At 44.0% G+C, this 69,043-nt stretch overlaps 1 protein-coding gene across 1 annotated transcript; it reads right to left on the bottom strand.

Annotated features, from left to right (window-relative positions):
* Window positions 1-8,451: 8,451 nt before the first annotated feature.
* Window positions 8,452-32,545, bottom strand: Mmd (monocyte to macrophage differentiation associated). The gene is made up of 7 exons (XM_057774277.1): window positions 32,242-32,545; window positions 25,498-25,579; window positions 23,363-23,523; window positions 19,582-19,656; window positions 18,028-18,129; window positions 16,662-16,731; window positions 8,452-10,398 (listed from the first exon to the last, which is right to left on the bottom strand). Exons 1-7 carry the CDS (start codon window positions 32,265-32,267, stop codon window positions 10,198-10,200), a joined length of 717 nt encoding a protein of 238 aa, XP_057630260.1. The 5' UTR covers window positions 32,268-32,545; the 3' UTR covers window positions 8,452-10,197.
* Window positions 32,546-69,043: the final 36,498 nt, after the last annotated feature.

The raw sequence follows: 69,043 nt of genomic DNA, 5'->3' as shown, positions 1-69,043 counted from the left end.
TCAGCTTTAGCTGCAAAAACTTGCAGCTCTCTTAAGAGGTCCTGCCACAAAGCACTTAAACGGTGTTGATGAAAAGCTGAATGCATGCTTTTTGGTTTTCAGCCGTAGCTGCGCTGATTTAAAATGCCGGCTTTCTGGGCCGTCTGGCCAGGGAAAACTCTGACTTTTTCAAGCAGGCAGTCCTGACTATGGAACTTTTGAGTGTTGCTTAATACTGTTGCAGCTTGCTTGCTGGCAAGGACCTTGAAACATTGTAGAATTGTGGCGGTGAACAGGGCTCTGGTGGGTACTTCAGCCACACAGCTGGAATGGCAGAAAGCTAAGGAATGGGCTGGATCCAGCTGCCAAAGCCACGATTTTAGTCCTACCGATATTGCTTGGTAAATTATAGACTCATTTGGTCACAAAAGAGACATATACAGTAAAAGAAAAATTCAAAGTTGAAGAAAATATCTAAATGGCTTACGGTGTGTTAAAAATATATGCAGGCTAAAAGTTAAAGTTCTTAAAAGTAAAAAAAAAAATAAGGAAGAAAGAGAGTAGTTGGGTGTGGTAGCACACACCTTTAATCCCAACACTTGGGAGGCAGAGGGAGATTGACCTCTGTGATTTCAAGGTGTGGTAGCACACGCCTTTAATCCCAGTGCCTAAAAGGCAGAGACAAACAGATCTCTGTGACTTCAAGGTGTAGTAGCATACACCTTTAATCCCAATGCCTGGGAGGCAGAGACAGACGGATCTCTGAGAGTTCAAGGACAGCCTGGTCTACAGAGTTATTCCAGGACAACGATATACAGAGAATATAAAATAAAAGTAAAAATAAACAAAATAGAGGTTAAAATAAAGCACACAAAGATGGAAAATACACAGAGAATCTTGATACTGTATGCTATTATGCTCTGTTTGAATTGTTTGAATGCTGAGGAAAGAGCAACAGATGCTAAAAGATATTTGTTTATAAATGCTGCTGAACTAATCCAACATAGATATTTTGAAAATACCTTGACTTTAGAATTTGGATCTAAGGATATGATACATTGGAAAAGAGATCTTCTTTTGTTTTCACAGACAATGACACCCTGTGGATTACTTTTATCACAATATGGTATGATAGACCACGCCCTCCTGAAAGGTTGCTGTGAACACCCTCAAAAAATTGCTTCGCTCAGCTGCCAACTGAGATGAAACTAGCAGACAGGTTATCCCATAAAAGACCTAAATAACAGCGCCCCCATTCAGCAGGAAGCAGTTTGGAGAGAAATAACTGCACCCATATTCCCATATATTGTTTATAAATGTTCTTTTACATTTAAAGAGGGATATGATATAGGTATGAATAATTTGCATTGATATGGATTTTGCTTTAGCGATTTAAATTTAAGGTCAATTTTGTTATATGTATATGTATTTCTGATATTGATTAAGGTATTGTGATTGTGTAGCTCATGTAAAAGTATTATGTATATAAGTTGTTAATGAATAGTTATCTATAATAATCAAGTTTGTAATCATGTTAGATTTTCTAGATATACATAAATATATTTTAGATAGACATTCTTCATATCTTTCAAAGACTACGGAATATGCTATTTAATGTTTTAATAACTAGGATTTTTCATGACAATGAGACACGTCTGCTCTTGGCAGCACCAATCTACTTCAAGAAGAAGATGGGCATTGAAGAGGCACCTTATGGAATTTGATAGCCATTTGGGCAAGAAACTGCTCTTGCCTAGACTGTTGCATAAACTGGACACAAAGAACCCACAGAGAGAGGACTGCTGAACTTGCCTAAAGGTGAGATGATCTTTCGGGGTTCCTGATTCATGAAAGAGTCTGTGAGACATTCTGCAGAACACAGCAGATAGTGACTGAACTGCCTTTGAAATTTCCTGCTTCATGAAAATGTCTCTGGATACTTTGGGCCTGAAGGCCGAAGATGGATGCCCCAGTGGTACAAAAGAACTTTGGGTGACTGTCCAGGCAGCGAAATGTCTCTGTCATTTCTAGAGTTTGAAAGTTGCTTATTTTTTGTTTGCTTGGGTAATATTGTATCCTTCTCGAGTCTTTGATGAAGTTGAAGAATAATAGATAGTTATAGTTGTTTTCCTTTGTTATGATAAAAGATAAAATAGATATAAATATTGTAACTGTAATTCTTACTTGATAACTGTTTTGTTATATGTAATTTTGCTATGTTAAAGTGAATGCCTTTCCTTTTTGTTTAAACAGAAAAAGGGGAAATGATGGAGGAAAGTCATTGGCTAATAAAGAAACTGCCTTGGTCCATTTGATTGACCAGCCTTTAGGTGGGTGGAGTAAACAGAACAGAATGGTGGGAGGAAGAGGAAGTGAGCTCAGATGCAGGGCAGCTCCTCTCAGGGCAGATGCGATGAAGCTCCGACCCAGGATGGACGTAGGCTAGAATCTTCCCGGTAAGCGCACCTTGGGGTGCTACACACCTTAATAGAAATGGGCCAGGCAGTGTTTAAAAGAATACAGTTTGTGTGTTGTTATTTCGGGGCATAAGCTAGCCAGGCGACCAGGAGCTGGGGCGGCAGGAACACAGCGCGCAGCTCCTTCTACACAGGTTCCCTTAAAGTGTGTGCTGTTTGGACAATTTGTACTCAGTCTACCAGCTAAGCAAGTGTGTGGCGCGAAGAAAGGTCCCTACACTGAAAATCTAGGTAAACCAGCATTTGTTTCCCTTTGCCTGCACATATTGCTGTGTTTAATGGCCTCTCATATGGTGCCAATAAACTGACAAAAGCTCATGAAGACCCCAATACAGAGGGAGGCAAGGAAGGATGTAGCCTGCATCACGCTAGAGCTTGGCTTTTACTATTATTCCAGCATCCCAATGTCTTGACCAGTCTTTGGCACATAGTTGAAGCCCAATAAACATTTGTTGAATGAAAGTGAGATACTTCCCTGGGAAAGAAACAAGATAAAGGCATTGGAGCAGATAGTTGGAAGGCACTCCTGGGGGGTGGGGGATGTGGGGAGAGAGAAACCACTAGTCTGTGATTTCCCCAAGAGACAGGATTAAGTAACAACAGATTTTACTGAAGGCCTGATAAGTTACTAAGCATACAATATCACCTGGGCATAAAATAACTTGTCCAGCTGTCTCCATAAACACACAGCCTCTGCCTCAAAAAAAAAAAAAGTTAAATATTTAAAGAATTGATTTTTTAAAACACACACATACACACACACCATTTAGAAAGTATGGGCCAATAAAAAAATAGGTTGCTTGTTTGTGCACACGCATGTATGAGGGTGCCCATGGAGCCCAGAAGAGGTCAGATCCACTGGAGGTGGAGTGAAAGGCAGTTGTGAAGCATCAGACATGGATGCTGGGAACTGAACTCGGGTCCTTTCCAAGAGCAGCAAATGCTCTTAACTGATGAGCCATCTCTCCAGTCCCCGCTGTTATTTTTAAAAGTTAAGAAATGCATAAACATTTTAAAGAGCTCCTTAAGGCTGCTTCTGCATGAAGAATCTCCACAGGTGGGCTCTAGCCCTCATTTCAAAAGCTTGGCCATATGGTAAAGAAGCACTTGAATATTTTATCTAGTGCCAACAATATCCCAGGATGCAATGCATTTTCCCCCTCTTAATCGAACTGACGGAAGCAGATCAACCCCTTTAGCAGATAGGAACTGAGGTTCAGTGTAAGTTGCCTAAGCTAATCCTGCCAATATGTTCCAGGCGCTCTGATTCTATGCTGACCAGATTACGTCACTCACTGAAGGGATCAAGAAAACACTAATGCAATTTTAAGAAAACCAAATATGTGTGGTGGAAATAGGGCCTGGTCTTTCATTGGCCGACATCAACCGGGTATATTAAGAATGGCCCGGCACAATGGTTTCTCCCCTGAGATGGAGTCTCCCAAACTCCCTCAGCCTACTCAGCCTACTTTGACTTAAAGCCTATGGCTGCAGTGAGCCTCAGAGTGGTCATAAGCTACGCAGAATGACGTGTGTGTGTGTGGGGGGGGGGGGTTGGAGCAAGCAGGCCCCAATGGAAATAACTGCACTCACCACTCAAAGCAGCTGCAGTGCACAGCGGCCCCAGCTCTTGGGAAGTACCACTGACGCTGCAGGGATGTAGGTGGGAACGGCACAGAATGTAAGAGCACATTGGTGCTGCCTGTTTAAAACAGCAAGAGCAGCAGAAAGACTTGAGAGCAGTAAACCTAGCCTGGTTAAACTAAAAAGACTGCCTAGGTCCTCTGGGGAAACTTTAGTTTGCTTCCTCAAGAGGGAGAAGTTGCTCTGAGGTCAGGGTCATTTCCTATTCAACTCTAACTGGGCATAAGGCAGGAGCCATAACCTGAAGACACCAAACACACACACACACACACACACACACACACACACACACACACACACACACACACGAGATATAAAGAGCAAACTATCTCTAGAAAAATCTTTCTCTGGATAAGCCTATCAGTGAAACTTTGACCTAGATGTTGAACTGACAAAAATGAAAAATAGACTCTAGGCTTCCTGGCTCCCAGGCCATCACCACTAACCCTGGGAAAAACTCGTGTTCTGTGGTTACTTCCTCCTGTGTAAAATGGGAACAGGAAAAAAAAGTCCAACAATAATTTTTTAATTGGTGGAATGAGATAACTCAGGTTTTCCCTCTAAGAATCATGCAGAGGCTGGAGAGATGGTCTAGTTGATAAGAGCATGGCTGCTCTTTCAGAGGACCCAGGTTCAATCCCCAGCACCCACATAGTGGCTCAATGCTCAAACTCCTGTTCCAGGAATCCAACACTCTATGGCATCCCCTGGGCACTGTGTGCATGTCGTACACAGACATACATGCAGACTATACACTCATGTGCATAAAAATAAAATCAAATAAACACAGTGGCTTATTGCCTTTATATCATAAATCATAAAGACAAACTTTAGTTTCCTTGTAGCACTGTTTGTAATAATAAAATATTGAAAAAGAGCCCTAAAAAATCCAAAAACTAGCTGCATGGTTAAACAGAATTTTTACTTCTAGGAAACGGTAGAGCCACAGAGAATTCTGGCTATGTTGTTTAGCATGCATGAGATCTCACCTCCAGTGCCCAGTACTGCGTCAAAGAGAATATTTTGCCTATTAAAATGATGTATTAGAACATATGCCATACACACTTGGAAAACATTTATGTTTGTGTGTGTGTGTGTGCGTGTGTATGCGTGTGTGTTGCACATCTGCCACAGCACACACATGGAGGTCAGAGGAAATCTTTTGGGGGTTAGTTCTCTACTTCCATCGCGTAGGTCTCCGGAATGGAGCTGAGGTTGGCAGTCAATGCCCTGACCTGCTGAGCTAGACAGCTAGTCCTATCTCACCAGCCGAGAGCTAGATGATAGTTTTCAATGCATGTGCTAAGTGTAGAAAATGGAGTACCAATATAAACATTCTTAAAAATTTTGTTTTTATTTAAATTTTTCATTTTGTGTATGTATTTATATGTCTGTTCGCATGCACATGAATGCAGGTGCCTGCAGAGGCCGAAGGCCTTGGGTTCCACATGGGCTGGAGTTACAGGTCTCTGCAAGAACCATTTATCCTCTTAAACACCGAATCCTCTCTCCAGCCCCCACCATTTTTTAGGTATGGGATAGATAGCTGCATAAAACCAAAACCAAGTCCTATAACCATGAAAGAGAAGACTGGCGAGAAGCATATGGAGGTGTATTCCAAGGAGTCAACTCAGAGATTTCATTTTTTTCTATCTTTATTTTTCCAGGAATTGTACACGTGCATGAGCCTGAGATAAAATACATGGCATGATATCAATAAGTGCTTTAAAGTTATTACTCTTTAGCATAATCTGTGTTAAGGCCCCAGGGCTGCAGAACCAAGAGCTGATTCTGTTCATTTTATTATTAAGTCAGAAAAGGAGGAAGGGCCATAGGGAAATGAGGTAGGTAAGGATTATTCTCGAAGCTTGGAAACTCTTGATGGATTTTATGAAGCTTCAATGAGCAAGTGTAACTTCTCTTTAGAGTAGTGTCTAACATCTACAGCCCAGCTTCTCAACTTCCTTGTGGCTTATACAAGCTTTCTGAAGCTGAAAGCTGATTTCCAACTAGTCCAGAAAAGCCAAGTTCTGAGATCCAAAACAGTAAAGCCCCTGTCTCCCCCAACCACTCTTCCTTCTCTTTCATTCTACACAATTCCTCACCTGGAACCCAGTGCTGTACTACCTTGAAAACAAAGGTAGGTAGGACTCATTTCTCTTTTGAAAGACTTCCTTCTCAGGATGAGAGACCAGGAGATAGAGAGCACCATCAATACATGATAGGCTGTGAAAGAAATGTCAAAGCTGCTGTGTTAAACGGGAGGACTTCTAACCATGCCAGGCACCTGCGTCCATGGCAAGGTAAAGCTTAACATGCTTTGGGGTTGGGAACGAGCATGTTGCTGGGGAAGAAGGGTTCGGGTAAGCGCAACTCGTGCCTAAGCTGTAGCGGACACAGAAGCAGCAAGAGGACACGGGCATTGGATGGGAGGCTGTGAAAATCACCACGGGGTGAGTGTCATGGGCTTCATTAGGAGAGGCAAAATCATTACAAGGGAGTCTGCATGAGAAGAGTCCAGGCAGAAGCACTGGCCAGGAATCTACGGATGTTGCAAAGCGGAGTCCACAATCATAGGTCTGATTTCAGATGATGCTGGCAGCAGTGTGGAGGCTGCTTGTTCAGAGAAGGTTCTGCAGGGACAGAAACTAACGAGAGGGCGGTTGCAGTAGTCTGAGGACTAACTAGGATTTTCTAGATCCTTGCTGGGGGTAGGGGTGGGGCAGTGGGGCAAGGAAGTCTATCACGGAGGGTAAGGAAGGTACAGACTGCAGCTGTGAAGACTGGCTGTGGAGAACAGTGGGAGGAGAAATCAAGGATGGGTGGACTGGTGGTGAATGAGAGAGATCTAGTCTTTAAGGACTGCTTTAGACAGGAGACATAAGGGGGCAGCACAGGTGGGCAGGCACTCTAGAAATGGGTGCTAGCACCCTGGGGCTAGTGGACAGAATTCCTGGAAATGGCTTCAAAGTGCCACTGAAGGGTCTTCTGGTACTTACCGAGACTCTCAACTGTATGGAAACCATTTTCTTTCCCATGTCCATGCTCGGTGAATGTCCAGTTCAAGTTGTTTGATTTTTGCGGACTCTAGCAAGGCAGTGGTACCTGGCAAAAGCAAGGCTTTGGAGCTGGGCTGACCCAGGGCCTTTCCTCAATTGAGGATGGAGCAGTCAGAAGCAAGTCACCTCCCTCTTATTGCCTGAAGTACAGAGAGGGGCTGGGGGTAGCTCCACGATAAAACACTTACCCGGCGTGTAGGTATTAAGTTTTATCCCCAGCACCAGAAACAAAAGTCAAGAAATGACACCTAACACTTGAGCTGTGGTTAGGGTTATAGTGTTGTCTAATTTAGCCATTGGTCACACAGAAGTTTTTAATCTGAATCACACAATGCATTACATAAGCTAAACAAAAGTTGCCCTGGGTAAAGACGTATCTACAAACGTCTAACTTTCAGGCCTCGGGATGGAAGAGCATGACACAGGAGATAACTATCATACACTGAAGAAGGAACAGTGACAGGGCACTAAAGCAAAGGAGCGGCTCTCCTAGAAACCTGGAGAGGAGTTTCACTTAGGACTGACAATGAGGAGAGGGAGAGACAGAGAGCAAGCACTCTGCCACAAGACGGTTGATTGGAGAAGGCTGGAAGGGTCTCTTCAGAGAGCTGTCTTGAGAACACCTCGTTGAACAAATCCCCAGTGAAGTCTCTAGACCCAACTCCCGACAGAGGAGAAATTGAACTTTTTACAACCTATTAGGGGAGGCTTCACATCAAGTGATTGAGTTCAATAGCGTACGTGACAAAGAGCCTGGAAGAGCCAGATGCTGGTTAGGAGCATAAATTAGAGGCAACAATTAGACCTCAGCACAGGCAGTTTCTAACTGTCTGAGAGAGCTGCAGGGAGGTGTGGAGTGATCTCGTCAAGCTGTGTGGCTTGGCTTTTTTAAAAGTAACCGCTGTCATTTTGTTCACACACACACACACACACACACACACACACACACACACACAAAATCCTATTATATATATATGCTACGATCTCTCACCATGTAGCTGGGACTTGGCCTAAAGCCCTCTCAGCTCCGTTTCCTAAATGCTGAGATTTCATGTGAACATCAGCACACCCAGCAAGCAGGCAAACTGGTAACGTGTTGATGGGCGTTTGAGTTAGCTCTGGCAAGTCAGTATTCAGCAGGCAGATCAAGAAGCTAAAAAGGAAAGGGGCCGTTTTGTTTTCCTCTCCGTTCTGCACTCTGGAAGACGACTACACAAATTACAAATGTGTGATACGCTCGAACTCTCAAATACCCAGCCTGACTTTCAGCCATATGCTCCAGACAACGGAAGTCAACCCAAGTAACAATTTTATTCTAATCTACAGCACAAGTTTTTACATACGTTTTAGTGGTTTTGACAGTGTTGCTTATGAGTAGACCTTAAATGAATCCACAGAGGTTAATATATTTAAAATAAAATATTATACACAGTAAAACAACAGGCAGCTCGCTGTTCAGAATCATGTAGAGAGAGCGACCCGGCTGGTGTGATGCTTGGGTGCCCTTTGCCTTCTGAAGAAATCACCAGCAAGTATCCATTCTTCTGTCACGCCTTGACAACTTCCCAAAATCAGAGCCTGAACATACACACAAAATCAACTTTCTTTTAAAATTACAGTGGTACAGAATTTCAACTAATAAAGCAGATTATTTACCTGACAGCTCCCTCCCTTGAGCAAGCCTGTTTCTAAGCAAACAGGTTATATTCACATCTGATCTAAAGGCAAGGCGACTTCATTTCTCTTAAACCCCAAGAAAGATGAACAACACAGCAACTAATACATCAATCTTAATATAAGACATCGAGAGAAAACTAGAAATAATATATAAATACCACTCCACTGAGTCAGCATAAAACCATGGACCACTGATATATGAGTTTCTATGTGTCAATCCAAGTTTTATAAATGGTATGAAAAGAAACAGTATATTGAGAAATGCAGAGGAAAAGGCAGAAATGTGAATTTATGTGTCTAGTCTCACAATTTAAAATGAATATCAAACTGATACAAGAAAGTTCAGTGACCTAACCACGATGACTGAACCGTTGGCACCAAAGTGACATTACAACAATTCACCATAATTCAGAATGCTCATGGGAAGTGTCTGGCCGACGGGCAACCCAACAATACTATCATAATACGCACAGGATCCTCCTCCGCCGTGGAAAGAGACCCTGGAGAAAACATGGCAAAGGCATGGACCGAAGCGACGTCCTCTGAACAAGGTGATGATATCCAAATCCTTCCTCCTCCCTGGTGGACCACACCAGGTCAGGTTTATGAGCCCCACAGCAGCACTGAATTCGGGGTCAGAGATTGGCAGAAAGGTCTGGAAAACTGCAGTTTTGTGGGTTTGTTTTTTAATTGGCAAATTCTCCACACTTAATAAAACCATCAGAAGAGGTACATTTGTTTGTGGAATGTTGGCCGCTTGCTGCAGAAGGGACATGAAGGAGGAACCGTGTGGGTGCACGGCAATGAAACAGCTTTTTAAAAAATTTACAAAACAACTACAGCCTCTTTTTTTTTTTTTTTAAAAAAAAAAAAAAACAACCATGTTATGTCAAGATGAAACATGGTAGAAAGTATGCGACGTTTCCATGATTCTTTAACAGTGACCGGGAAAAGTGGTAGAAACGACTCTTTGTTTTTTCTTAAAAAGGAAGTCGCGTGACTGCACTGACTTTGACAACCTGGCCTAGGAATTTAGAAAAACTCATCTAGGAAAATCTGTAAAACGAAAATACAAAATTCTGGTTTGTAAACATCGGTTGGCCAAGTCTACCCAGAGTCCTTCATGATAGTGGAATGGAATGAAGAATTAACGCACTCCCTCATTTGCTGGCTGTGAAGAGGAAAACTCCAGGGCACAGCTTTTACACTTTCACAGTAATTAGAGTCAAAAAAAAAAAATTAAACCAAGTCAGTGCAAGTTGCTTCTTCTTCTTCTTCTTCCCTGTGCAACATTCAGCTCTCACCCCGACCCAAGTGCCTCAACTGAGATAATACTGATCGGACGACCTAGCACAGACTGGTCATAAATGTCGAATAAACTCCGCGGGACTCCGGTAAAGGTACTTCCAAATGGCATAGTAGTGCACGGCAGCTGCTGTGGCCACAAACAGGTGCCAGATGGCATGGGCAAATGGAATGATGCCATCGCTCTTGAAGAACACAACTCCCAAGCAGTAAATCAAACCCCCGCAGGCGAGCTCTTGAAGACCGTCTGTGTTAGTCTGTCAACAGAGGCAAAGGGAAAGGGAGGATGTTACTTGGATGCGACAAGGTCAGAGTCACCTTCTTTCCCCACAAAGGATCCTGGTTTTGTACGTAGTAAGTGTGGTGTGAGCACTACCCTGATGTGGAAACATAAAGCAAACCCAACATGCCTCATCCCGCTTGACCTGGAATATCCTTTGGATCCGCAGGCATGATCTGACCACTGAACACATTCTAGGCTCCGCAGGACAAAGTGGGGATTCTCTCATTTAACTGTGTATCTAAGCAGACTGTAATCACAGCTGGCCATAAAAGTGCCTCCAAAGGCCTGAGTAATCTTTAATTCCCATATTGCCCTTTGAAAGCTTCCTGCCACATGCGGCAGGCCCAAGAAACCAGTTTATAACTCGTATCTCTGCCAGGCTTATCACAGGCCTTTGACCTCTCTAGCACTTTTTTAGATTTTTGCAGCATGTATGAATTTAGGGCACTTGAACTGCCGACAAGGGACATGCCACACAGCCCGAGGAATCTCATAATTTGCCCTGTGCTGCCAGGTGGTAAAGTCCTGTGTATTTGAAGCAAGGATTTCTAAGGTTGTCTGGAGAGAATCAAAGGTCCATCCTCAAGAAAAAACTGTGACCTGACTTTGAATGAATGCAGTAATGAAGGAGACAGTGCCGCAGACGGCCCTGCAGGGGGAGCGGAAAGCCAGGCCAGAGGGTGGTGAGGCTTTGGAAGAGAATGTGGATGCCCTAGGAAAGTGAGTCCATAAGTCCCAGTGGCCACGTCAGACAAAAGCAAGGGGCAAATTCCAGCTCAGCCACCATAGGCCTAGGCAGAAGCAACGACCTCAGCCGAGAGGAAGCTAAGTGCCAGGTGGGAGGACATCAGGCCAGATGAGATGATCAGCCCTATTTCAACATTCATATGAACCTCTCTGGGTTTTGTCGGATTAAAAGATTAGGGAGGACTCAAAATAACCGGTAACAGATTTTCTTTATTCAGAAGAGACTTCAACCAGACTTTAAAAACAATAACAACAACAACAACAACAACAACAACAAAAAAGCAAACAAAAAGCCAAAAAACGCCAAGCCAATTTATCACAGGCATCTACTATATCACATAGGTTATAGAGCTATCAACAGCCATCATATGACATCCTTGTGCATGCATTAGGAGCACTGTTCGAGAAGGATAATGGCTGCCACAGATTCTTAGGGGAGCAAGAACCCCAAGTGGAAGGGCACTCGAGTACTACCTCCTTATCTGGAGGGAAGGAGACTCAGAGAGTAGTAGCCCGACAAGGTCACGTGGCTGGCAAGCTCCACTCTCTTCTCAAAGATACCAGGTGTGGCTTTGGCTTGGTTTTGGCATACTCCAATGCTCTTTGTCCAAATAAGCAAGAGACAAAATGAAGTACACCAGTAAGTTTTTAAACACATTCTATTAAGAGACAGTTCCCTGACACTCCACTGCTCTTTCCAAATAAGCAAGAGACCAAACCAAGTATACCAGTAAGTTTTAAAAAACATTCTTTTAAGAGACAGTTCCCCGAAAGACTCTTATCTCATCAGACATTGAAAGACCAGAACAGACTCAATTCCAGAGGAAGTCAAGTGTTGTCTTTTTGACTCAAGATACTGTGGGTACCACCCGGTAGGCACACTGTGAAGCACCCAAGTGTACTTATTCACACTCATCTTCATGACCCTAAACTGGGCACTATTAACTGCCAACGGCATTTACTGACAAGAAGCGGAGAGCTTCAGTACTTTGTTCAAAGCCATGGAGTTTCCTGGTGTCGGAATTGGGCTGTCAATGGACAAAAGTGGCCTGCCTTCTGTACTTTCATTTGGGACTGGGGAGATGGGTGTTTTCAAAACTGGTTTGTGTGACTAATTTTATGGAGTGTATACGGATCAGACCGAGCAGGTAGAATGGAGTGAGTTTGATTACACTGATTACATCTATACAACACTAGCATCACTGTAACTTCTTTGGTGCCCCCTTGCCAACCAATCGTGGACCCCTCCAGCCGCAAAGGCAAGCACGGTTATTAATGTTACCACACACATATAAAGCCCACCTGCTCTAGAGCTTCACATATGGCTTATTTTCTGGCCATCGCAGGAGCACACTTGTCAATTTTTTTGCTTAGTAGTTCCTTCATTGAACATAACTTACTAATTCTTGCCATTTCGGGAACTGTTACGAATAAGACTAATCTTAACTCCATGAGTCTTTTTGGAGATGTGTGTTTCTATTTCTGTTAAGTAAACCACTGAATCACAGGCTAAGTGCATGCTTAATTTGATTAGAAACTAAAAATTTAGGAAACGAAACTGTTGGAGGTGGGTCCTATCATTTAATACAATATGTAGAGGTAGGGCACGGCATTTCACATCCTGGCTACTAATATTTTTAATCCTAACTGTTCTTTGGAGTATAATGTGGTAGTCACAGGGGTTTTAATTTCCATTTTCTTGACCACTAATTATATGCATGCCTTTTCAAAGGGTTATAGGTTCTTTTATATATATTTTTCTTTCTGTTAAAATCTTTTACCCATCTTTAAATGACTTTGGGATTAACTTGGAGGTTCAGAGACTGAGCATATATTTAACAGATGGCCGCTTTCAGGATACATGTCCTTTATTACAGACACAGCAAGCACTTCCTGCCAAACTGTGACTGCCTGTCCATTTTCTTTACTTTCCTTAGAGAAGCAAAGACTTTAATTTTGAAAAACTCCCCAACATGCTTTTCTTCTGTCATGGTCTTTATTTCTGTAGCTCACAAAATCTGTGCCTATCCTAAAACTGATGACAAGATGTTCCAGGTCCCTGAACTTTAGACTTGGCTGCTTTATAGCTAAGCAAATTAAATTTGTGCATGACATGAAATTGACACTCAAAATGTTCTAAGCCTTTTCCTAAAAACATTTCCCTTCTTCAGTGCTACACAGATTATTAGAAATGGGTTAAGCAAGTTATGAGAGTTAGCCAATAAGGGCTGAAGCTAATGGGCCAGGCAGTGTTTAAATAAATACAATTTGCGTGTTGCTATTTCGGGTGTAAAGCTAGCAGTGCGGGAGCCAGGCAGGACGAAAAGCAGGCCTGCCCCCAGCTCCTTCTACAGCTTGAGGCCCCATATTACAGGGAAATACACTCGGTGTCTACTGAATTGGATGCTAACATTACTGACGAAGTACCTGTACAACCATTAGGCTGGTAACTGACAAACATCTAGGTACCTTGGCCTGGTCAAGATGACTCACACCATTAGCCTGCACACTCACAGAGACATCTGAAGCACCACAGTCCTTCCCAACACCGCTTGGGTCGCAGCCCACAAGTTGTCAGGTTGCATTTTGATTCATTGTCTAGTCAAAGACCCAGGAGTTTATATAGGAGTGTGCTGTTTCATCTTTAAACATTTGGATGTTCTCTATCTCTTCTTTTTGTGGGGCAGTTTCAATTCTTTAGCATCCAAGATTATTTCATAGCCTAGTATGCTGTCTATTTGGATCAGAAGAATTTGTATACTGACCTATTAGAATGCGGGGTCTTGTTGGAGGAAGCAGGTTGCTGGGGGGATGCCTCTGAAGTGGTTAGCCTGCCCTGGCTCCTGCTAAGCCAGTTTTCTGTCTGCTGTGAGGTGAGCCGTCCTGCTTCTCCACACTGTGCCTTGCGATACACAGCCCACAAGCAAGAGCCAAGGGAGGGTAGATGAAAGCCTCTGAAATTAAGAGGCAGAAGAAATCCTCCCTCCGTTTTTTTGTGGCTTTTTGTTTTGTTTTGATTTGTTTTTATTTTTGAGCTTTCTGTCACAATGATAAAAAGCAACTAAGACATGGGGGCAGAGGAACTCCGGCCCTGAGGTGACTCTGGTCACCTGAAAGCGGAAGATGTTTGAGGTCCAGTGTGGTTGCACCACCTGGGATGGTAGGAACTCCACTGTTCCCGAACGGGAGCTTCAGGGGTCACCATTTTGTTTACTGCCTTCAAGTGGTTACTCTCAGTGAGGGCTTACAGAATTTTGCCCTGCACAGATCCAGCTTGATGCTTGGCCCAACATATTCTTCTGTAGATTTCTGAAGGTTTCTCTCGACAGCAATCTCTTCCCTAGGTCCCTCCCCATGAACAGTCTCCCAGAGGGCTTGTGGGCAGACTGCTGCTCTCTGTGCTCTCCTTTAGTTGTTATGTGGAGTCTACAGGAAGACACTGTGGGAGGTGGCAGAACACAGAGCTCACAGTTTTTGGCTTCTCTTACCGCAAGCATCACAGTCCCGCACTATCTGTGCTAGATGCGGAAAACGCAGATGCTTTAATTCATTATCTAGCTCTCTGTCTCTCTGTGGCCAAGGAATTAAATCTGAGATCCACAGTGCAGAGCGCTCACTCTTACATAACCCTTTTGATCCGGACTCTGCTTAGATCCCCCAGACAATTATTAGTTCTCCAAAGACAGTGCCACTCACCCTGAAGCCTGCTGTATGCTCTAACAGCAACACCTGCTATATTCTGACCACTTCCGGGTTCCTACCTGTCTTTCGAATCAACTTATTTTAGTACTTCGATCTCATGTTCCCATAGCAACCCGAGTTGTCCTCCTTCATCCCCCCCCCATCAAGGACATTATAAAATTTTATTAGACTCCTACTGAACAGAAACTGTATCTGCGTGTTGGACCCTAAATTCTGTAACAGCAAGTGTGTGAATTACCCTGCTTCATTTTCATAAACATTAGTCACGGGCTATTATACCACCTGTGAAAAGGCTGATTAAAGATTTGGGCTAGTAAAAATACCGGACAAACCTGCTTTTATGACAGCCGGAGGGAATTGACTTGAAATTCTGTTCTAATAATTAGTAACCAATCCACATAGACTTTGCTTATATGGCTTTGGATGTCCTGAATTGCCCTCTAACGATAAAACAGCCATGACCCATTTTCTCATTTCGGTCACGTACTTCCCTTTTCTGTGCATTGTCTGGTGCTTTTACCAAATGAACTATATATACCTATGTATACACACACAACACACATATACATCGATCTATATGTATTTATATATGTATATATGATGGGGCCAGGTACATCATCAAGCTCACATCGCAAGGCTATATAATTTTTGACATTTTTCACAGGCATCTTTCTGGAAAATTCAGAACCAGGTTTCAGCTCTGAGAGGCATTTTTTCTGAGGAGGGAGGGCACTAGGTGGTGGAATTATGTTCTCACACTGTAAGGAAAAACTCAGTAATGAAATATCAAGCACAATTCTGACTCAGGGCAACGGAGGAAAAAGAAAAGAGTTCAAACTGAGCAAGCTGGACTTCTTTAATTAACACGGTGGCTAGTGCCCTGTGTTGAACACAAGGCACCGGAGAACATAAGCAGCGAGCCAGTAGCGCTAGATCAGACTGCAGTGTATATTTCAGAGTCCACGTGCGAGATGTGCATAGACTTGTAAACAGTAATTCAACTCGAAAGAGAATTTAAGATACGCTATATGCAAGAATCCACTAAAGATAACAAAACACTTTAAGTTCTCAAATGTTATCTTCAAGCAAAGTTAAAAGGAAAATAACAAACAAACAAGAAAAGACTACTTACCTTTTTCAGAAAGAGATAATATTATTTAAAAGCAAGTGCAGAAAAAAAAAAAAGAATGAAAGGAACTGAAAGCTATCCAATAGGATGCAGAAGCAAATTGTGTGTGCTTATTTTTAAATCTTTCTTTTCTTTCTTTCTTTCTTTTTTTTTGGAGAGAAGAACTTTCTGATCTCAAGCTCGTCATTTTTCTTTCTCGGCTGGGTAGGGACCACAGTTGTGGGCCACCATAATCCTAATTCTTCAGATTTTTATGAGTCAATAATTCAGGTTTAATCTCCAATAGCCTCTTCCAGAGGTCCAGGCTCAAACAGCTACATTATTTAACCAGAAACAGCCACTTCTTTATTGTCAAATGGTTTGACTATCCCTGGAAGAAAGGTGATGACCTAGTGTGTGTGTGGGGCGGGGGGGACTAGATCCATCATCCAAAACAAACAAATACAGAACAAACCTAACATACACAGCTTTGCCAGCCAACCCTTGTGTGGAACCCAGTGCAAGTCAGTGGCACACTGTACCATCTATGTGGGTTTCTCTCTCAATCTATAGTTAACGGATACATCATAGTTCCAAAAGGCAAAACTGCCTACCTATCATTACATCAGAGTATCAGGAATTTAGAAGGAAGGAACTAAAATTATAAAGCTGTGTCTCACCATTGATGTCACCACCAAGGCTGGAGAAAATCCCATTGTGAGATAGAAGAAAAGCTCAACCACTTTATACCTGCAGGAACACAGGAGGAGTTAGACACACATCCCAGGAATGCTTAGATCATGCACATGCCAGCTTCTCCTTTCTTCATTTTGAAAGAGAAAGAGAAGCTTTAAAACCACTCAAAGGAAATTCAGTTCCCAGTAGGAGACCGCCGAGCCTCTCCCTAACATACCAAACTGGGTAATGACGAGGTAACATTTCTTCTAGGATGAAAAGGGCAGAAACTGACACAGGCTGCTTAGAACAGGTTTGCCATTAAAGCTAGCTGTAATCTAGTCCAGTACGCTACTTTTCCCTTTCCCAGCATGGGCTGGTCCACCACCCGTTCCATCCAGAGTTAAAAAGGACCTTAAAATGGTGAGAACTGGTAGGAACAGCCTTCTTCAGGGGTGGAGTTGCAACCAGAGGAAAGGATGTGTTTCCTGCTTCTCTTCATTTCGTACATGCATTTCCAGTCTCATTCCACTGGGATGCAGGACATCTGAGAACTCTAATCCCAGTGGAGGACAAATGGGTTCCAGAGCTTGTTTTGCCAGAAAGGTCTGCCTTTACCTGCTATGCTGTTTAGAGGGTATCACCTGGGAGGGTGAACCCAAGAACCAAATGTTCCCTTGGAGTGATACACATTACACAATACATTTAGCATTCGTTACATTCAAAGGGCACTTGGAGTCAGGTGTCTGCGATAAGCTCAGCATCGACATGTCTATTTGGTATTCTCTTTGTTTGGATACGGTTCAGGTGGCTATTTCTGTAAACTACATGGGTGTAGCTTCTGACAGTCCCAAGAGACACAATCTCACGGCAAATGGTCAATTTCCATAGGCCTCTGTTTATGTCGCTCACACTTCTGACTACAGCTATGCGTGCGTGTGTGGTATGGGGGAGATGTGTCCAGTGTCAGCGTCTTTTCTCAAACATTCTCCAGATTTCTATCTAGGGAAGTTTTGTGCTGTGACACTTACAATCGGTTATCCTTGGTCTCCATGGAAACTGGAGCGTCATTCTCCATGTGAGATGTCTATGAAACAAACAGGGCTAGCTTGCCTCTGGATGAGAAATGAGGTCCCAGTGGCTCTTTCAACCTCATCGTGACACACACACGCCATTTACGCCTTCCCGCCCCTACCTGCCCAGCAACAGCGAATACCAAATGGAGGTAAAGATTTACTAAAAGCAATATATTTTCTCTTTATGTATTTCTACTATTGTGAGGTACAAGCACGAAGGAAACCGCACTGTAACACAGGAATAATTTAGGCAGTTAATCGTTAAACGATCAAATGGAAGTGACTTTTCTCTTACTTTTCATGGTAGAGAAATACATAAATGGTTCCTCCAGCTGCCATGAGCCAGATAAACCAACGCATATGAGATGCCAGGGGTCCAAGTTCACGGAGGTTTAACCTACAAATGTAAACGACAACAAAGGGGTAAATGACAGGAATTCCGAGCCTAGGCTCTCCTAGTCACAGCAAACTGAAAACAAGGGCAACAGGCCCCCAGCACAGCAGGGAGGCGTTGGGAAAGGTTGGTGAAATTAATCATCCAAAGGTAAGATCGCTGGTCAAATTTCAGTATTAGGAATTAGACATGATTTTAAAATAGTACCAGCTAAAAACAGACACGCCAGCATGCCGTTGAGTCCGACTCTCCCCAGCAGGGCCCACTGAAGGAAAGGCTGCTGGCTGTTTTATTTCTGACCAAGCATCTGGAATGCTTACAAAGCTCACTGAGAACCCAGAATACAATCCTGAACCAGGATCACATGTCCACAGTAGACACCTAATACATGTCTCTTTTAGCAATCTTTCTGCCAAGACAGAATATGAGAACTCCTCTAGCCTGTGCTATGGGCGTCTCTTATCACAGTTCAACATACCACAGCCTCATGTGCCCTGGCATATGAAGAATAAATATAAAAAAAGTTCAGTTTGGCTCTAACTATAAAATTAAGATTCCCAAATGGAAAATTAACCACGGACATATCTAAAACTGCACGGGAACAAATTTCCTACTCTACGTGTGATTGCTCAGTTCACATTTAACTTTTTTTTATAGATTTACTTTAAATTGCTTCACAAAAGCTTTTAAGCATGCCTGCTCTTACATGAATCAGACCTATAATTTAGTGAGAGGTACTGGGGAGGCCTTATGCTTTTTTCATTCTATCAGATAATTACATTTCTTTTGAGTGACTGCACCTGCATGAGCCGGATTCTAGAAGCCTGCTGTTCCTATTGACGACAGCAATGGATGGCTCAACAGGACCTTGCTGAGTGTTTAAAACTGGGCTAGATCTTAATAAAGGAAAACTAAATTTTCTTTAATTTCCGCTTTTAAAGCAACAAGAGGCTGCATTTGATCTGGATCTGAAGGGCAGGAAGATCAAGGGAACGGCACAGGAGACTAGATAGTTTAAGGAGTTAACTAGTTTGGTTAGTTACTAAGCCAAGAGTAATAAGTGGGCAGAAACAAACAGTATACATTACAAAAGGAAGCTTGCTCTTCCTCGTACGTATTTACAGCATTTCCATTTGCCAAATTTCCTCTTCAAATATTCTGAAAAGCAGTAGAGATAGATGGGAAGAAGATGGAGGGGAAAAGGGAGCCTGCTAGCTACACCCAAGTCTACAGCACCTCCTTCAAAATGATTCCATGCCAGACAGCCCTTCCAAGCACTGAGTACTGTAACCAAGGAAATCAAATTGGAGGGGGCGGGGGTGCAAGTGTGTATGCAGTGTGGGAGGGGCGGAGTGCATGCAGGAGGGCTGCGGGGTGGGATGGGGAGAAAGAGGAAAGGAGTGAGGGCTTCTAATCATCAAGAGGCTTCTCCAGAGCCCGCGGAGTCTGTCTCACCATGGAGTGTAGGAAGCAGCAATGAAGAAATAGATGACCATCCGATCACACATGTGGAAACAGTGCTCCACTGTCCTGTTGGGGGGAAGTCAACAAAGCAGGCAAATTTGTCAAGATGCTCAGACAGGAAGTATGGGCTATCACTCTACAAGGTCAAAAGCCCCACGCTTGTTTCATTTTCTGACATTCATAGCTTGCCCTTCAAAGCCATGGCTCTTCTTTTTAATGACAGGAAGTCACAGTAAAAGCTTTATATTTTTAGGCTGTACCCGTAACAGGCATGAGATGGTGGAGCCCCACGATAGTTAGGTGACGTGAGTCTTTTCTGATGTTTTCCTTTTCTTTTGGAAGACGAAATTCTGTGAGGGTAGAATTTCTGCCAGAGCCACTGCCTGGTTCCTATCACAGAGCAGGGCTCAGTCCTAGCGCCCAGCTAATGTGCCCTGAGCTGCGGTCAAATCCGTTCTCTGACCTTAGTTTTTGACAATTCCATAGACACACACAACACATTCGGTCCTACTCTTTCCTCCACTATCTCTTACTGTCCCCAGCTCCCCTCCCTTCCTTCTGCTAGGTTCCCCCTCCCATTTTCAAGTCTTTTGTTTTGCTGAGTTCAGATTCTTGTTTTTTCACACATCTCTAATTTTAAACATGTCAGGGTAGACAGTACATGGTATTAAGGGAAAATAAGTAATTTAGGGCCAGCGATAACAAACATAAATATGGCATTTTTGCTGTGAAAGGGTAGCCATTGCAACTTCTAAATTGGTCCAGAAGATCCAACTCACTGACGTTGGCTCACAAAATGTCAAAAAGACCCAGTATTTTGTTGAGGTCATTTAAAATTATAAATGCAGGGTCTGGAGAGATGGTTTAGCAGTTAAGAGGGTGATCTGCTCTTCCGAAGGACCTGCATTTGACAGCACCCACGTTAGGCAACTCACCCCCACCTATAACTCTAGCTTTAGGGAATCTAATGTCCTCTTCTGGCCTCCATCAGCACGCATGGCAACATTCACACATGGTCACATACATACATATAAATAATCTTTCAAAATATGCGTAAATGAATAAATGAAAATATAAATACAGAGGATGGTCTTTATTGTTTCATTTTCAGACAAGGTCTCACGTAGCCCAGGTTGGTCAGGAACTTGTTATGTAGCTGAGGCTGGGCTTGAACTCCTAAACCTCTTGCCTACACCTCTCACAGTTCTGGGATTGCAGACACGTGCTATAATGTCCAGCCCCACAACATTATTTTGAGTCTATTTTGGGTTTCTAGGATGTAAACGCTACCATTTTGTGGGGCCTCAGTACACAGCGCAGCCTCACTATATACACTGCTGGGCAAAGGGGATTGACAAGGAGGTGTAAGCGAATAAATAAAAGCCAGCTCTGTGAAGATGCATGCAGCAGGAGCTGCAATCACTCCCTGATAATTCAGAGGCAGGTCTAATGAAGCAAACGTCCAAACCTCACCACCTCTACAAACCTAGGAATAAAGGCAGTCATAAACTCATGAATGCAAGAGTCTACTTTGAAAGAGCTGGGAAAACAGGAGAGGGGAAGACAGGGAAGAATTTACTTTCTCGTTTTGAATTCCTGAGATGATTTTGACGCCGAGCAAGGCTTGAGGACTTTCTAATTCTGCTTTCTAGACATTGCTAGGACAGACGGTCAAACCTAGGACTTTCCTCCTGCTCTGCCAGCAGCTAGGCCTTGTGACACAGGCCTGTGATCCCAGCTACTGGAAGGTTGAAGTGGGATAATATTAAGGTCAAGGTCTACCTGGATACACAGTGAGTTCAAGAAAATCCTGAGCATCCCAGTGCGGCTTTTCTCAAAGCAAAAAGCAAGAAGAGGGTTGGGGATGTGGCTCAGTGGCAAAATACTTGCTCAGCATACATGAAATCCTGGAGTCAGTACCCAGTACTACAAAACCAAAAAGCTCCACCGGCCACCATTCTGACTCACACCATGTCACAAGAAGGGGACCGATCTGAGCAGAGAGAACACAAAATGTGGTAAATGTAGGCTATGTTCTCAGTGTTGTACCCAGCACAAACTCAGAAGCTGGGACTGTCCTTCACTCTCCTAATTCGACTTTGTTGGGCATTTTGCAGTGACTGAATGCTAAGGAAAAAAAAAACATCTAATGTGGTTTGTGATTCTAGCAATGCCTTTCAAGGTTCAAGGGAATCTTGTTTCTATTCTACCTTCTCCCCTAGCCTCTGCCAGGGAGGCCCCGAATACGAAGTAGGCATCTACAACTCTTTATTGATTCAGAAATCTAGACATCAGAGCCAAGTGAGCTGAGGCAACCGCAGCGTCAGGCGTGCCAAAAAGATAATGAAGTGCTCGGCTCCCAGACAGGCCTCTGGGCCCTGTGACTCTGTGTCCCGGGAAGCCAGCACAGGTACTGTTGGTGACTCTCCTGTGAGTATGGCCCAGAGTGCCCTTGGGATTTAATGCTGTGGTTTTATCGTAATCCTAGGAATGGAACTGCCACTTTACAGGAAAGGGTAGCAGAGAGCAGGCTACTTCGTGCAGAACTGTAAAGGCCACGGTGAGAAAAGACAGTGCAGGCTGAGAGCCTGCCTCCCCGAGCCTGTCTCCCCGAGCCTGCTTCCCAAGCCTGCCTCCTACTAGCAATGGTTCTTTCTTGCTGCTGTTCTTGTTTGCTTTTTATTGTCGAGACAGAGCCTCACTCTGTAGCTCACTAGTTACACCGGGGACCCACTGTAATCCTAGGTAGCCTAGAATGCATGGCATCCCTCAGTCTCAGTCTCTGAAGCACTGGAATTGTAAACATGAGGGCCATCACGCCAGGGGATACTGTTCTCCTTTTTCTTTTTCTGGACACTATGAAACCAAAGGTCTTTTCTTACATTTCTGGTTCAAAGCACAGTGTCACTTCTACGGCTCAAACTGGCCCCAAGCTTGTGATCTTCCCACTTCTTCCTTCATGGCTAGGACCACAGGCATGTGCCACCACGCTCAGCTCAAGTGTCAGGCTCCTGAATCACCTGCTCCACGTGTTCCACTCTTCTGAAAATGGTTTCTCTCTTTGGGGTCTGACCGAGTCAAGTACTGAAGGTTGTATCTGGTAAGCAGCCATTTTCACATAAATAATGCTCTGTCCTTCGTTCTAATACACACAGATCTAAGCACTTTAGCAGTCTTGTAGGCCAAGGACTGTGGTACTATTTGGAAAGTAACCCACGGTTTATCTTCACTGTGAGGGATTTCCTAGTCATCCCGTCCTTTCTCTATTTGTCGAATTATTTTCCCAGGTATCACCTCATTCCCTGTATTGCATCATGACAGCCTTATGAGGCAGCACAATAAGCTTCAGTTTCGTAAGGAAGAAACTGGGGCTCTTTCCGTGAGGTGGAATTACTTACTCAAGGTTAAACACAGGAGGACTGGAGTGCAAAGTTCAACGTCCTTCCTTGCGGACCACAGCTATGGCTCTTAAGACTCTCCCAGCATTTCTAGTGTGTGTGAGAGAGAACTGGAAATAAGCTCTCGGGATTTTAGCTGCAGGCCCTCGAAAGCCTGCTAGGGTGCCGCTTCCTTAGATGCAAACAAGGCAGTCGGGTCTTCAAAACTCTGCCCAACCCAAAGAGAATGTCTTGAACTAAGGGACCTCTCGAAGCCTGTAGGAGAGGAAAAAGCCCACTCTTCACCCTCCTGACTAAAGTGTAGCGGCCTGGGAACTGAGAACACGCTGAGCCAACTGCGTCCATATGCGCAGGACGTGCCCCGCCCCGGGTACCTTAAGTGGCTCTTTTTCCACGACACTATGTGAAACACCGTGGAAACGATGAAGAGGGCACAGAGGCCCATCCCGTAAATCCATGCCGTTATCTTTTCCCAGCAGTCATCAGACAGCCGGTGGAGGAGGGCGCTGCCCACAATGGCGGGAACGATGAGGAGCTGGAAGGAAGGGAGAGAGAAGTGAGTACCTTGGCGTCGACTTCCGCTTAAAAAACACAGAGGTTGGCCAGTTTTGAGAAAAGTAAGTTTTAAGCAAACATTCGTCTCCCTTGGATAATCAGAACGAGAGGCGGATGGAGTTCATAGCTGCACTCGAAGCAGATGTTCCTGCTTCAGGGCACTGGGCCAGCCAATGGGTGCAGAAACAAGCAAAGACACAATATTGCCCAGCTGTTGCAAAATGGCTGTTCTTTACCCTAATTTCATTAAACAAGAGCCTGTTCCATTCTCCTCTCTAATCTGATACGGAGCAGGTACTAAAAATATCCAAACATCAAGTACATTCTAGAACCCCCAGAGAGGTCCGATTTCCAAGCATGTCCTGCCTGTGATCCCACTATTTAAGTAAAGGATACACAAGTAGTGAATTAAGCCCATATTATATTGTATAAAACACCCCCCTCACACACCAAATCAGCTGTGGAATTAGTATGTTCTGATCTTTACTTTGAACTTGCTCATCTATTTGGGAGTGCTTGCAGAACAAAGGGGTTTGGGGGCTTTCATCATTTTACATAGTACATGTTGAATAATCTATTTCTGAAGCCTGAAGTTTGAGGAAACCAGAATCTAAGAATTCTGATTGTAGCTCTCTCCCTCCCTTTCTCCCTCCCTCCCAGCCCCTCTTCCTTCCTTTCTAACCACTAAGTAGGTAAGGATGACTATGAGTTCTCCATGCTCTCCCTCCTAAGTGATGGGATTTCAGGACCATGCCATTATGGTCAGCTTCTGTGTTATATTTTACACCATAGACCCAAATTTCAACATTAGATGCCAGTTTCCACTACTCCAGTACAAGACAAGAGCAGGGAGAGTAATAATGTTTTTTCATAAAGAAAAAAACTTATTTGTCTGGGAAAAATTACCACTAGAGATGACGTCCCTTTTACTCTTGTTGCATGAAAGCATCCATCCTCTCTCTGTTTCTATTTGCTGTGGTATTGTTGTGTTTTGATACAGACTGTCACAATCCTTACTAGCCTTCAAATTGCTAGCATGCATCACCACACCCGATAATACCTTCTCTTTACAGAAATAGCGGTGGTAGATACTTTCTGTCTTTAGGAATATCACGGGTCTATAATACTCCCAAGATCACTGTTGTAAAATATTAGCATGGAGCTTTTTATAAGTTTTTACTAAATTGCCATTTAAGTACTGTTTCATGTGGAGAAGAGGAAAGGAAAATTCAGCCCATCTTACACACATGTTATTTCTAAAAGTAGGCTGTGTATCTGAATATCCAAATCACCACACTGGCCCAACCCCATCCATAATGTAAGCCTCGTCTAAATACTCATCACTGAAGGAGTAAGTTCATCCATCCCCTTCCCTTCTTCGTGCATTCACCATTTCCCTCCCAGGGTCTCACAGAATGAAACTTCCAAAGAGAATAGTAAAGCCAAAGGTAAAGAAACGGAATGACAGAGGAAAATGCCATGGCCAGTGTGAGGGTGAGAAGATTCAGCCTTCCTGTCTCAGACAATCATTTGGTAAAACAAACAAAAAAACCAAACAGCAAGAACAAAAACTCTCCCCTTCCAACAAACCATGACACGCCCTTGCCAAATCGGCCAAGTAGCCATCTTGAAGAAGCAGAACCTTTCCTTCAAGGTGTCCCAGCACCCATAAGCAAGCTTCTTCATTGTCCCCTCAGTAGGGTACCTTCTCCTATCTTTTGAAGATGTATCGAGGCACGTGAGTTCAGGAAAACATGGGCTACAGGGTAGAGTGTCCAGAGCGCTCTCCATGCTCACAACACTCAGATTCTGGTGACATAACCCATAACTGACACTCAGGTACTTAAGGTCAAAGGGATGAGTAGTTCCAATCACTAGTGCTAAAGTTACTGGAGAAGTCTTTTGTCCTGCCAGAGCCCCGTGTGAAGGATGGCGATAAGAAAGATGTACTCACTGCGTGTGTGTAGCAGTTAGCAGCATGTTCGTAGCAGGTTGGTTTGTAGCGGCCATTGGCTGGGGCCCGATGGTTCATGAAACTATGGAAACAGAGAGGCCATAACATGAGAAACACTCCACCCTGGCTGTGCAGGAAGCCTGCAGTGGTCATTCGGCCCCTTCTAAATGAAAAGGTTGCTGTTATCAACAAGAAAACCAAAGCCATTAAGGAGGTGTCAACTTGACCCGCCGCAACACTGAATCTAAAGCAAACATCTAGTTTATTTGATGAAATAGCCCTTGAGTTTGCTCAACAGACAAACCTCGTGCCAAGCAAAAGCAAACAGAAACCGTATCAAACTCAGTTGTGCCCCCCAAGCCCCCAAATCAAAGGGATGATGCATAACCAAGTTTTAAATCTTAAAGTAAGGATTTCTGCTCCCCGTCCCCTGCCTTTTAGTTATTGTCACTAAACAAAAGGGAACACGCTGCATTTGAAAGGTTTCTGCTTTCTCACTCAGGACATGACACATTACGCTCTCTGTATGCAAATCTGCACAGCCTGCATCCTACATTAGAGGGTCTGCCAGACTAGTTTTCCTGTATTGTATTACCTGTTCTGGCACCAGGCAGCTTATTTGATACCCAGCTGTGTCCAGGCCACCTAAACAACGGGGCACATTTTTACCTCCATGCTCTGGAGCGAAAAGAGTTTGCTTCAAACACCACGCACATTGTTAGTCCTTGATGCCTTGGCTCTAAAATACACACACACACACACACACACACACACACACACACACGATGAACAGGCACAGAGAAACAAACGGGTAAAAGCCTTGACAGCTTTGAAATCCCAGAGCTTCACCTGTCAACAAGCAAAGCACCAAAACAAAACAAAAACGAAGTAAAACAAAAACAAAACAAACAAAAAAACAAGGCAAAACAAAATCCAGACAGTCTGGAGGTCGTTTTGCTTGTTTGCCAGTACCCAATCTCACCAATCTTTAAACCATTTTTTTTTAAAAAAACTAAAGACAAACTAATATTTCCCCCCTGATTAGAAAGAATCTGGTATCCTCAGATCAAATAATGAAAGACACAACAGGTTGGGCACGGGACCATGAAGACATTTCACTTGGACTAGATGCCTAGCTAGACCCTAAACGAACTTTCTGAGTATATCCACTACCCATGGAAGGACAAAGGACCCACTGAGTAGCTTCAGAATTGATCCAAGCTATCCTTGCACGCCGATGTGCATGTCCTAGCCTACTCTCCTTTCCCCTGGCAATCCCCTAAATTCTATCACTCATTTCCTATGGGATGAGAGCACCGCTGTGCAGCTCTTATTAGTAGCAGGAATTACACCCTGGGGAAGAATGTTTCCGTACTGCCCCAAGAATCTGAGGATCCACCGCATCTGCACCCTGAAAGGTAACAAACAACTAAGCTCTGAGGCGCGCACCCTACTAGGAATTCCAAAGGGTGGAAGAGCAGGCTTCCCAAATTGTTGAGGTTGGCTGAAATGAGGGCTCCATGTAGGGTAAAGTAGGAGCTGTCTACCCACCACCAGGCTGCAGACGAAAATAGCAACTTCTATCTCAAGCAGCCCGAGTCTAAAAATAGTCAGATCGTTACGCAGCATGGGGGATAGACTTTCACATCTTCTGCGAAGAAAGGAGCGGCATGGCCATGTCTGTTGGTCTCTGCCCGGCAGAAAGAATCCAGGTTAAAAATAATGTGGGAGGGAGGGAAGATGGCTTATTGGGTAAAGTATCTGCTAGGCAAGCATGGAGACAAGTTCAATCCCCAGTATGGATATATAAAAAAAAAAAAAAAAAAAAAAAAAAAAAGCTAGGCATAGGTCCATGCACCTGTAATCCTGATGTTATGGACATGGGGACAGGTAAATCCCACTACTGGTCACTTAGCCGAGGTCACTTAGTAAGCTCCAATTCAGTGAGCTACTCGGACTCAGAAGTTATTGGGGTGGCTGAAGAAGACACCTGTTGCTAGCCTCTGGCCTCCATGTGCATGTGTACGATACACATGTGCACATGAACACACACACACACACACACACCTATGCATACATGTGCAGAGGAAAAAGAAAGGGAAACAAGAGAAAGGAGAAGAGGAGGAGGGGAGAAGCTATATATACATAAAGAGATTCCTCTCTTGTGACAGACATACCCTGTCCTGGTGGAGGGGCAAGCTTTCTACTATAAACAAAGGTAAAAAGCTGCTATCCTGAGACCATTTTACTGTGGGGTTCCATGAGAAAGGTCTGCACCATTGTTCTGCTGGGAAATAATAATACAATTGTTTTCAATTTCCCTTGATGTGCCAGAGTGCAATCAAGCCTCCTCCCCCTCCTTCCGTTTCTGAAGAAACCATTCCCAGGCCGAAATGGGAAAGCAGATGCAAAATGCAAATAAACTCCCACACTCTGAGCCTCCTCTCTCCAACTGCCAAAAGAAGGAGAAAGGTTTAAGGATGAAAGGAAAAGGACCCCATTTGTGGAAATCTTCTCTAACTAATGAGAAAGCAACCTAATAGCTACTCAGTGCCCTAGGCAGAGAAGCCAGCATGCAGGGGTGCCCAACCTGTCACTGTGACAGGATAGTGTCATCTACCGATGTACTAGGCTTCATTCACAGCTGTCTTGAAAGGTATGTGGGCCACGGATTGGGTGGACACACCTGCAGGGGCTCTGATTTAGTTTGGAGTGTGGCAATCACATTTAACAAGGCGAATAATGAAGGAGGCCTTAGTCACTTTCTGTTTCAATATTCCTTTTGCCTCTGGCTTTTAGGTTATTCTTATGTCTTCTTTGCCCTACAGCAGAATTCCAAAGCAGTGGAGGGAGAGAACAGCTCAGCACCAACCTTTAAACATCACCACACCAAGTCCAGACCAAAGCACCAGGCTCTGCAGGTCTGCAGCTCGTCCAGCAGAATTCATAGGCAGAAGACCAGAACCCCACGGGTTGAGTCTCCTGTGGTCCCCACTCCCCAAGTCCAAATACTGTCAACAGCACTTTCAAAGTATATTTCCAATCAGCTCGCCACTGCAACTCCACAGTGCCCAATAAAAACAAACCAGCATGCAACATCTCCTACCTGTGATACCGAAGCCACATAACTGGCCTTGTTGCCTGTCCCAAGACAGACTCTTTTTCATATGGTAGCCACAACTCTCTATTAAAAACAGATCGTAGTGTGTGTCTCTACTTAAAACTGTCTTTTAGCTTCCCAAAATGCTTAGGGTAACACTTCGATGCATCCCTGACCCACAGGCCTCGGTAGCTACTCCCCTTGCTCAAGGTGCCACCTTCTTATCTATCTGGTCTCCAGCTAATACCAGCTTTCTGTGTCTTTGACCCAGGAAAATCTTATCTGCTTGAGGACATTGGCTTTTTATTTCTCCTTAGAATATTTGACTTGCTTCTCTTCCTCCAAGCTAACTCATGTCACCTGCCAAGAGATTTTCCAGACATCAGCAAGCATCGCTTTGGTCTTTCCCACCCAAGAAGAGTCCTTACCATAACCAATAAGAATTTGGTTCCTAAATGTTTGTTATGTTTTAATTCCATCTCTTCACGCTGTAGCACAAATCTATGGGGGTGGTCTTCACTATGTTATTTCCAGTTTCAAGACAATGCTCATCTTTTGCTGAAGCTTAATATATGTTGAAAGGATGGATAAAAATACAGCCCTCCCAGCTACAGAGATAACCCATAGTCAATCTGGTTTTATTGGAGACGGCACAGGTTCCACACAGAAGGGCAACAGGCAGTCACGGAGCCAAAGGAACCCTGTGTCTTATGAACAGAAAACCCAAAAGCCAAGACAACGGAGCGCCTCAAGGCCTCTTCAACACCGTTGGATGCTGCAGCTTTAATCCACCCTGTGCACAGCACCCTTCTACCATGCCAGCTTCCTGTTAGGACTGAGCATGGCATTTGTCAGATGATCCTCTAGGCAATTACTAAAGGGGGATGGGAGATAGGAGACCACCCCATTTTGTGGTTCAACGCTCTAAGAACCATTCCAAAAGGGCGTCAGACATGCTTCAGATTTTGAAAGAGATGCTTTTCCACGCACTCGATTTAAAATCTAATCAGCAGGGCAGTCGCAGCTGGGGCTGAGGAAGAAGGGTCCTTTTCTAGTGGAGAGACAGGATGGGTAAGTGAACCGTGGCTGCAAAGACAGGAAACTGAACTCCTCTGACTACCTGCACCATTCCGGGCAAGGACTTTGTTACCCTCTAAACTTATCTGCTTTTCTATTGCTTGTAAGTTGAAAACTATGCAAAACTATGCAAGTATCCAGCCAGCTGCTGGCACAAACAGGTAGTAATTGAATGGTAACAGTTACTATCATGTCAGAGATGTTAGAGAAGTGTGTGTGAGTGTGTGTGTGTGGAGTGTGTATATGTGTGTGTGCAGGCACGTGCTTAGGTGTCTTGAGAGACTAGACTAAAAGGAATAAAGCAAGGCACAAGATAAGCTGCATCCCAGAGGAACTGTTTCACATTGTAGGTTCTTTTTTTTTTATTTTAAGGAGCCACCACTGTTTTACTCTTCCCTTCCAGTCTTCCTCCATATAAAAATGGCAGAAGTCTGGAAGACGATCCAAAGCCACAGGAACCAGAGTTTCCACTCTGAGTGGATCTGCAAGGTGTTCTTTTATTGAGGCAGAGCATAAACTATGGTCTAATGAACTGTTCTTCAGCCGAGTCCCAACGCAGCTATCAGGGAAAAAGGCACAGTTCAAAGACAATGGGTCGCCTCACAACCCCCCCCCCCCCCCCCCCCCGCCGTAGAGCCTCTCTGTAATTTACCTGCATGTCACTATGGTAAATAGTGTAAATAGCACACCAAGATGTTCAATGAACACAAACATATGTGGACTACCACTTCGGACATTTTAATGTGTGGATCATAATAAGCAGGGCTGTTCGAACATTACTTTGTATTTGGAGGCTTATTTTCAAGTCAAATTGATGCTCACAAACAGCTTTCCAATCTAGCCTATAATAGAAAAACAGGTAATGAAAGGATCACATCAATCAAAACCAAAGGAGTCCTAGGGATCATCAAGAAAGACACGAGTAGTATTTGTGGAGTACAATAACATGTAACCACTGAAAAATTACATTCTATGAGACTCCAAAAGATAATCTCCGTGTTTTCTAATTTTTTCAATGGGTAAAAGACTGCAAAATAGGACGAGAGCAAATCCTGTTCATCAAAGAGATTGCTCAATCAGCTGAAGTGGCTTTTATTTTTCTATCCTAGAGCTGTTTGAGTGTTGGTGTAACAAACAGAAAGAGACACTTTCCTTCTTTTTACACAAGTATTCAAAGGGACAGGAAAGAAATACAAACTCTTCATCAAAAAGGGAAGGGGTAATTTTTCAGAATGTAGCCACTGTTCTCTGAAAGCAGGAAGCCCACAGACATGTAGAGGAGAAAACCAGATCAAACAAACAACATATACAGGGCAAGAGGCTCACACATGTTACAGACTGTCTGAAATCCACGAGGTTCTAAAAGAGAAAGAAGGCCCTTTTGCCTTGACACGGATAGTAGTTCCCCTCCAAGAACAGGGTCAGGCGCCAAGCAATAAGCAATATTCGGAAGGCAATCCAAATCTTCAAGTTGATCCCCTCTACTGATGTCAAAGACCACACTGATCCTTTTTATGTATCGGCTCCTTTACACCATGAGACTGGGGAGGAATGAGATAAGCATTATTAATGGCTGAAAAGGCCGGATAGGAAAACTAAATTGTGGGCTTACATTTTGAAATTAAAAAACAAACAAACTAAAACAAACAAAAAACCAGATTACTTCAAACTCAATAGCCTGCCTGGAAGATTTCACGCATTTCTGCTTTTGGATATCCTGGCACCTCACAGTAAGCTAGCCTGTTAGTGGTGAAGGACTGGGAATGGGTATGGCTGCCAGGTTCAGACAAAGGGATGGAGAGTTACCAGACACCCGACGGCTGAACTTTCACCCACTTAAACAGAAAAGCCCAGAGCTTTCTTTGGGAACAAAAGGCCAGAGCCTTCATCATTCATTCCGGGTAGGTACCCCGAGAGAAGGGCCACCGGCCCTCCAGTTCGGACGTCCCCAACACCTCTCCACTGTAGAGCAGCCGACCGGCCTTCCGGTGGCGTCTCCTCGGTTCTTCCTCCCCATTTCCTAAAAAAGGCGTCTCAAAGGCAAGTCTCCACCTGAATGCTAACCTGCCCCTGACAAAAATCCCCAAATAGTAACCCACTGGGGCTCTTAGCCTGAGAACCTCTAGATTCGACGCCGTCGGGCTAAGCTGCCTCAGTTTCCCAGTCTCTAGGGCCAGTCACAGACAAAAACACCTTAAACGCTCAGACAAGACCCCCTACCGCGCTGTAAGACAAATACCGCCACAGGGTGCTGGAGCAGCCCCAAGAGACCTCACACGGGGGTTTGTTCAAGGATGTTTGCATAAGGCCCTGGGTGGACTCGAGGGGCTACGAGGTTGGGGTGGGGCGCTTGGAGCAAGCAGGAACTGTGTCTGGATGGGGATCGCAAGGGCCAAAGCTGGGTGTGCAAGCCCATGGAGGAGGCAAGGCAGACGCGGAGTCCCGGGGCACAGATCCCGAACGGCGTGGAGGAAGGGGATCGCAGGGCTGGGGGTCCCCCCGGGAGCCGGTCCGGGTGGAGGCTCGGGATTCCCCGGGATGGAGCACGCGCCCTGCAGCGCTCTCACCGCTGGAATCGATTCCTGAACCGCATTGATTCTCCGCTCCTCCGCGGGGGCCGGGAGCTCCGTCTCGTCTGCACCGGCGGCGGGGCGCGCGGGCCTCATGGGTTTGAGCCGCTCCCGAGGCCGCCGGCGTGCCAGGCGGGAGCCGCGCAGCTGGGCAGGGCCGGAGTGGGCCACGCCGGGGGTCAGCACAGGACCGGAGCCAGAGCAGGCGGCTGGGGGCGGGAGGGAGGCCGCTTAAACGGCCCGGGAGCCTCCCGCCTCCCGCCTCCCCGGCTCCTCCGCCCCCGGCTGCCCGCGCCCCGCCCCGGAGCCCGGCTCCGCCCCCGCCGGCTCCGCCCGCTGCGTGCACCCGCGGCCGCCTGCGCGTCACCGCGCCCAGTGGCCAATCAATACCCGGAGCGGCGAGCGGCTCCGCTGCCATTCATTTTCCCCTGAAGCTCGAAAGGTGGGGCGGAACCTCAGGGAGGAGGGGCGTGGCTAGCGGAAAGGGGAGGAGCGCTGGGAGGGCGGTGCTCTGCATTAAAGGTTGGAGCAGTGTGAGCTGAAACCAAGAGGAAGAAGCCTTGTGTAGGAGATGGCCCCATGATCTCAAAAGCAGCTGTGCAGGAAGTGGCAGCAAGCAAGGACCCCTGTCTGCCTTCTATTCTTGGCTCCGCGCCGTTTATTCATCCTTCATTCAGTTCCGCGTCCTTCCTTTTGTTTATTTCTTCACCACTTACACTACTGGGAAGACAAATTGTTAACATGTCTAGCCTGTGAAGAAGAGGTTGGAGTCGCCAAGAAAGGTGGATTCTCCTGGAGAGATCTAATATCATCCATTTTATTTTCTACTTTTTTAACCTAAGAGATTCCAAAAGATAGCAAAACCCTTTGCTAACCGTTTTTAAAACTAAGAGGGCTTACCAGAAGAGCAGTTTAGAAGGAGAGATGAGGTGAGACATAGTGAACATAGTCAGAAGAATACCGGAAATAGGAAAGTGGTTGACATTTGCAGAACCTGTCATGATCACTCCAGGAATCCCGCCCACACCCATACTCCACTGCTCAAAACACCTTCTTTGGGGGGCTTTGGGCCAGGTTCAGGAGAGCGTTTACTCTGCTTGCAAAGAACGAAGCATACCGACCCTGGGGAATTGTTCCACCCACTATTCTAGTTTCTTTAAGGGCCTAGAGGAACTTTCCACAACAATTGCATTGATTTTGGCAGGAATCGACATCGTGTTACTCATTTCACAGGTAAGGAAGCCAAGACTTTGAAAGGTGGCGTTATTCACAATAGCTAAGTGATCAAGTCAGCCTAGGTGCCCATCAAAGGATGCAGAAAAAATTGTGGTGTGTGTTTGGAAAATTAGTCACCCATAAAGGAAAAAACACGAAGATGTAAGAGTAATCTGTGCTATGTCAGGCCTTTGATTTCCAGGGTTCAGCCGACCGATTGAGCCGGCTAGGCGGACATCTAGTTCCAGGTGCTTCCATTCCAAAAGCTGAACGCGCCGCTGGAAAAGACAACCACCCCCAATCGAGGAGTACTGAATCCTTCTTCAGCAAAGGGTCTGAGTAACTACATCTCTCTGAAAGAACTTCCAAACAGGCTGCCAAGAGGAACAAGGTCGCGTCCTCAGCAGGGAAATGAACATCACGTGAAGTGAAAGAAACCAGACTTAGAAAAATACTGAATGTTTTCTATCCTATGTTGAATATAGAGAAAGGAAAAGAAGTTTTCAATGTATAAGGGGATCAAGAATGTAACAACTGGGGTGAGACAAGTCTGTTCAAAGTATACTATCGACATGTTTTTAATTCCATGTCTGTGGCTGTGCTAGAATATTCCAACAACAAAAAAGAAACTGTGGAGAGAGGAGTTTATTTGCCTTACAATTCCAAGTTAAAGGCAGCATTATGGGGGAGTCCAGACAAGAACCTCAAACAGCTGGTCATATCACGTCTACAGTCAAGAGGACGGCAAAATGAAAATGTATCCCTGTTCACTTGCTGATTCACTTGTGCTGAACTTACTTTCTCTTCTCACGTAGTTCAGGGGCCCCTGCTGAGGGAATGGAGCTGCCCAAAGTGGGCTGGGTCTTCCCACATCAGTTATTTTTGTTAAGACACTCCTCCATAAGCCCATCCGATGTAATCAGTTTCTTATTGAGAGTCTCTTCCCAGGTGAGTCTAGGTTGTGGCGTCAAGGTGAAAAAGCTGACCTTCGTGGCACGGAGGAAAAATGTCACAATGAAATCTACTATTTTGTACAAGGAGTCTCTGCTGAGTGAAAAAGAAACTTGCCGCATGCAAAACAGACTCATGTGCAGCTTCCTCCAACCCTAAGCCCCAGATACCTTCAGGATGCCAGCTGCCTCTTCCTGAGTTTTAAAATAGTCCATTTTTTAAAGCCTGCACTTGATGTCTCTCCGCTTGCAGTAAAGCCTGAGAGTTAGTGTAGATTGAACATCTACCAGTTGGCTACTTGACACTCCCCAGCTCAACGATCAGCGGTTCAGGAGGTGGTAACAATGGAAGTAACGAAAAAAGATAAGTGAGAATTAGCCTCATGAAATGCTGCCGTCAGGGATCAGAGCAAGGAACCATAATTATAACAGATGCACCACTTCCTTGGGGATCAAAAGGGAGGTTATGTGTGAGAGCGTGTGAGAAGTCTCTGCACTTCTCTTTCAGGCTTGTTCTGAGCCTAAAACTGTTCAGAAGATTCGGGGTTTTTTCTTTTCCCCTAAGAGAAAAAACATAAAATGCTGATGCCTACATCAACATGAATGGACCTTGTGACCCTTACGTAAGATGAATGAAACCGGTTACAGAGAAAGGGTCATATATTGTATAGCTGTAGAGCCAGCCCACCTAAGTTCAGTGAGAAACCCTGTGTCAAAAGTAAGGTGGCAAAGGAGAGGGACACCTACCATTGACCTCTGGCTTTTGTACAGATGTGCTCACATGTACATACCCACATACTTGTGCACATCCCCCATAAACATGTGCATACAGCATACACATGTGCATACAGTGCCTTCACATTTGTTTATGAGGCGAAATCCCAAGCGTATTTGCAGAAAAGAAGTCCTGGCTTCAGTTTAGAAATTGAGATTAAGATAGCAGGAGCGGAAGAAAAGGGGAAAGTTTTACTTTTTATTTATTTGTTTATTTTGGTTACTGGTTGTGGGTTTTCTGTTTTGCTTTTTTTTTTTTTTGCATTAACAGAACATGCATGTTCTTCTTGGGTTTGGGGATATAGGTATTTCTACAAAACTTGCAGACACATTTTCGGAAAAACAACTTGCTCCTTATGTGAAGACATTTGTCATTGTGCAGACAGCAGATGCTGAAGCAGCTTTTGGGAGAACACCTGCTCTGCTGACTGAGGTCCACAGGGTCCCTAGACAGGATGCTGCTGAGGCTAGCAAGCACCTGGGCCCTGCTTCCCTGACATCTGACAGTGATGGACCAACCAAGGAAATAATAGGTTTGCTCAAACTTTGCCTTGAGCTGCACTCTCCTGGACTTTTCCCTTTCTGCAAAGGAGGAATGCTGCCTTTTCCACATTCCCTGAGCTGGGAAGATCCTTTGTCTTCCTACACTTGGCAGATGAAAGTAACTGAAGAGAAAGCTGAGAAATTAAATGATGATGACCTGGGAAATGAGAGGGACACAGATACTCCGATGGCTAATCTTTATTGTCAACTTGACTGGCTCTGCAGTCACTTAGCAGGCATGGCTCTGTGGTGTCTTTGGTGGAGCTTCTAGGAAGGGCTTAGCTAACAAAGGAAGGACCCTCTCTGAATGTGACTGACATCACATTCAGGCTCCTCAGCTGAAGAAGAAGTGGGAAATGAGAGAACAAGTTGAACGCTTCTCTGCTCAGGACTATGGGCAGTGTGATCATCTACCTCTCAGCCCTGCTGGCATTCGCTCCTCTTCATAAGGGACAATGTCCTTCAAACCATGAGCTAAATAAAACCTTCCTCCCATAGCCTTTTATTTGTTTGCTTGTAGCAGTGAAAAACAGTAACTAATATGGATGGGTACATGGTCTACACTGATCTTTCTAGTGAGGGTGAGTGAGAGAGAAAAACAGTCTATAATCCAAAGAAGGCTGGTTAAGGTGTTTTAAGGGTTAGAAAGGATTCAGCAAAGTGTGAGCGTTCGTAGACTTGTAGGAAGGGACAAGGATGACAGGGGCAGGAAAAGGACTGTGAGTAGTATTTCCCAAAAAATAAAATTTGGAGGGCTATTTAAAATTATTATTATCAATCATTGTCTGTTGGCTCATATGGTTTTGGAAATTCTCCTTCTAGAGATTGGATCATGTGGAACAATTTGGTAAAATAGTTATTCAGATTAGTGACCTACTTTTAAATCCATTATTTTATTTTATTCTTAAAATCATCCTGGCAAAGCCAGGCAGAGTGCCACATGCCTGTGCACCAGCAACTTGGTGACTGAAGCAGGAAAATTGGGTGTTTAGCCAAGAAGTTCCAAGTCTACCTAAGCAGCATAATAAGACCTTATCTGCCCCAAAATAATAATAATCCTTCAAGAAGGGAACTTTGTGAATTGGTTAGATTTGTAAACATAAGTGAAAAACTTCGAAGTTTGTTGGAGGGAGGCAAGTAGTTAGTTCCTGGCCTCTTAGCCCCGAAATAATCACACAGAAGCTGTATTATTAAATCACTGCTTGGCCCATTAGCTCTAGCTTCTTATTGGCTAACTCTTAGATCTTAATTTAACCCATCTCCATTAATCTTTGCATCACCAAGAGGTCATGGCCTACCAGCAAAGTTTTGGCAGATCTGCCTCCAGCAGCAGCTCCATGGCTTCTCCCTGATTCTGCCTCCTTTCTCCCAGCATTCAATTTAGTTTTCTCCACCTAGCTCTGTTCCCCTATAGCTCTGCTATAGACCCAAAGCAGTTCCTTTATTAACCAATGATATTCACAGCATACAGAGGGGAATCCCACATCAGAAGAAGAAGCTTTCTGAATCCAAACCCATGCTTTGTCCCTCCCTCTAAGCTCCATTGCAGCAAAAATGCAACTCTTCCCTGCATGAAGCAATATTCCACTCTCAATGGAAAGTCACTATATAACATGGTACTGGCTGTAGTGTTTGCCCACCCCACACAACTGCACTAGATGCACGTAGGAGACTCTTACAGTCTTATGATGGTGTTGCTGACTATATAGAAGATTTGGGCTAACTGCAGCTCTCTCTTTAGAAGAAGACTTGGTAAGTGCAGATTTGGTTAGGCAAAGAAATACTCCTCAAACAAAGCAGAAGTTAATGGCAGTGTTTCTCACCATGTGGTTCGGAAGCCACAGGAGTATATCAAGGACTTAACACTGGTTTGTATAAAACTGTTGTCTGTACATTTTTTCTCCGCAGAAAAAAGAAAGAATAATAGTTTTTTTTTTTTAAAGAAAATCGAGATGTCCTTGAATTTGGATGATTATAGCCACTTAATTCAGTGCTTCTTGATCTTATAGGTAGTCTTATTAGGAAGTCAGGAGGGACACACATGGCCAAAGTCAACCACAAAAGGAAAGGATGCAAGAGAGGTTTCTTGTCTCTGTGTGTCTTGGGTAGTCTTGGTGCTTGCTGGCAAGATGAAGCATAACTTCTCTTGAGGAGAAAAAAGTAGAGTTTGTTGGTGGGATTGCCCAAGAGCATTTCTCCATGCATACACACCACAGGAGCTGCTCTGAAACTCTAGCCTTCTGGGAGAATCCAGACATCATGTCATCATTTATACTTCTGTCCAGCTGAACCTTCCTGGACAAGCTCCTCAGCTCTCTGACAGACTTCTGTGGCTGATGGTTGGCATCCATAGGCCATGCATTTTATCTGTACATGCAACCAACTGTAGAATGGCAAGACTTTTTAAGAACAAGTCCAGAAAATTCCAGAGAGTAAAATCTTGAATTTACTATGCACCAAGTACTACACCGAATCCATGTAAGTGGGCTACAGGCATTGCATTAGATTTATAGGTAATTTAGAGATGAGTTAAAGCATACAAAAGGATGTACACAGATTATATGCAAACTCTATGCATGCATGATTGCATGCATGCATGTATGTATATCTTAATATCCAGGGATTTGAATATTTTTGAGGGTACTGAGACCAAATCTCGTGAATACCAAGGAAGAAATATAGACGTAAATGACACTTTAAAAACACAGCTAATCAGTACTATTTGTTACTAGTTTTCTTATGAGTATGAAAAGGGAAATATTTTTCCTGCCATACATGTTCTCATTGTGTACTCTCTGCATAGAGTCTAATGGGTATACAGACGCCAGGTAGAAAGTCCAATAAGATAATTCCTGGAGGAGATAAACATCTGACATTAAACAACAGCTCAGTGTCAGATGCTCTGGTGAAATATTGCTCGGGATGTTCTAAAAGCAACAGGACAGTGTGGGGTAACTTTGTCAGCAGGTGACAACGAGATTTAGCAAACTAGGCAGGAGAGGAAGGTTAGCAAGTTAAGCTCCAAGGGAAGAACATGGAACACACAAAGACCTGACATGTTTGAAACAATGCCGTGTGATGCAATCTAGAGACAATGTGGAGCAGAGTCCCAGGTGGAGGTAGATGGAGGGTACATAGGCATCATAGTAAAGAAAGGATGGATGCACTAAAATAAAGTTGGGAATTCATATTGGAAAAACTTGTAACACCCAGATGAAGTGATCGGTTTCACATCTAGAGGGATTTAAATAGTTTTAATTTAAATAGTTTTACGTGGCTTCTGTGTTACATAGTACAGATCTATATCCTTTTTTATTTGTACGAATAGAAACTTCAAGGTTTAGCTGAACACATGACGCCTAGAATAATGATGTTTTTCAGCTGACATGGCAGCAGATGCGGTCACGTGGCTGAGTTCTAGACAATTCCCTGAGAGCTACAGTGTGGTGTCTGGGCCATGCTTTAAGAGTCAGGGCTCTGTCTACTTATGCTCCCCCACGGGTTGAAATACAGACACAGTACATCACAGGGTGACTCTGGCCTGACAGAGAGCAAGACAGATAAGCTGAAGTCCAATGACTTGGGCAGAGATGCCATGCAAGCTCACGATTTTAACTAAGTAAGAGGGGAAAGTTTCCATTTCACTCCCGGTGCTTTTATTTGGAGCTTCTCTTGCATTTACCGAATCCCAAAAAATCCTATGAGAGAAATTGACAAACAGATCTCAACAGTCCGGGCAAGAGGCAATAAAACTGAACACTTAGGTAATACTGTGGGGGAGGAATAAAGGGGAATAATTGGAGAAATATAAAAGAACCAGTGTGTGTGTGTGTGTGCGTGTGTGCGTGTGTGTGCCTGCGCGCACGCACACGCGCGCGCATGTGCCAGTGTGCATGTGAGGCTAGAAGTCATTCCTGGGGATGCCTCTACCTTCTTGTATTTTAATACAACCTCTCTCTCTTTTTCTGGAACTCACTGAATGGGCTAGTCTGACTGCCTAGTGATCTCTTTCCCATCACCACCCCAGTGCATACCACCACCTGCAGCTTCTGTCCTGATTCTGGGGATTAAACTCGGGGTCCTCAGGATTCCACAGCAAGCGCTTTGCCTCGTGAGAGAACTCTCCCATCTTCTTTAGAGACTCACTCTGAGGTTCAGTCAGCCTCCGTTTCACAGTGGTCATCTCTCAGCCCCCCAAGTGCTGGTGTTACCCGTGTGAGCCATCATGCATGACTGAGGACACTTTATATACAAAGCCTCAACCTGTGGAAATGCGCTTGAACCAGTGACAGCGCCGCCCATGGTTGCTTTTGTGTTCTTTGTGCCTAACTCAGCTTTTAATCCTGTTTAAAAATGGAAATCGAATGAGTGTAGAAGAAACACACACACTCACACAACAGAACACACGCTCTTTCCTAGATCTGGCTTAGATGTGCTAAAAAGGCAGCCAGTGTGGTTAGTTATCTTAGTGAGAGACTCAAAATATAAAAACTAAAGAGGAGAACAATAGAGGAAGACATAACCAGTGTCAACCTCTGTTTCACATGTACAGTGAAAACACGTACATACGCACATGCATGCACGTATACATGCATTTTTTAAGCTATTATATTTGATTATGTAAGACCTTACAGTGCTTCAAGCAAGTAAATATCTTCTTTTCTTTTCTCTTTTCTTTTTCTGTGTAAAAGCTCTGGCTACCCTGAGACTCGCTTCATAGACCAGGCTAGCAAACTCACAGAGATCCACCCGGTAGCTTTTCTTTATGTAAGAAAGAGTCTTTTCACTGTGTTGCCCAAGGTTGTCTCAAATTTCTGGGCTCAGGAGACCTTGCAGCTTCAGCCTCCTGAGTGACTGCAACTACAGGCTTACGCTGCTGCTCTTGGGCATGAATGACACACGCGGACATGTCAAGAACGTGTGAGAATCAGAGCCGCGCGTAAGAACCTGTCTAGAGCTGGGCGTAGCGGTGCATCCCTGTGATCCCAGAATTTTGGAAGTGGAAGCAAGAGGATCTGAAGTTGAAGCCCATCGTGACTGCAAGATGACTTTGGGGTCAGCAGAGGGCACATAAGGCCACAACTCAAGAAATAAATAAATACATAAATACATACACACATAAACAAGCTCATGCAGTAGCAACTCTACTGTTACCAGGTTAATCAGTGTCTCTCTAATTGGATTTCAAGATCTCTCCATAGAATGGAATCCCTGCCTGATACTATAAACCTGGTCAAAAGCTATTGTGGAGGAGGTCATAGGAAGCTAAAAATTTCTGTTTATCTAAGTTGGCATAATATTAAATTATCTTCTAATCATTTATGCTTATAACTTCTCTCCCCAGTGAACAGCGGTCAATGCAGGTCTCATGGCTGTACGAGGTGCTCAGAATAAGTGGCCAATGAGGGCTCAAGCCTTAGCAAGGAATTGAGACAATGGTCTCTAAAACTTGGGAACATTGTGAAAGAGAGTGTAGATGAGCCAGAGGACAGCGAGAAGGGTGACAAAATGCAGCCTTTGGGTCAAATGAGCCATCGTGATGGCAAACTCACAGCAACTGGGGGTGCCCACATGGGGTCTACAAAAGAATGGACCCATCAATAGTCAGGCACGGATGGAGAAAGGACTGGGGGTGGGGACTCCCCTTCATCGCTCATCCGTTTGCTATGGTAGATTCGGAGAGTAGACAAATCATTGTTTTCCGTTGCTGACTCAGTGGTGACCCCACAAGATTCCAGAGGTTAGTCTCACCTCAGCGGTCACACAGATAGCCCTCGTTAAATTGAATGACTCACAAAACACAGTCAAGAGCTATGAAGCTGTGAAAGTGGCTTGAAGGGAGGGGAGGGGGCTTAAAAGGGTTGGGAAGGAGATCAGAGAGGGTGACGGGAGGGTAATCAGAAAGCAATATATTCCATGTATGAAATTGTCAACGAGCAACATTAACTTCAAAAATAAATTTTCAAAAAAGACTTGGATAAACCTAAATCCTGTGCTAAGATTTGGCTGAACATGGATTCTAGCACCTAATATGGCATTGCTAGATCAACTGAATCCCCCCGCCCCCCTGCGCCCCCCCCCGAGTTCAAAGCTGTCAGAGAAGTTGGCTGTTGAGCCCAAAGCTGACCACCACCCTCTGACTTACCTTCCCTAGCACAGTATAAAAGGGACTCAAGGTCAGGAGTCCTTTCCCAGGTCCTTCGAGTCTTATATTATCTCCCATAACTCAGGAACATTTTTCTCAAGTGTCTTAAAAGCATTCTTTGGCAAAGGAATCCTCAGGAAGATTGTAGCCAGGGTCTCGGGGGAAGAGAGACTCCTCTGACTTTCCAAGGTGCCAGCTTGCAGACAGAGCTGACCTAAGCACACTGGCATGGGTCAGCCCTCTGTGATTTTTCAGTGCCGTGGCTCTGCAGGAACTCAGCAGATTCCCATTGCCTACTCCCTCATCCTCCCTCTAAAAGAGCAGTCACCAAAATCAGAGCTCCGAGCCTCACTATTTAGCAAGTAAAATCAGCTTTCCCGTATACCAATGTCCAACTTGACTATCCATGATGGGAGCTTGTGCCAGGTCATTCTTTGGCTGCATAATTCTTACTTTGAAGATGAAGGAATTAATCGGCCAAGAGATTAAATACCTTACCTAACATCACTCTTGCAGCTCATTAGGATTTGAGTCATAGGCTTACATAATTGCAGAGCTGCAAAACCTCTTAGGATCCATCTTGTTCAGTCTCGAGGAGTCTGAGGGCTGGAGAATTTAAACACTATCTGCTATCTGTGGGAGCCTAAGCAGTTTGGATGCTCACCTTACTAGACCTGGATTGAGGTGGGTGGTCCTTGGACTTCCCACAGGGCAGGGAACCCTGATTGCTCTTAGGGCTGACGAGGGAGGGGGACTTGAATGGGGGATGGGGAGGGAAATGGGAGGCGGTGGCGGGGAGGAGGCAGAAATCTTTAATAAAGAAATAAATAAATTAATTAATTAAAAGAAAAAAAACACTATCTGCTAGAAGAATTAAAACTCAACCCCTTGGTAAAAAGTTGTCAGATCCAAATAAAGATACAGGATACCCCCCAAAAAATCTAAATTTCGTTTATCAGCATTTCTTGTTTAATATAAAAAGTCTGCCTCTGCCCCCTCCTGCAGTACTGGTTGGTAATTAACTAATTCACTGAAATTCAAATTTAACTCAGCATCCCATACTTGATGTGGCAATCCCACCTCAGGGCAATCCTTTCCCAGGGTCCTTTGCACTCTACAATTTAATGTGGGATGCTTCAACCATCTAAACACAATTTGTTTGTGTATAGTTCTGGTCATGTGGCCGTGACAAAAAGATCGGGATTGGTGAGTTTCACAATTTTGTCAAGGCCTAAAACCTTTCCAAAGTCATAAATGACCCCGGGTAATATTTATAAGACAGGCATGCTTCATTTACAAATAAATCCACTACGAAATGCAATTAAATGTGACCGCTTTGTCTCTGTAGGCCTAACTGTATTAGGGAATTATAAAGTTGGTTGACCTCAGGCCCACGGTTATCTTACCCATTGGCCTGTAGCAAGGAAATTTCTCTTCTAAACATATATTACCTGCCAAGGGGGTGGGGTGGGGTGCAGCAGGGAGGTGGCCAGTCAGGTCCAAGAGCATAGGAAAGTAAAGTTTGGCCAAGCAGAAAGCAGCAAGACTGAAGACCAGCACAACAAACAACCAGCCTAGGAAGAATGGTGTAGATAAGGAGTAAACAGAGCTCTAGGAAAATAGACCGGACTCGCTGATAAAGAAGAGCCCAGGGCCCGCAGAGTGACAATAAGACAGCCAATCGATGCTGGCATTTTCTGGCAATACCCGTGACTTTGTAAACAGTCACCACAATGAAATGAAACCCAGATAGATAAAATTCCCTTCTTTGTTACTGACCAGGCCAGCCCAGGTGGTAAAATGGACTCTACCACACAAGCCCTAAGTAATGTTATACCAAAAAGGGGAGGGGGGAGGGAAAGGGGGTGATGGTGGTGTTCACATTCGTCTTAGCTTAGCTGCAGTCACAACTCTCGCAGCTGAAGACACAGCAAATGTGATTAGCCGTTCCCTCCCTGCCTTGGCCATTTTATAAGCGAAACTGTGGCAGTTCAGACACAGTAAGGAGCAGACCTCCCTGGGCATATGGTCGAGTGTTCCAATAAATCCAAATCTGAGTAAGGGATCTTTCGCAGAGTGTGACAGTCTACAGAGACTGGCCTGTTCGCTTTGCTTTCTGTTACTGTCAGGAAACATTGGCCCAAAGCATCTTGGGAAGGAAAGGGTTTATTTGGTTTACTCTGGGCTCACAGTCTCTCACGAAGGGAAGCTAAAGCAGTGAGTGAAGCCGGTGGGAACTTGGGAGGTAGGAACTGAAGCGGAGTCTACAGAGGCGTGCTTTCCGCTTGCTGGCTAGCTCAGCTAGCTTTCTTATACAGCCCAGGGTGGGCGCAGCCGGAAGTGGGCTGGACCCCACCAACATCAACCATTAATCCTGAAAAGGCCCCTAGAGACTTGCCTCCAGGCAATCCGATGGAGGCATTTTCTCCACTGAGGTTCCCTTTTCTCAGATGGCTCTAGATTGTATCCGGGTGACAAGGAACTAACCAGCGTGTGGGTGACTTTGAGTACACACACGTTTTTACTAAGTGCGTGTGGTTCCTCTCAAGCCCCATTATGTAAATGATACAAAGGTCAACCACGGTTCACAAACTCTAAGGCAGGAAGCCCAGTATTGCCAAATATCCCCTCCACCCCCGGGGGCTTTCCCAGCTGATGAGACAGGAGCTCTTGCTTGTTTTCTTCTATTTGTCTTTTATTTATTATTCTCCGTGGTAGTTTTGGTGTTTTCTCATCAGACTGACATTTTAAAACCCTTTTTAAAAATGTGCCCTGATAAGATCTTCAGGATGTTGCTCCTTCCTGGCCATTCACAGACAATAGCATTTCCCTGGTTGTTAATAGAGACACTGCAGATGGAGAGAGTGTGATGCCTGGCTGAGCGATTTCTCCGTGTTCCAGATTCCTCATCTGTGAAATGGAGCCAACTGTAGCTTCGTAGGACATCATAAGAACTTCCCCTCTCGTCTCTGTGGATTTGATAGCGATAGCGGAGTTAGATAGAACTGGCAGGGCATAGATTAATATCAAAGAAGGTACGCCCCTAATGTGTACAGTTGCATCCCTGGACAGTGAAGACCCAGCAACTCAGTGTGTCTTAGAAGTGTGCACGCCAGCTGGGCGGTGGTGGCGCATGCCTTTAATCCCAGCACTCGGGAGGCAGAGGCAGGCAAATCACTGTGAGTTCAAGGCCAGCCTGGTCCACAAGAGCTAGTTCCAGAACAGGCTCCAAGGCTTTAGAGAAACCCTGTCTTGAAAAAAAAAAAATCAAAAACAAAAAAATGAAATATATACACTATCATAGTCTACAGCAAATGGGAGAAGTGGGGGGAATATAGACAATTTGGGAGGGAAACAAACCATTTTTAGGCACTGAAGGATAGAAAATAACGTAGGATCCAGTTCATCTGGCCCTCTGAGGGGATGATAACTCTTATCTTCCTTCAGGCCAGCCACTTATCTTCTAGAAGATCTGGTCTGTAGTCTAACAGGAAGAATTTAAACTAAGCCTCCCTCTTGAGTCTCTAGGGAAGTAAAGGGTGTGAAACAGGGGGTGCTAGAGAGGGACAGTGAAATATTGAAGTTATTTAAAATATTCAACACTTCAAAATGTTATATTTGGGGTTCTGATTTTCTGGACCTTTAATAGCTTCAACTTCACAGGACACTTTGAGAAGTAAAGATAATGCCTTGAATATTCAGTGGCTGGTCTATAGTGCACGCTCAATGGATATAGCTATGATTATGGTTGCTCTTGTTATTATACACATTGTGGTGCTTGTGGCTCCTGGTTGAAGATTCCCGGGGCTTTGTTGGAAATTCGTAGAGCTCCTCTGTCTCACTAAGCTGGAAGTAACTAGACTTTCTGCAAACGGTCTATCCTGATCCCATTTAGTTTACGCAGGAGATATGATGGAGCAAACAGATGAGTCGTCCACCATATCTATCCCTGGAGGTTAAATGAGGAGGTTGTGATAGATGGGAACCAATGCGTGGCTAGTAATTGAAAATTGATGAATACTAAGTGCATGTAAGAGTTTTTTCTTAGACACTAAACATCTCATTTTAATAAGTGTTCGCAGTGTCTAGGAAGCAGACGCCTGCTTTATCTTGCCACATTTAGGCTAGATCGGGAACTTGCAAATCTGCTACATCCTCAATATTCTCATACCCATCTCAGATTTATCAAAATCTTACAGTGTGTGAGGTACCATCACATAGCTGTGTTTTGGGAGGATGGGAGGGTGGGATCCAGTCAGAAGATGAGCTATAGAAAGAAATAAGGAACAATTTTTCTCTTTTGAGACACTGAAGATCTAGGGGTAGTCATCACCAAACAGCTCTAAGTACAATAACAAACATGACGTGGTAAGGTGCCAGAGAAAAAATTGGCACCTTCTGTAAAGTGTTGTTGGGAGAAAGTCTTCGTGATGAAGTCATTTGGACTGGAAGGTGAAGGTTTGGAAAAATATTGGCCACCCAAGATGAGCAAAAAAAAAAAAAAAAATTTACACACCTATTGAGTAAATACTGTAAGTGTGCAGAATTTTGAAAGAGGTGGTGTCTAGTAGGACCACAACAAATAGTCTGGTTTGTTTCAAGTACTTCTATTCACTTAATAGAGAAGAACACACACATATACACATACACACACTGCACACACCACACACACACACACATTAATGCAATTAGCAGTGACACCAAGTCAGGGAGGGCCTTTTTCTTCTGGTGATGGGATTCAAACTTATCACCTTGTATATATATGCTGGGCAGGTGCCATCCCCGTGAGCTACATCTCCAGCCTCTCATGGCCTTTGATACCAAAGAACTAAGTCAGTGATAAATTTCAAAAAGGTAGTCTATATTTAAAACACAGCAAAACGTGTGTTACTGTTGTTTTCTCCTCCTGTCCCCTTTGTGCTGGCCGTTGTGCTGTAAAAGTGTGTCCGTGCAAGCCTAACTTTCTTTCCGCTACGAGATACTAGGGATTATGTAACGAGCGCAACTAGAACCCACGTTTCTTCCCGCCGCCTACTATTCTAAACACTTTATATGTGTTATGTTCTCATAGTAACCCTCGAAGGCATGGATAGGCTTGTTTTTCTAAGACTGGCACTATGCCTAAATCACCAATCTAAGGCCACTATTTGCAATGTGCTAAAACTAAGATCTAAAGCCAGCTACACCATGACATTATACTGCAATAAAAAATTCTTTTGCAACATCACCTCACAGCAGTTTGCCTTGTAGCTGTTCTGGGCTTTCAGGAATATAGTTTATTGCAATTTTTTCCAAAAGGAGGTAATGTTTTTAACAAGCACAAGGAGATGAGCTAAGGGGACACCTGGTTTTTATGTCCTAGTCACCCATGGCCTATCTCTGAACTTGAGAAAAAAAAATGCAGCTTCCATCTAGAGATAGCTAGAGGGAGAGAGTTGCCTCAAATTTCAGAGAGCATTTCCCTAAAGGACTTGAAGCCCTGAATAATTTATACAGTGATTCATTCCTTTCTTATAAGAGGCTTTTACTTTCAAACTGCAGCTCAGACGTTTTCTTAGAATCACAGCTTGGGAGGATTGGAAAACCTTCGACTGCCGTCGAATTCCACATGATGCCTCCATAGTCTCCCACACGGTGGTGGCTACGCTTGTGTTGTTGGCGACCACAAAACCCGACAGAAGTAGCTGAACGGAAGAAAGATTGATTCTGCTTCTTGCTTTCAAAGATTCTCAATCCACTGTGACAGGGAAGCCAGGGCTCCGATCATAACGGCAGGAACATGTGATAGGCACAGATGGCAGAGGTAATTCCTTCAGATCGTCCTGGCCCCAGGGATAAGGGACAAACACAGGAAGTCGACAAGGATGAGCTGCCCCAAGGGTACCCGCGGTGAGGTTCCATCTCCTAACAGTTCAGACTCCCAGTCTGGTGCCAACACGTGAACCCGTGAGGGGCTTTTCAGACTCAAAAGTCACAACGCTCCCAGCTGTCTCCTGAATCACAAGTCTTTTTTATCTCACTTCCTCCGTCTCATAACGTAACATTCATGTGAGAGATACATTACTCTGCCTTCGCGATAAGAACGCAGGGTGGATGCAGTTCTGGGAACGCATATCTTTTGCCCTTTTTCTTCCACTCAAAGTGAATATTGAAAGCAATTAATAGTGACAGTGGTACACGCAAAACCTTCACAAGTTCAAACCATGCTAGTACAAAAATGCTGCTAATGAGAGAAGGGGAAGTAGACACGCAGTTATTTGCAATTCCCTGCTGGCAAAGGGAAAACCGGTTTTCTACATTAGAGTGTCACTGGGTACATCAACCGCACTCCAAGGCAGACTCTGGCCAAGACAACATGAAATGGACTCAGTTTGTTTTGTGTATGTGTATGTGAGGGGAGGGAGAGCTATTGTTTTGATAGTTTTTATTTTTGTTTGTTTTGATTTTTTGTTCTATTTTTGTTTTGTTTGAGAGAGAGAGAAAAAAAAAGAGAAAGAGAACGAGCATGATGTTTGGTGAATAGGGAAGTGAGGAGGATATGGGAGGAGTTGGGGGAAGGGAAAGAATGTGATTAAAGTATATTAAATGAAAAAAAATTAAGTAAAAAATTTAAAAGGAGCATAATAAAAATAAAGTAGGAGGGGGAAAAGAGGGACAGCTGTTATATAAACAACTATATGGTATATTTTTATAAGCATGTACTTGCAAATTTTGGCATTTAATTAGTATTACCCAGAATCACTAATAATACTCCCTTTGGCTGCTCTTGATGCATATGGGATTTTTTTTTAAAAATAAAAAGTGCTGATTTCACCTATGGGAGAGATCCTGACACTGGCAATCCCTGTATCTGATGTCAGCCCAGGACAGTTTGAACAGTTTCTCCTGTCAGCGAGTTCCTCTTTTCATTCAGTTAAAAAATGTTTCAAGCCTCAACTGGCCTTCCACAGCACCGGGAAACCCGTGTCTGCCCTATCTGCATCTTCTCCTAGGGTTGACAGAACGGATTCTAAAATGTCATAATTCTCTTGAAGTCTTCTACTTTACTTTTTAAGCCACTGACCCCTCCCCCATCTATGCTGAGAAAGTTTTCTGAGAATCTTTCTCTATGAAAGAGTTGGCATGAATTTTCCAAATGCTAGATCGGATCTGTGACGTTTAACCTTTATTATCAACTTGACAAGCTTTGGGGTATAATCATCTCCAGTCATGTCTGTGAAAGTGTTTCCAGAGCTGTTTAACTGAGGGAGGAAGAGACATGTTGAATGCAGGTGGCACAATAACATAGACTGGGCTCCAAACTGCCTGGAAAGGAGAAAGATGAAAGCCTTCTGAGTATTCATCTCTCTGTTTCCTGTCCCCAGATGCAGTATAACCCATCACCTGACACGCCTGCTGTCAGAACCGCTCTACTATAATGTACCTTCGAACACCAAGCCCAAATGAAGTCTTGTTTCTTGTCAGGTATTTACTCACCGTAAAAGAAAAGGAAGTAATAGAGAAAGTCAGTGCCAGGAGTGGGGTGCCTATGGATTACACGGCTCATAGGCCTTTGGAGCTGGTTTTCGGGAGGAATGTAGAAGAATTTGAAACCGTGGGTTAGAAAAGTCCCAGAGTGCTAGAAATAGCTTAATGGACCATTATGGCGGGGGATTTGCTAGATCAGGATGAGACAATAGGAAGGGTGTGCTGGAGGCAAGCCACGCCCTTCAAAGGGTACAACCGCTGTGGTGGTGGTTGTGGCTATTTATTATATCTAGAGCTAGCAACAGAGTCTGATAACATCATTCATGTATGATGAAGAGTGAAGGGGTCCCAGGGGCTTGCACCGACATTCCAGAAAGCTACCAAATCAAGGCAGTGTGGCAAAGGGTGAATTTCCCTCAAGGATGTCCTAAAGAACCCTTGCCCGAAGCTGTAAAGATAAAGCCCAAGTGGCAATGGAAACCCCAGGAGTTGGGGATGCCAGGATGGTGGGATGTTCTCTCATGAAAGCCATAGTGGAGCTATTCCAAGAGAAAGGATAGATGTGCTGCAGGCAATTGGCTGAATTTAGAATCACCCAGAAGACACACCCTTGGGCATACATGTGAGGTTGTTTCCAGAGAGGTTTGACTGAAGAGAAATAACTCAACCTGAATGTAGATGGTACAACTCTATATACTAGCATCTCAGACCCAATAAAGGGAGGAAGCCACCTGAGCACTAGTGTTCATCTGTCTCTGCTTCTTGACTGAGGGCACATGTACCCACCTGATGCTCTGCTTTCCCTGTCATCATGGTTAGTACCTTTAAACTGTAAGTCAGGCAAATTAAGCCTTTATCCCTTAATTTTTTTCTCGCCAGGTATTTGCCCACACGAAAAATAAAGATTGCCAATATAGAACCCTAATAAATTTTTTTTCTCTTCTTGCTTCAACTTCGGAGGAAGTACTAATCTCTTTGACGCTCTTCCATTCATCTTCATGGGCTTTGATATGATCCTATTTGTGTAATTCAGGGGTCTGGTTATTTTATCCACAAGAGAGAGTATTATTATTATTATGGAGGACTGTTTTCTTCCCTCAAAGGACAATTCTGTTTTGAGCAAATGCTTCATTTCGGAAACATGAGCAGTGAATTCTCCAAGAAACTCCTCTTTTATGTGTGAGATATTGTGCTGTACACTGTTCCTACGCTAGCTGTGTGTCAGACGTACCTGGGGACCTGTGAAAATATTCTGATGCTCAGGCCACACCTCAGGATGAGGAACGGGATGGAGATGGGGAGAGCAGGAACCAGGCGCTGGTATTTTCATAGTTCTCAAAGTTGATTCTAATGTGACTCTAGGCTGAGAACGACTTTTTACAACTCGGTCTTCCTATATATGGTCCTTGGATCATGGTCAGCCTCTCTCGAGAGCTTGCTACAAATACACAACGCCAAGCTCTGTGTGTTGAACCAGAATCTGTATCTTCACAAGACACCTGCTGATTTTCAAGTGCACTAAGATTTGAGAAGCCATCATCTAGACCTGACTCCAGCAGGGGAGCCAACAAGCTAACATTCTGAAGCCAAATCTAAATCCCCATCTGCTTTGAGAAGTAAAGTTGTAGCAGAGTCGTCCCCGTTTCTTTCCGCCCGACTCTCTACTGGAGTTACAGTTACAACGTCAGGGTTGAGTGAGGGTGGCTGAGATCTCACAGCTGAACAAGCTGAAGTGTGTATGAAGAGTAGTAGAATGTGTCACCCCCTGCCCCCCAGATCCCCACAACACACTACTTTAACACAGGATTACTGGCAGCTAAAGACACTTGGAAATACAAGAAAGCTCCTCCCCCATGCACCATGGAAATGAGATATGAAAATGCCCAAGGGAAAAATGTGGTCTTTAGTGAGTGAGAGTCTTGCCCAGAAAATTTTGTACAAAGAGATGTCATAAAATATGCCTTACCTTATTCTTTAACTTCTCTCCCCCCCAAATCATTTAGTTATGCTTGTGGATTTGGGCATTTCTTTGAGGGTTTCCATATTATGTAAAATGTTTATGAGCTTCTCCTGTTAATCTATCTTACAATAATTGAAGTTTTACTTCAAGGAAGCAATGATGATATCCAGTCAAGAAAGCATCCCTGGGCTTTCTTTGGTGCTTGAATGGGCAAAATGAGGGAAGAAAAGACACATCTTTTGGCACACAGTTTTTGTCTATCCATTCCATTCAGCAGGGTCATCTGTCAAATGAGACTTTTTTTTTCAAGTTCCTAATAGAATTAATTCTGAGTATGTCCTCAGAAGAACAGATGGGTTGGCACAAGTCTGCCCTTTTGAGTCATGCTCAGACCCAAGCAGACGCCTTATGTCATTTAAATGATGTGGCAGAATCCTTTGACTAATGCAATATTGCAGAGTCTTTACTGGAAAAACAGGATGACAAGAATCAGGAAGATGAGTTCCAGTGCTTAGCAACCAAGACTTTATCTTCCAGACTATTCCTCTCCAAGCTAAGAACGTTTCTTCTCTTCCCTTCCTCTATGCACCCTCTAAGTCAACTTGACTGCAGCTTTTAAAGACTGTGTATCCTTAATTAATAAACCTCTGGCCTCCTGCTAGAAGATGAGTACTTATCAGCTTGCCCTCTGAGGGGGAGCATGGAGCTGACTGCTCTATGCTTCACACCTTTGTAAGACAGCTGGCAGAACCCCAGTCCAATCTTTCCTTCATAGCCACAGAACAGAGATGTCTACCTGCTCTCACTGATACTGATCTTCATGAAACCTTGTCTCAAAGGATGCTATACAGCATTGCTTCTCAAACTCGAAGCCACTGGAAATTACTTGAGGATGTGGTTAAGTTGTAGACTACATGATCCCATTAGATATAGAAGTTGCTTGCTGCTAGCTGAATTCTTGCGAGAGATTATGCACCTGCTTTGCTTTCCCCCAAGGACAGTGCAGGGAAGTGGTCAGCTGATTGCACTGCTCTTTGTTCTGCCTTCTGTCTTTAATCTTTATAAAAGCAAGTTCTGAAATAAACTCGGGGCTGGTTGGTATTCACGTTCAACCCTCCAGGTCCTATTCTTTCTTTTCTTCTCAATTTCTCTCAATCTGCCATTTCCTTAACCTTGTGCCACCTCCCAGGTACCCCCTGCCAATTCCTGTGGGAACCCCCTGAGAAGTCTGCCTGAGACTTGGCCTCTGAAGCATAGTCCAGATATGCTAATGATACATGGACCAAGCCATTAAGTCAATGGTCTAGGGCGTGATTGGCTGTGTGGAGTTGATGGCCCAATGAAATCCCTAATGCAGTAACTTAAGTCTGATTGGAAGACACGGCACTCATCTGCCTAACGTGTTATCTGTGGCCACTCCCTTGCTATAACTATAGTAATGTTTAGTTGTGATACAGACTACACAGGCTTCCAGTCTTAAAACTCTTTTCTGTTTGCTTCCATACAGAAAGAACTTCCAGTGCTCTCTTTCCAAGAGTGGTCCAGCCAGGCTAAATCAGCATCACTGGAAGGTTGTTTTTTTTTTTTTTTTGACTGACACCAGATCATTTACTTTGTAACTAGTGAAGTTTGGATTTGACTTCCCGTCCCTCTGGTGCAGGAATACTGCTTTTCCTTCATCCCACCAGAGCAGTGCTCAGATGACTCTTGCTAAGGGCCAGGAAGAATCAAATCCCTTTACCTCACAGCCTCTCCAGCATAAGTTGTCATCAGTGTTTTTGATCTTGGCCATTCTTACAGGTGTAGGATGGATTCTCAGAGTTGTTTTGATTTGCATTTCTCTGATGACTAAGGATGTTGAGCATTTCCTTAAGTGTCTTTCAGCCATTTAGTCCCTCTGTGGAGAGTTCTCTGTTTAGGTCTGTTCTCCATTTTTTTTTTCATTGGATTATTTGTTCTTTTGATGACCAATTTTTTTAGTTCTTTGTATATTTTGGGCACTGGAAGGTTTTGTTGGAAATACCGATTCCCAGTTCCTGTCAGCCAGCTCCCAAATAATGACAAGGAGACTTCTTAGTAATTATAAAAGCTCAGCCTATAGCTTGGGCTTATTACTAACTAGCTCTTATAACTTAAGTTAACCCATTTATATATTAATATAAATACTATCACTTGGCGTTACCTCTCTTCCATCCTGCACCTCTTGTTTCCTTTCTGACTCTCCTGATGTCTTCTTGGAAATCCTTCCTGTACTTCCTGCCTGACTATGGGGTGTTTAACTTTATATTACACCAATCACAGCAATGCATCTTCACACAGTGTGAAAATATCCCATAACACTCAGTATCATCTGAGATTTGCTCCTAGATAGGGCTGGCAAGGCTCACAATTGGGTGATGCAGAGTTACCATATGGCGATGAACAAAGCCACACTGCATACTACTGTACTAGCAAGATATCAGTGGGGGAAGACATGTGTCTGTCTCACAGGTACCTCTTTAAGGAAGTCATTGACACCTCTAGGCAAAAGCCCGAGTCTTCCCAAGGCACCCTGAGTCCTGCATGCCTGTCTTTTCTGCCCTTCACAATCAGGATAGAAGATGGACTTGTATAGTCAATGTCGGATTAGAGAGGTCGTGGAGAGTCTGTTTGCAGGCGAGTCCTAGGAAACACTCTTGATTTGATGGCCATGGAAGGAAAGAATGAGGAGATAGAGGGGAAAGGAAAAGACAAAGAAAGATGAGAAGGGAAGAGAAGAAAGGCAGCCATGGTCTCATGAGAACTCCTAGTTGTGACATGAGTCAGTATGGGAAACTCAGAAGCTAAAACATCCTTTTAGACTTCTGCAGACAGGGCGAGGGAGCCTGGTTGTGAGGACTTCTGCTCCATACCCGCTCCCACTGCTCTAAGGATAGGGCTTGCCCTCAGGCTGGTTGTACTGAGAGAGGAAGGGCTTCTGACAGCATTCCCAAGGAAACAAAGCCCCTTCATCCTAGAAGAGGGATCTGGGAGTGCCTTACCAAATCCACTCCATAAGATGTCATTTTAGCTCACAACAGTTTCTGCTTCCTGGCCTCCCCATCTGCTACCAAGCAATGTGTTTTCTTATTTCACCCTTGCTATAGTTTTGTTATCAGAATCGTGAGCTTATCTTTTGAGGATGGCAGTGCAGAGTTGAAGGGTCAGTCACTCGGTGACGAGGCAGAGATTTCAGTGTAGGTTTGCTGACTGCCAAGATCACCATTTTCCATCACACTACTATTTCCCAACGTCCATTCCTCAGAGCAGATGTGGACTGTGTTACCCAAGGGGACGGGAAGAAGATCCTGTATGGGCTGGTAAGTTTTTAGAAGTCTTTCACTAGACATAAACAAGATTCCTTTGGCTATCTTTCTTTGGGCCTTTAGCATGCCAAGACACAACAAGACTTTGCAAGAGTGGAGAGAATATGTGGCCCCAAATCTCATTTCAAAATGGAATTGTTGGGGCTGGAAATTTCTCAGTGCTTAGGGGGACTAGCTGTCCATCCAGAGGTCAGCAGCTCACAACCACCTGTAACTCCAGGCCCAGGCAATCGGATGTCCTCTTTTAGTCTCCACAGGTACCTGGCGTAGAAGTGATGTAGACATAAATGTAAAATATTCATACACATAAAATAATTTTTTTAAAAAAATTGTTTTGAAGCAGAACATGAAACTTTAGGACATGTTATAAAATCTTAACCTGGTGTGTTGTGTGTGTGTGTGTGTGTGTGCTCATGTATGCATATGTGTGTGAACGTAGAAATGGCTCAGCCATTTCTTAAGAGCTCCGGCTGCTCTTCCTGGGCTCGATCCCCATTTACACACGCAAAAATGAATAAATAAACAGAAAAAGAAATACCCAACTCCTAACCTGTCTCCTTTGGAAGTCTCTTTTCAGCAGAAGATTTGTGGATTTGCTTTTCAACTTTGGGGTAAAGTAGCAACTTTCAAGCCTCTCCTGCAGTCTCTTTGCCAAGTGGGGAATTTTCATGGGCTTTCTTACGCAAGGAATGGAATGCAGCGTTTACTCTCTGCTGCCTTTGGTCCTGATTTAGAAATCCTGGGGCAGGATGTCCTGGAGGAAGATGGGGTGTGGTCAGCCTCTGGGTGAAGCTGATACTGGTCAGCAAGAACAAGAATGTCTGCCCACATCTCCGTTCAAGCTGGCAAGGGGAGGAGACCAATGTCCCAGAGCTGCTGTTCCGGTGGCAAGGGCTCAGGCACTCACCCCAACCCTGGAGGTCTTGGGTTTAGAACTCTGTAGTGAAATTTACACGCCACACATTCTCAAAAGTAACAACAATACTGTGCCAGTGAAAATAGAGGTCAGTGGCAAGTGTTCAAGTTAAAATGGTTAGGTCTGGGACACTTAGGATGAGACCTAAAGGGATAAGAGGAAGGATGAGGCTCTGGGGAAAACCAGTGTCAACAGGTTTGGGCTGGCTGCCTTGAAAACCCATCTACCCCTAGAAACATGGGCAAGATTGTTGTCCTTCTACATATTCTCGCTTCCAAAGCAGCTAATTGCAGCAAGCCGAATGGTGAGTTTCTATGATGCCTTCTCTTCTTCCAGTCTGCCCCCAAGTCAAGGAGATAAAGACGAGGTATCTGAGAAAAAAATCACAGCTATGCCCTGATAGCTGCAATAAGACTGAACTCTCCGAGCCGGGCGGTGGTGGCAAATGCCTTTAATCCCAGCACTCGGGAGGCAGAGGCAGGCGGATCTCTGTGAGTTCGAGACCAGCCTGGTCTACAAGAGCTAGTTCCAGGACAGGCTCCAAAACCACAGAGAAACCCTGTCTCGAAAAACCAAAAAAAAAAAAAAAAAACTGAACTCTCCTTAGCTGGCGAAGGAAAAAGGACTGCGGTCAAAACGGCCGGCTGGTCACATGAAAGAGAGCAGAGAGAACCCTCTTTAAAGGCTGGCAGATCCCACCAGCGTTAGAGACCAGCAGCACTTTGCAAGGTTAGCAAATAGCAAGGCCAGCCAGAGCTAATGTAGAGTAGAGCAGATGAGTCAGGGTCAAAATGAGGGAGCAGGAGAGGGGAGCTTCGAAGCCAAAGCACTCCCCTGATTGGGTGAGACATAAGTGCACAGTGGAGGGCTGTCTCCCCGGTTGGTAATGGTCCAGGAGAGCAAGCAGACCCCAAGTGGCTTGACTTCCTATGCGCTGACTTAACCCATCACTATAGACATCACCTCCGTCTTTGCCTACTTTCTGCCATATGTCTTAGAAGAAGCCACTGCAAGGTAGTTCTGTGGGTATGTCCTTCTCCTGGACTGCCCCTTCCACATGGGAGTGAATCCATCCTTTTCTGAGACTCTTGTCAGTACCCCCCAGAGCCCTGTTTGATTTCTGGAGCTCTGCCTTCTGTAACAGAGTGTTAAATAGTTCTTTAAGCCTTCTTTCTAAACCAAACCTCCTTCTTGCACTATCTCCTTAAATGCACTGTCATTGGTGAAACTTGTCTCGTTCTTGGGTATCCGCGGCAAGGCTTCAGAGCTGCCAACTCAGTCAGAGTTCTCTGTGGCTGTCAGAGTCTGGTACCTTGACTCCTGAGTTCAACTGACCAGAGATGGGGAAATCTTCTTTATGTTTAAGGACCCCTGCTTTACATTTCAATACTGGCAGTCGTGTGTGTGTGTGTGTGTGTGTGTGTGTAAAAAGACTGTTCTTGTGTGTGTGCACACACATGTGAATGTGCATGTTTGTGTGTGGAGGTGCTAACACACATGTGTACGGCACATGTGTGGAGGTCTGGGCACAGACTCAGCTGCCGGTCTCTACCATGTGTCTTATTTGAGACCGTCTCTGGTTTGCCATCACTCATGCCAGGCTACTATGCGGGAAATCACTTGTTTCTGCCTCTCATGGAGCTACAGATACGTAGGACTGTAGCTAGCTTTAGGTGGGTTCCGGGGATCTGAGCTCAGGTTTTCAAGCTTCCATGGCAAGTGCTCTGTACTCGCTGAGCCCTCTCCTCGACCCTAGGAAACATTTTCAGTACCTGAGCTTTTCTGTTGAGTAAAGGTGAAACTCAAGAACAATGCAGAAGACGCAAAGTTGCTAAAACAAGCAAGCAAACAGATATGCTTCCTCTATAAGAACATGCCAAGGAATCATTGCCAGACACAGGCAGAGGTGGCCAACCAGACGAGAGGTCAATCCCTGTTGTTGTAGCCCTTGTTCCTCAGCTCAAGGAGGTCTTATGTCTCAGGGCAAACCTCCACCGATACAACACGATCGCAAGCCTGCAGGGGACTCGTGGACCTCAGTCCAGAGTTTTTTCCCACAATTTAGTCAAAGCGTTAGAATCTGTGATAACTCTCAATACGAGTGTCATCAGCCTAGGTGGCTCTTAGTGACTTCAAGGGGAAACACTCTGTCTGGTCCAGTTTTGGAGAGAGAAGAGATTGTAACGTGTGCTGCCCTTTCCAATCTGATTTTGCCCCATGTCCTTTAAGGTGCGTGTTGAGTTTCTTATGCTTAGTAGTGGACTATGGCATTCAGGAGGTGAGGAAAGTAGGGAGCAGGGCATGTTTGTGCTGACCATTTCTAGTCTGCGGAAGGAGCTAACTTTTGAAACTCCCTCACAAAACCCCAGTGCTTGAGCCCTGAATCTCCTGCTTGGGGTCGCAGGAGAATCTTTGCACCTGGCTACATGGATAGTGGCTAAATGGGGCTCCTGGCTAAAAGCAGCCCAGCAGCCCTGAGAACCATAACACTATCTGAGGAAAATGGTTAAAGCTGGTGGCAAGAAACTCTCTTTAAAGTTTTCATAATTGAACAAAATTGGTTGTGAGACTGATATGCTGGGATGGCAAGTCTAAGTCAGAAACGCTCCTTTCTGCATCGTCTCTTGATTTCACAAAAGAAGAGTTGAGGGTCTAGATTCACTGGTCCACCGCAATCACCTGAGAGACACAGTCTCAAAAACAAAAATCAAAACAAAGTCCCCGCTCCCAAAAGTCCAAACAGGTGGATTATGCCTAGAACCAATTCCTGAAGACGTCTTTTGCCTTACACATGTGAGAACTTACATGCACGCACACGCACGCACACACACACACACACGCACACATGAGAGAGACTCAGAGAAGTAGATGCTTCTTTGTCTTTAGCCATTCACAACAGCAATGGAGTAAACAGCATGCTAAAACCACTTGACAGCCTCCTCTTCCTACTGTCAAGACAGTGACTTTCCCCCTAAACTAGAATCTAAACAATGTTCTAGCAGGATTGAAGTCCTTTTGTTACATGACTTCCCATCGTGAGGAGAATTAGCAATTGCAGTAGCCATATTCGTGAATATCTGAGATAAGAAGAAAAGACTAGAGTTCCACGGGCGAGGGGCGTACTCACAGACCAAAGAATTTAGGCGGGATTTTTCATTTGAGCCTTGTGCCATGTATCTGATGTTTAGTATTCCATCTGAGTGAAATAATCATTCCAGAACTGACAAATGCTAGCTTTGAAACAACCACCTACTGTCTCGTTGGGAAATGAAATGTGTGTGGTTGATTGAACATTTTGAGATGAAATACAAAGTGGCCAGAAATGAATTCTTCAACAACTGTGTGACCTTGGGCAAACTTTACAGCTTCCTCATCAGGGAGGTGAGATAAATATTCATTGTTTATTTAATAATTACATTACAGATATGTTTATCTCAGAGTTCTTATGGAGATCAAATGAAACGCTAACATAGAGACAGAACACCGTCTGGGACATACTGTGACCTCCTATGCATTACTGTTAATAGTACCAGAGGAAGACTCAGTGTTTAGTTTTACTTCAGTGACCTTTGGCCAACTAAGTATGTACAGAACATGGCACCAAAATGAAGATACCTTTGTATATGATGGTGGTGACTGTTGAGGAGAAACTCCAAATAAAACTTTAGATCAAACTCTGTTCTAAAGACATAGGAATGGGGGGGGGGCATGATGATGACCCTAAAGTTATAGGTTAGTGAAGTGGGTGGGGAAGAATGGGAAAAGGAAAAGAGTTTAATGGGGTAAATATGATCAAATATATAACATGTAGTGGAATAAATGAATGCAGACAGATTGTAAAAATATATACAGCTTTAATGGGGAAATAGACTTACAGAACCAGAGGTTCCCGCGGAGAACAGGAAAGCAGAAGGGGCGGCTGGGAGCATGCCTGCAATCTTTATAAGTAAAAAATATCCTCGGGGGACCCCACCCCCTGCTAGCAAGGTGATTGGCTGGGTCTCCCCTACATCTCCCCTTTTTGTCTAAATAAGATAGAGCCAAACCAAATACAACTATATACAAAAGGAACAAATAATAAATATACTAAACGTTCTATTTCAAAGAATCTAAACAATGTAGAGAGTAACTACAATTATCTAATCTTCAACTCCATCAAAGATCTGAGAAGGGAATTAATATTACCTAACAAACGAGAGATATCCAAAATGTGCAACAATTGACAGAGACAACTGACTACCTGGGCAATCACCCAAAGTCTCGTTTGCAATGTTGAGTCAACCAACTTTGGCTAAGGCCTAACATAACTGACATGCCATTATTAAAGGCAAGGAACTTTCTTAGAACTATCCTACCCTGTCTTGGCAAGATAAGACAATCCTTTTTCATCCACTTCTGGATATTCTGTATCTTTGTCAGTAGTTGAGGTATGAACTTTTCTTAACCCAAAGGCCAGTTCTGCCAAGAAGACAAGCTCCCAGTGGAGTGTCTTTGGTGCTCAACGTTCTCTCGGGAGTAGAGTGGTGTTGCCAGGAGTAATTGTGTCTCGTTGGCACAGAATTCTAGGTTAGATTAAAGGCCATTTTTCTACAGTTCTTCGAAGAGGCTGAAGATCATACTATCTATACTAAATATAATCTCTATGTATCTAAAAAACCCGATTAATTAACCTAAAAATAAATATGACAAACATATAATTCTCAATACCTATCTAACTTGAAGACTAAGAGAATAAAAAACTGTGCAATATATGAAGACAATGATCTTCAACTGTAAACAATGTCATTACATATCAAATGTAAACAATGTTATTATATAAATAGTATCAGAGGTAGAAATGTACATTGTAATATGGTAGATATATCAATACAATATAGACAAAGTTATAAGCATACTCTTATACAAAAATAGAGGTAGGAACACTCACATTCAATATTCAATATATCAATATACAAGAAACAGTACCAATACAATTTTCTAAAAACAGTAATTCACAAATACCAATCATCCCATCAAACCAGTTAATCCCCCCCTTTTTTTTGAAAATACCCCTAATTCCATAAAATATCTCCCCATCCCCTCAACCCTAAACCAACCACTAAAAGATGTCCCTAACCCTGAGGGCAAACTCTGTTGGGAGAGGGGACGATGTCCTCTAAGATTGCTTCTAGCTGACATGGGGACGACGTTCTTCTTAGGGGCTCCTGTGAAAGCAAATGATGGTAAAATTCCCAAATTAACTTTTGACCTAAGAAAATTGTAACTAATCTCTGAGCGTTTTGAGAAGGTCCAGCCAGAGTGTTGTCAAAAATGTGCACCATTCGAAATTGTCTCGTGCAGTTGGTACCAAAAAACAGGTCTAATTTTAGTGCTTAAAAAAAAAAAAATTCACGACGTCATAAAAACCAGACTGAGTTGATGTCGTGGGGCCCCATCTTCATCCTGGAAACTTTAAAGATTACTGTAGGAAAATTTGTTGCTTGTTATGGGAAATTTAAACATTAACAACAAGGACATATACTGACATATAAAGAAAGACACAGATATAAGGAAAGGCAAAGAAAGTTTATCAAGTACATAATTATTCTTATTCTGTCCCATTTCATGGCTCCTGACCTGAGACAGAAACTCTGAGATATCTCTTATCAACAGGCTTGGAATTGAAGAGGGACTGAGCCATAGTCCAACTCCAAAACCAGCTCTACATATTTATAAAGAAATGTTTAATAAGACATATAAAAAATTAATACTTACAAAATGTATAGAATTTTATTGTTGATCCTTAGTGGGTCGTAACTAGTTTCCATCCGTCAGTAATTAAATATTCAGGGTCCCTTAAATTCTTTGAAGATGAGTATTTTCCTGTGGAGATAAGAAAAGAACCCTGCCCCCAACCTATCTGTATTTCTTACCATCAGTATGATCGCCATCCTTGTGAATAAATTGTTATTTATCTTTTCCAAGTGGCTTCTCTTCTTCAAACCGAACCTTTATTAATTTTGATGGTATCCACAATTTTTCCTCACCTGTGGAGACAAGAGCAAAACCCCTTCCCCAACGCAGCACATCTCCTGGCTTCCACTGTGAGGTCAGCACATCCTTGAAATAAACTGGTTGATTTAGTTCAGTAGACTTTTCCATTATCCAATGTCTTTCTGTAGCCGTTGTTCCCTTCTCATTAGCATTGAGAAAATTCAAGGTTAACAAAGCATTATGTAACCTATTTCTGGGGGTGTTTTCCACCCCTTTCTGTTTGTTCAACATATCCTTTATAGTTCAATTTGATCTTTCTATGACTGTTTGACCTGTAGGATTGTATGGTATACCTGTAACATGCTTGATATTGTAATAATCAAAAAACCGTTTCATTTTCCTAGAGACATAAGCAGGACCATTATCCGTCTTTATTTGTGTAGGTATACCCATGATAGCCATGACTTCTAATAAATGAGTGATTACTGAATCAGCTTTTTCTGAACTTAAAGCAATTGCCCACTGAAAGCCTGAATAAGTGTCAATGGTGTGATGAACATATTTTAATTTGCCAAATTCTGCAAAGTGGAACACATCCATCTGCCAAATTTCATTCCTTTGAGTGCCCTTAGGATTAGCCCCTGCAGGCAGTGGCGTTTGGTTATAGAAAGAGCAAATAGGGCATTTCTTTACAATCTCCTTAGCTTGTTGCCATGTAATAGAAAACTCTTTCTTCAAACCTTTGCTATTAACATGATGTTTTTTTGTTGTCTTTTTTTCTTTTTTTATTTATTTATTTTATTCTTTTTTAATAAAAATTTCCGCCTCCTCCCCATTTCCCATTTCCCTCCCCCTCCTCCCACACATTGCCCCCTCCTCCACTCCCCTCCCCCTCTCCCCACTCTTCCCCCCTCCCCCCACTCCATTCCCCCTCCCTCTCGATACTGAAGAGCAGTCCAAATTCCCTGCCCTGCGTGAAGTCCAAGGTCCTCCCACTTCTATCTAGGTCCAGGAAGGTGAGCATCTAAACAGGCTAGGCTCCCACAAAGCCAGTTCATGTATTAGGATCAAAACCTAGTGCCATTGTCCTTGGCTTCTCATCAGCCTTCATTGTCCGCCATGTTCAGAGAGTCCAGTTTCATCCCATGCTTATTCAGTCCCAGTCCAGCTGGCCTTGGTGAGCTCCCAATAGATCAGTTCCACTGTCACAGTGGGTGGGTGCACCCCTCGTGGTCCTGACTTCCTTGCTCATGTTCTCCCTCCTTCTGCTCCTCATTTGGACCTTAAGAGCTCAGTCCGTTGCTCTAAATTGGGTCTCTGTCTCTATAATGGAATCCATTATTGATTATATGAAATTAATGTATGCTAACACAAACTTCTTTTGAAAGCTCTGAGTGAAAAACCAAAATGATATATGGTACTGACCCAGGAAATTCCATGATCTTGCCCGGAAAGAATTCGCATAAAATTCATTAAAACTAATGCTTCTTTTTGTGCTCTTAATGCAGGCATTCAGAGCCATAGCTAGTTTTCATTTAGTTCTGTAGTTATTTCCAAAGTTCAAATAGAGGTGGAACCTAGGGACAAAGTAGCCAGCGAGGCCGTCGGCAGAAGAGACGCCTGAGGATGTGGTTAGATAATGCTCAGTGGGCAATGTGCTAACCTTCCTCCCAACCACTCAGCCCTGTTCTGACAAACAACCTTGGGTTAGGACCTTGTCTGGGGCAAACACAGAGAGCTACTGTTGTCTCCCTGTCGCTTCTGCCTGGTCCAGAGGCTGTGATTGTTGATGACGAGTCGCCCCAATGTGATCGATTATTTATTTATTTATTTTATGCATGTTTGTGTGTGCGTGTGAACAGTATTTGTCTGCCTCAACCTGGAGCTCTCCACTTCCTCTAGGCTAGCTGCTCAGCTGAACCCAGGGCCCTCCTCCCTCTGCCTTCTCAGGACTGGGGTTCCCAGGGCATGCTTCAGTGTCTGGCTCTTTCCCTCTTTTCTTTTCTGTTCTATTTTTTTTTTCTTTCTCTTGAGTCCTAGGAATTCTCCCGGTTTTACAACAAATGTTTCACCCTCTAAGCTGTCACCTTATCTCCCCCATAACAAGCGTGCTTTAATTTCTCTCTTCTGGAGAAGTCATATGAACATGGTTGTCCAGTGCTTGTTTTTTGGTGTCTGGTTTAGTCCACCTCCCCTAATGTCTGAAGAGTCGCTGGTATTGCAGTATGCATCAGCATTTTATTGCTTTTTCATGTTAAATTGTATTGATATATACATACCATATTTTGTTTATCTACTCACCTGGGACAATGTATATTTGGGTTGTGTATCATGAGAAGCTGCTTGTTGGGGTTTCTATCCTGCCCAGTTCCCACAGTAATTAGGTCCCAAAGAATCACACAGAAGGTCTACATAAGTTATAAACTGATTGGCCCATTAGCTCAGGCTTCATATTAGCTCTTATAACTTAAATTAACCCATTATTCTTTTCTATGTTATCCACATGGCTTGGTACCTTTTTCGGCAGGGTAGGTCACATCCTGCTTATTTGGTGTCTGGACAGGACTGCAGAAAAAGCTTCCTTCTTCCCAGAATACTCCTGTTCTCATTGCCCTGCCTCTACTTCCTGTCTGGTTGTCCCGCCTATACTTACTGCCTGGCTACTGGCCAATCAGTGTTTATTTAAAACATAATTGACAGGATGCAGAATTGTCCCACACCAGGGTTGTTTCTGTCTCTTAGCTGTGTGGGGCTATTGAGAGTGATGGGACCTTTCCCAGCTAAGTTGTGCATGACCCAAGGATCTAAGATGCTACACTTGTGGTCATCAAAGATTGACCTGGGGCAGTGGCTCTAAGTTTGTTTTCTCACCATAAAAAAAAAAAAAAAAAAAATCAAAGATGTGCTTCTCATTGCAAAGTTGAAGCAGACTTTTTTTTTTTTTTTTTTTTTTTTTTTTTAAGTCTCACAGCAAAACAGTCCTGAAAGACATCTGAGCAGGGGAGAAGTGCTTACTGCCCAGGATGTCATCTGAGTTTGACCTTCCTGACCCACATGGTGGAAGGAAAGAGTCGACTCCCAGAAGTTGTCCTCTGACCAGCAGATGTCCACACGCACGCGCGCATACACACACACACACACACACACACACACACACACACACGTAATGAAAAATTTGAAAAAGCATTATTAATGAAAAGGAAGAAGTTGAGGAAATATGAGAAACGCAGTAAAACTGAGAAACTTCTGAGAGTTGGGAGGGTTTCAAAGAGGGGAAAAACATCGTGTTTCCTTTGCCCAGGGGTTTTATCAAGCAATGGAATAAATGACATGAAGGCTGGGATAATATGTATTGAGACTGGCCAGTTCTCTGGGCTATCATGGGCTGAGCCCCTGGAGGACCCACATGGTCTATTTACATCCTCCTAGACCAACAGGGAGATGATCACAAGCTGCCCCTTCAGTCAGGTAGGTGAAGCCTCATTTTGGTCACCTTGGATTCCAGCGCTGTCCTTGAGTGGTGGTGACTGTTAGTCACTTAGCCAGGATCACTTTCCTCTGATCTTGCAGGTGTCTCAAGTGCTATTCATCCTCACATTTCCATGACCAGCTTATTCCTTTACCATGGCAAGAAGTTAACTGTCTCAGACACCAAAACAGCCCAATCTCTCTTGGTTATCTCGTCGTTAGCTTTTGGTCATAGATAATAGCTAGCCAGATAGACAGACAGATAAATAGAATGATGTCTTACATGCTGATGTATTCCTTCAGGTGCTCGGGAGACCAGCCGACTTGCCATTACAGGCCCAGAGCTCTGTTCCTCCTCTTATCTGACTATCTCATCCTATACATCTATAAGTCCTTTTGTTCATCGTCTGTAGGGTCTTGGCTTGAGACACTGAGACCTCTCATCTTCCTTTCAACTCCCGCCTCTTCTTTCATTGTTGCATGGATGAGCAACTTGCAGTCTTCGCAATGGGTTCCTGGCCCTTACTATCTATGGAAAGTTATCTCTTGCCTCCATGTCTTTAAAGGGGGGAGGTTAAATATCTGTCTCACAGGTAGTAAGAATATGGTAATTACAGAAAGACCTAGCATATAGCAGGTGCTTAACTCTAAAAGCTCAAATATTGCTTTGAAGGCTTAAAGACAGGAATGTGATCACAAAGATAAGATAATTCTTTTCCTTCTTCCTGTTTCTTCTGATTCCTCTGTTATAATCTCTCCAATGCAGCTCTTACAGTGGTGTGTTGAAGGACTTTTCTCTGAAGATGAGATGTAAGGCCCTGAAAACAGGGTCTGGGGACTGGGTAGAAGACAGAAACAGATTTCCAGCTTTCAGACGTTGCTGGGTCAAAGAAATCTTGATTAGCTGAAGGATCTGCTTTTTCCATAACAACAGTAGAGCTAAGAGCGAAGATAGAGATCTCTGAAACTCGATTCTCCTTGTTGCGAAAGCTGCAAGTGTTCAGATCTAGGCCACTGGGACTGGAAAATGAAGATTCTTATCTCCCTCCAATCCTTCTCTTCTTTCTAGGGCAGCCGCTTTCTTCCAGTAGGGCAGGCAGAAGCCGCCCCCCCCCCCCCCAACTTAAAAGAAGTGTGCATCTCAAAGGATCTGGGGGACAAAGAATCTATTTTATCTTGAACTCTCCCAGTAGATTCTAAGAAGTACGGGGCTTCTAGAAGCATATTCTGAGCCCTTCTCTTTGGGAAGAGAATGCTAAGTCAGCTTGAGGAAACTGCCTAGCCAAGGTCATTTTAAAAAAAAAAGAAGAAGAAGAAGATTAGCGGGGAGCAGGGACTGAGCTTTGCCTCTAGCTGAGCTCTGCCTTTTGTTGCTTTTTAAACCAACTGGTGTCCAGCTGACTTTCCAAACTGAATTGTAAGGAGAATAACTGAGACACCCTTATTAAAAGGCTTTCCAAAAGTTTCCGTTGGGAGCTCCACTCCTTACAAAGTCCTAAACTGGGTACCACCAAGGAAAAGAGAAGGGAAAAAAAATCAGGCTGGCTGGGGACTCTGGAGAGAAGAGAGAGAATTGAAAATAGTGTAAGAGCGTGTTTGGGGGGTGAGGCTGTAATTGGTATAGGTGGTCTCTGTCCGCTAAAAGATACATCTGCATCCCAGTGCCCAGAAAATGTGTTATTGTGTGTGGTGGTATACTGAGTAATATTATGTTCTTTACAGCAGAAGGTGTGATTCAGCAAAGTCTTGATGATGGGACCCCATCTCATGTAATCCAGATGGACTCTAATGTAATCCCAAGGGTTTCTATAGAAGAGAAGTAGAGGCTTAGGAGAGAACAATGTGTGTGTGTGTGGGGGGGGGGCAGCGTGCTCAGAGAGTTACAAGTGAATTACAGAGGCCACAAGATGAAAAACCCCTAAAGTTACCAGAAAATGGAAGAAAGAAGTGCCCTTTTTTTGGGGGGGGGGTGACTCCAGCAGCTCCCTGTGCACAGATGTCAAGCTGGCAGCTAGGTGAAGTTAGAGCCCCATTTCCTTCCTCTTCCCCCCAGCAGAAGGGTCCCTCGCAGCTGACATCATCTGTGCAGCTGTTGCCAGATGCAGAAGTTACTTTCTAAGGAATCTGGCACTGAGTTTTTGGTGAGAATCTTTGCAACATTCCCATTCAACAAGATGGTTTTACAGCACTTCTCAACCCGTGGGTCGCGACCCCTCTGAAAGTCTAGTGGCCCTTTCAGAGGAGTCAGCTACGACCATTGGAAAACACAGATCTTTACATTACCATTCATAACAGTAGCAAAATTACAGTCATGAAGTAGCAACAAAGCAATTTTATGCTTGGGGGTCACCACAACATGTGGAACTGTATTACAGGTCGCCGCTTTAGGAAGGTTGAGCAAGTACTGGTTTAGGAGTTAGGGGGATTTCTCGGACATTAAGTGTTTGTGTTAACTCTCTCCAAGGATCCAATTGTGGTTTCTAGCTTCCATGTTAGATGCCTAACACTACCTGTAATTACAGTTCCTGGAAATCTGTGGCCTTCTGGATTCCATCAGCACCACACTCATGTGCACGAAGCAGACGCACACATGGGAACTTATACACACACACACACACACACACACACAATTTTAAACTCTTATTTTAAAAGGCTGCTTGATAGAGATCCTCAGAAGAAAGGGAGAAAGAATTGGGAGGTCAATGAATCCTATGTTTACATAGATTAGATTCTCTTAAATGGTGAGTCAAAATGAATATTTTTCTCCTTTCAAAATTGACGTTTTTTCAGTATCTGTTACAGTGATGGAAAACTGACTAGCAGTAATTGAATATAAAACTTTCACAATCTATTATGCATTAACTGTACTTCAGTAATGTAAACAACTATCACCTTTTCGTCACGAAAAGGTAGCATAATTCATTTAATCTGTCTGTCTGTATGTCTGTCTGTCTGTATGTATATAGGGTGATGTCTACTCTTTCATGACTGGCATGAACCCTGCAATGGATTGCTTAGAAAGAAGTCTGTGTGGGCGCTCTTCACCCGATGAAAAGATGCTCAGTCAAAAGCTGTGCCCTTTTGGGAAGCCTTTTAATAGTGAGTTCTGAGTCGCTCTTAGGAAAGACACTAGGGACATCCTAGCAGCTGTTAGGATCATTTGCAAGAACTGAGTAGTAGGATCACTGAAGACGGTGCCAGTTTGGTAGGGGATTTATGCTACTTCATGTTGTACACAGTTTAAGTCCCCATGTTTTAAGATTTTTTTTTTTTTGTAATAGTCTCGCCATTCATCTTTATGGCTCACAGTTGTTCCAAGAGAATCCAGGCATCCCTACTTTCATCTTTGTTTTGCACAACTGCTTTTGAACTGTGTGGAGAATGATCTATGAAAGCTTTGTTTCCAGTTTGGAATGAGTTACTTTACTCAGTAGATAGCTAACGGAAGCCAAAAAGTAAAAGAAAAAAATGACAAGTAGCAAATGGAGAGAACCAGTAAGTGGGTAGCAAAATGTCACCGAATCAGGCCCCCAAGGCACCCAGCAGAGACACCTGGAGGAGCCAAGGAAATATGACTAAGATGGGGGCTTACACATACCAGCAGGAATTGACTGGGGGAGCCCTGTGGATGCAACCACCTGGGTTTCCTAGTGGAGCAAGCTTCGGGCAGAGCAGAGTGTTCCCTTGGGTGAGGCTTCAAAGTGAAGAATGATTCCTACCAGATAGATACCATCATCAAATTGTATGCCTGTAAGCAGTCAGCAGAAATGGCTGGGGAAGGCCAGCTGAAGACGTCATGCTGGAGATCCAATTGGAGAGCCTCGGGGAGAGAGCAAGAATCATTTCCCCATAGACCAGCTCCAGGCTTCTTTGCCACTGCCGGCATTTTTATTTATATCATGGGATAAACAATAGCAAAACTTGTTGGAAATGTTTCACCTTCTAACTGGTCTCTAGGGCACAGTGTATTACTCTTGGGCTCTTTTAATGTTTTCCTTTCTCGCTGCTACAGAGTTGAGGGTTGACCTGATCCAGGACAGGGGT

Source organism: Chionomys nivalis, chromosome 7 (genome assembly GCF_950005125.1).
Source record: "Chionomys nivalis chromosome 7, mChiNiv1.1, whole genome shotgun sequence".
Lineage (NCBI taxonomy): Eukaryota > Metazoa > Chordata > Mammalia > Rodentia > Cricetidae > Chionomys > Chionomys nivalis.
Note: the sequence above shows the minus strand (reverse complement) of the source record. Positions and strands in the feature narration are given on the sequence as shown.

Coding starts and splice junctions, on each gene's coding strand:
- Mmd (XM_057774277.1), bottom strand. CDS start 32,267: ATGCGGTTCAGGAATCGATTCCAGCG. Junction 16,732..18,027: donor GTATTTCTCTACCATGAAAA/GTAAGAGAAAAG, acceptor GTGTTCCTGCAG/GTATAAAGTGGTTGAGCTTT. Junction 10,399..16,661: donor CCTTGGTGGTGACATCAATG/GTGAGACACAGC, acceptor CTCTGTTGACAG/ACTAACACAGACGGTCTTCA.